This window comes from Cololabis saira, chromosome 11, assembly GCF_033807715.1.
Source record: "Cololabis saira isolate AMF1-May2022 chromosome 11, fColSai1.1, whole genome shotgun sequence".
Taxonomy (NCBI): domain Eukaryota; kingdom Metazoa; phylum Chordata; class Actinopteri; order Beloniformes; family Belonidae; genus Cololabis; species Cololabis saira.
Genome location: NC_084597.1, coordinates 34,613,003 through 34,685,091, shown reverse-complemented (window position 1 = coordinate 34,685,091; position 72,089 = coordinate 34,613,003). Strand labels below are relative to the sequence as shown.

Sequence of the window (72,089 nt, the reverse complement as noted above, 5' to 3'; positions counted from 1 at the left end):
CAGGAAATCTGTCAATGTTTCACTATATTGTCTTTGGTATCATTTAAGCATTCATTCAAGCTAAGATGTGAATCTTTCTGACCAACATAGAGGTAACTGCAGCTCTTTAAACTATAAACAACACACATTTTTACACAATTTTCGCCTAAATGATATACTATCTTTTATCCCTGTGTCATCTAGGAACAACAGAGACACAAAATACAAAAACTGGAATACTCACAGGAGCATAAGGATTCAGGAAATGTATAATATACCCACACATTTTAGCTTGAATGAATGCTTTAAAGGTCCCCTTTAAAATGGTATCAAAGACAATATTGTGAAACATTAACAGATATCCTGTACATGGGTCTAAACCAGGATATGCAGCAGCATCTAACATGTACATTTCTGAAGGGGGTGGGTAACTGAGCTGATAACTATGATCCAGCTGCCACTCAGGAAGGTTATCATACCAAAATATCATCTACAGACGTGGATATTTTCAAAAATTATAAGCAAGTTTGGTCACCTTGAGTGGTGCTGACAAGTGAAATTTTGGGCTCTGGCCCCTGGACTAAAGAGAGGTGTGAAGCTCTACTATTCAAAAGGGACTGAGTGGAGAGTTAATGCCCCTCCACTGGGATCTGGGTATGATGCCCCCTGAACACCACTCAGGGAAGGTGTTTTGGGCATGTCCAAAAGAGCAGAGAACCCAGGATACACTGGAGAGATTACATCTCCAACCTGGCTTGCAGGGAGGATGGATGGATGGATGGATGGATGGATGGATGGATGGATGGATGGATGGATGGATGGATGGATGGATGGATGGATGGATGGATGGATGGATGGATGGATGGATGGATGGATGGATGGATGGATGGATGGATGGATGGATGGATGGATGGATGGATGGATGGATGGATGGATGGATGGATGGATGGATGGATGGATGGATGGATGGATGGATGGATGGATGGATGGATGGATGGATGGATGGATGGATGGATGGATGGATGGATGGATGGATGGATGGATGGATGGATGGATGGATGGATGGATGGATGGATGGATGGATGGATGGATGGATGGATGGATGGATGGATGGATGGACCTGCTACACTCCAGTACCAGTTTATGACTGCAGAGCTCCCCCTCTCTCCCTCTCTGTCTGCTCCACCTGGTCTCCACTCTCACTCACACAGACTCACTCTACAGTGGAGTCATATCTGGTGTCAGTCAGCCACTCCCTCTGAACTGTGTCTCATCATGTCCTGCAATAATTAACCAGCAGCTGCCGTGTAGCTGCACAGGCTCACCTGCTGCCACACGATCTGTACTCTGATCCCTAGAAAACAAATATATTCACACCCAGATTCACACAGGAGACCGTCAACATGGAGAGGACCAACTTCATTTGTTTGGAAACAGAAATACAGGCCGGGCAGGTAGGAGATAATTTTTTTTAAATTCTTATCATTGTTTGTACATGTCAACACTGAAGTATTTAAGTTTGCTATTCTTTATGTAAAGTAATTGTTGCGTGTATTAACTAGCTTCACAACTTCTAAACTTCATGAGACACACATTATAGTTACAAACCAGAATTAATAAAATAGAAGCTGCCTAGTGATAAGTGAAACATTTTTATAACTTTGATTGGGTATCACAACTCAAATACAGGAAATACAAAACTAAAAGTATACTGTAATTAAACATTACACAGTCATATACATTATGCTTACAAAACTTAAATCATTTTCAAATTATAGTACCTTGTCCTTTTATTCTTGCAAAAAGATATTAGGGTTTGCAGCAGTTGAAGGTCTTCATTGTTGCATTTTCCCTTCATAATCCTCCACACATCTCTTTTGGGTCCAGTATGCAAAAGCTGTTCATCTTCAATTGTATTTGTAATGTGAGCAAAATGTGGTTTTGTATTCTCAATATCGATGCTCACGGTGATAGATTTAAAAATCATGAGTCTACTGCATAGTAGATCATGTCAGAGAGAGAGAAAGTGAAAAGACTTTGGACTTCCAGCGTATTTTATAGGGAAACCACAATAACCTGTTTTACCTCTTCTGTGTTTGATCCAGTCCTCTATGTACTCTTTTTAAACATTTATCAAACATTATTAAACAAATTTAGCTCAACTTCTGCAGTTCCCCAGATGGCACCGTGCATGTACAGACACAAACAAGCACACCTGAGAATCGTTCTGTACTGCCAGGATGCTCAAGAACATGGTTGTATGTATAGCATTTGATGTTTTGTGGGTTTTTTTTTTTTTTTTTTTTATTTCTTTATCTGGTTTATGAGATTTATCACATTTATAATAAAAGCAGTTTCTGAAATATTGTTTGAAAAAGTGAAACTCCTCTTCCTGTCTTTGATCTTTAACTATTCGGCCCTACATAGATTTGACTGTGTACTAAATGTTTCATATGTTGATATCACAGTGTTGAAACTGGTGCCAACATATTTTGTATGTGTTGCAGGTCTGAATTGCAACAATTTATGTATATTAACAAACAAAATGATATTGATGGCAGAGGGGAAAATTAAATACTCAAGGTTCATACTGGTTCATCCTGGCAAAGGTTCATAATTGTATTCTCCATATGGTCCCAATATTTTCTTATTTGGGGTTGTATATTGTCCAATAACTTCCATTGCAACTGCAAAGTTACCACAGAAATTCAGAAAAACAGAGGAAAATGATTACATTTTTACATTTAAAGCAAGAAGGAAGCAGCTCAGATTTTCCAACAATCTGAGTTCAGAGTCACAAGATTACGCGTCTGACTGAAGCTTAAACAAATGGTTTGGTCCATGCTGTCACGACTGGTTACTGGGTGGAGTACTGTTATTAAATCTCTCAGAGACACAGACAGAAAAAAAGTGATAGAGTAAAGGCACAGCTAGAGAGGGAGGGATAAATATAGCACAAAAACTTCAGAGAAGACAGAAGCTGGAAAGAGATATTTCAAGAACACAAAGACAACAGAGACAAAAAACCGAAGCAGAAAGTGAGCTCTAATTTGTCATGTTAGAGGAGGTAAGACTAAAAAAGTGACCGAGCCTCTGTTGTCTGTAATAAAATGCATTTTTAGTAGCATAACTTCCATCCATCCATTATCTATACCCGCTTTATCCTGTGCAGGGTCACGGGGGTCTGCTGGAGCCTATCCCAGCTCATTTCAGGCGAAAGGCAGGGGTACATTTACTTGATTTTGGTTAAGAGTCTTTATTTAGCCGCATGTGCTGGAGCAGCAACAAGCGCTCAGTCTCCACATGCAGCTACAGGACACGTTTGTTCTTTCGTCCTTTTCTGTGCAGGAGCTGAGCAGAGATGAGTGAGGCGCTTCTGCTCCCAGTGATCCGAGCAGGAGACAAGAGGACACTGTCCAGGTGATATATATATATATGGACATGTATTAACTAGTTAAACTATGTTGAGGGAAAATGGTAACAACTTAGATTCATACTGTTTGAAAAAAAATGATAGTATATATTATATTTTTTAGCAACGTTTTCTTTTTGTTTCATATTGCATTGCTTTCTCCCCAGGTTGCTCAGTATCTGAACTTGGAACTTCCTATCCTTGAGCATGTTTTACTCAAGTTGCGAGAGGAAGAGAGCAGAGAGATACAACACGTGATCAGCAGGTTAGTATAAAGCTCATTCTAAAAGAGGCTTTTAAATGCTTTTATAACGGAATCTGTCCCCAGAATTAGATATTTGCTTATATTTGACAGTGTGCATTTGAAAAGAGTGAGGAAATTAAACTGCAGGGACAAGTGTTTGCCTCACGATGGCGCCAAATCTCAAATGACTGTGAGTAGCTTTGCTCCTAGTTGACTGTTTCTATTCACCAAATCAATGAGTGGATGTGCCAGAATTTTCTCCAGTTAAATGCAGAAAAGAGGTGATAATTTTTGGCCCTAAAATGAAAGGGAAAAGATCAGCGCTCACCTTGGCTCCATGTCATTGACAGCTACAAATCAAGCCAGAAATCTTGGTGTAATTATTGACTCAGACCTGAACTTCAACAGCCATCTAAAGTTTATCACTAAATCTGCCTATTACCACCTAAAAAACATTGCTAGGATTAAGGGGATTCTGTCTAAACAAGACATGGAAAAACATATTCATGCATTCATTTTCAGTAGATTGGATTATTGCAATGGCATCTTTACAGGCCTTAACAAGAAATCTTTTTTTTTTTTTTGGCTCTAGTGGCCCTTTTATTGAGATGCAGACTGGAAAGGGGTAGAGAGAGAGAACGGGGAAGACACGCAGCAAAGGTGCGCGGGCTGGATTCGAACCCGCAACCGCTGCAGGAGGACTGTAGCCTCAGTATATGAGCCGCCGCTTAACCCACTGCGCCACCGAGCGGCCCGTTAACAAGAAATCAATCAGGCAGCTGCAGCTGATCCAGAACACTGCTGCCAGAGTCCTTACAAACACCAGGAAACTGGACCACATTACACCGGTCATGAAATCACTACACTGGCTACAAGTGAGTCAAAGGAGAGAGTTTAAAATCTTACTAAAATCTGGTCTACAAAGCACTGATGGTCTTGGACCAAAATACATGGTTGATCTGTTAGTTCCTATGAAGCTCCCAGACCCCTGAGGTTCATCTGGATCTGGTTTGTTGTGGTTCCCAAGAACCAGAACCAAGCAAGGTGAGGCAGTTCAGTTATTCTGCTCCTCACCGGTGGAACAAACTTCCTGTAGACCTGAGGTCTGCTCCAACTGTAGATCCTTTAAATCAGGCCTAAAAACATTACTGTTTACTCAAGCGTACTCCTAAATTAAATACTTACCTGCTGTATTCTACTGCCCTTATTTTTAACAGCTTGTGATTATTATTTTTCTTCTTTTCTTATTCTTACCTATTTGTTATTATGTCCTGTCGCTTTTAATGTCGATGTAAAGCACTTTGAATTACCTTGTGTTGAATTGTGCTATATAAATAAATTTGCCTTGCCTTACTCATTTTTATGTTTTTCCTTTGTGTGTGTGTGTGTGTGTGTGTGTGTGTGTGTGTGTGTGTGTGTGTGTGTGTGTGTGTGTGTGTGTGTGTGTGTGTGTGTGTGTGTGTGTGTGTGTGTGTGTGTGTGCTGAACTCTAAACTGTCCCCTCACATGGAGACCAGTGTCTGACCACTGCTGATCTGAATCACTGGCAGTGCCTTCACCTTCAGGGTGAAAAAGTATCTCCACTATCTATAAGTACCACCTATCTACAAAATTTAGAGCAACACGTCACAACCCCCACCAAAATGCAGAATATACTCAACTTAGGCTACAGTAACATCCCAGACGCATATATTTCAAAATCACGGCCACCCTTTGGACACTCTGACCACAATGTAATTTTGTTACTGCCAACATACAGGTCGCAACTAAAAGTGCGGGAAACCACTACACAATGCCTGAGAGTATGGAATAAGGAAGCAGCCGAATCTTTAAGGGGCTGTTTTGAATGAACCGACTGGGATTTGTTTTTTAACAAGTGACAATGATTTTAAAGGAGCTGTATGTAAGAGCAATAATAAAACGAATCATAAAATGACCCCGATATGTCAACAGACATTTAAAAATCATGTTCATTTCAAATACTTATGTCACTGACAACAGCACTCAAGCCAGGATATTCCAGTTTAAAAAGAGGAGTTGCAGCCCTCAACTGATGTTTATGTTGTCATTTTTTGTTTTGGCCTGAAGCTCCACCCTCCACCTATCTCCCAATCACCAAGTCAGTATTGTTTCTGAAGCTCCACCCTCCACCTATCTCCCAATCACCAAGTCAGTATTGTTTCTGAAGCTCCACCCTCCACCTATCTCCCAATCACCAAGTCAGTATTGTTTCTGAAGCTCCACCCTCCACCTATCTCCCAATCACCAAGTCAGTATTGTTTCTGAAGCTCCACCCTCCACCTATCTCCCAATCACCAAGTCAGTATTGTTTCGGCATCCGGGTTGCCAGCTCGGCTCTAATTATCGCAGCCATGACAGCCTACGTACCAAGTACCAGTTTTGGACATTTCTTACAGACGGCTCCTTTAACTTAACAGACTTTCCTTACCTCCTACATTTCATGCTGTGAGGATACTGTAATACTCATCAAACAAATAAGCATCTTCCCAAACAATAAAACATGGGTTAACAAGGACATGAAAATCTGCCTGGTCCAGCAAAAGAAAGCCTTTCTGGGAGGAGATAAGCTCAGGGTGAGGGACCTGGAGCGGGACGAAGGCCACCCCGGCTAAGATTGAATACAAGAGTAAGGTGGGGCAGAAGTTGATTTCTGGGAATGCGAGGAAAGCATGGCAAGGTTTGAATATCATGATTGACAGAAGACCCAAGCCTGCAGGGGCCGCATGCCCAAACCCAACCCTTACAGAGAAATTTAACGTCTTCTTTACCCGATTCAATGGGGGCGGAACACCCCCCACGTGGGCCCCCCAACCCTCAGCTCCAATTCCAACCCTTCTTTGTCGATAAGCAGCTGGTGACCTCCACATTGCGTGGAGTCAACGTACACAAGGCTTCTGGCCCTGACAAGCTTGGAGGTAGGGTGCCGAAAGGATGCTCCAATCAGCTAAGGTGTGTTCTCATGGGCGTGGTAGTGGGGGGAAAAGTGGACCTGACTACCCAGGGCCTGAGTATAGAGAGGGGCCCATGAAAATCCAGATTTTATTTTATTTTTTTTTTTTGTGATGTTTTTATTTGGAATGAATTGGGCCCTCCAATTAATTGGTGTCATAATATATTTCAAATATATTGATAACATCAAATGAGAGAATGAACTTAATGTCACAGTTCTCCCAACATATTAGACATTCTGGGGCCCCCCTCTTGGAGATGCAAAATGGTTTAGTCCGCCCAACAGCGACCGGCAACAGGTCAGTGCGCCCAGATCAGAGACCTGTGTGTAGGACATCATGCTGCCCAAAAAACATAAATCGGGCTATCAGAAAAAGAAAGAGAGGAAACAAAAAGAAAGATGGCAGAACGAGGGGAGGCAGCTGCTGACTGCTTTTTTTCCCAGAGGTGAACCAAGTTAGCTTGTCATGCAAAGTCCAATTAAAGTTAACATAGTCCACTCCAGACAGATGCTGCTTATTTTTGTATGCTCACGTGAAGTCTTTAGCTTAGCTAGCTGCCAACCAGGCTGCTTACGGCTGTAAGTATAAAGACAATTACATGCCAGCTAATGTTAGTTGTCAATATTAACCAGTTTCAGAAACAAAGAGTGGCGCAGCCGCACGGCTGGAGCAGCAGAAGCAGCAGTGGTCAGTCCTGGCAGCTCTTCTGAAGATGAGGTTAGAGATGAGCAAAGACAAGGTGAGATCGTTGTTCAAGTATTCAAAGGCGACCCCCCCCCCCCCCCGACCGGGGTAATGAATGATCCATCTAGCAATATTGCTGCTGCATATATCAACATGTAAATAACATACCAATATCACTGTAGGCTCAAGTGTACACTAGTAATATATTAATTGAGCAATAACGCAATTTATTACTTTTGTCTGGTAAAAAGCCTTAGCATTGCGGTGCAGTGCTGTGCTTAAAAGCTATTGTCAATGTTCAATAAATTCATGATATTACCAAAGCCAATGAATAATCATGTTAAATAACTGTGATCTCACTATCAATCAAAAATGATTGTGATTCTGATTTTTGCCACAGATAGATAGATATAGAGAGAAAGAGATAGGTCTGGGTGGTGAGAACATAGAAAAACAATTAGCTATTCTTCTCAATCTGGCGGAAAAATGGCTTAAAACATTTTTGCCTCTGCAACTTATTGAATATGATGAATACTGTGTGTGATAGCAAATAATTAGGCTAGTCTATGCATCTATTGTAGGAAAGCATATCTGATGTTTACCTCACATTTGACTTTTAATGAAAATATCTGCAACCTTTCACCTTATCTTTGTACTTGTTCTAAATTGTAGATGTCAAGCGCTGTCAAGCGCCCTCTTGTGGATACTTACCAGTTATGTCTGTTTGGTTGACAGCCTTAGAGCTCAGCCCATAGCAACACAAAAATGAGCCCCATTTAAAAGACAATCTGTCAACATAATAAGCAATGCTTGGCCATATGTTTCATTATTTTTTAGCAGTTTCTTGCACTGAAATGGTTCTAGAAATACAAAATGAGCTTGATTTAAAAAGTAGGTTGGGTCATTTGTATGTTAAGAGGCTAATACCAATTCTTCATTCTTGTAGATGTAGAGAGTTCTGCATCAGATGCTGAAGATAAGGAAGGGTGTGAGTCTGAGGATGTGAGACAAGGTGAGCTCTTAGAGGCAACTTTGAGTTATTTCCAGTAATCATTTGTAGTAGCAGTTTCAACTGAAATGAGCAGCAGCCAGTACTATCATCAATGTATCATTACATGTGAGACTATAATAAATTTGAGGCTAACGTAAATCGTGTGTGTTTCATGCTTGTAGATGTGTTTGAGAGTAGTGAGGAGGCTGAGGAGAGAGAAAAGGAAGGGCCAGGTGAGGGAAATGCAGAGGAGCTGTTGTCAGAGGACCCAGGACTGTGGCCACACAAGCTAACTACTCAGCAGAGAGAGACTCTAGTTTGCAGACTGGCGAGTGAAAGTGTAGACCTGACCAAAGTGGCACCCAAAGACAAGGAAGGCAAAGCATTTCCCAACTATCTGCAATATGTTAAGTCAGCCAATGGGCGTGAGAAGATTAGGAGGGACTGGTTGATTCACAGTGACAGTGCAAAGGCTCTGTTCTGCATCTCATGCCTTCTGTTCTCACATGAGCAGACAAGGCCATCTAAAAGTGCACTGAACAGCAAGGATGGACTTAAGTTATCAGACATCAAGTGGCAAAAAATGTATAGAAAGTTCCCAGAACATGAGACACACACTCCCCACAAGCAGTGCTATGTAAAATGGAAAAGCCTTCAGCACTCATTATTGGTAGCCACCACAGGAGTTGATGGGCACCTTCAAAAACAGTTTCAGACAGAAGCAGAGAAGCATACCAAGATCTAAGAGAGGCTTTTGGATGTAACTCTTCATTTGGCTTCAAGAAATCTTGCATTTAGAGGCAAAACCTCAAATTTGGATGATGTCCATACTGGCAATTTTCTTGGAACTCTTGAGTTGTTGGCCCATTATGATCCCCTCCTACACGAGCACTTAGAAAAAGTAAGACAAAAGAAGAAAGGGTCACGTTTAACTCACTACCTAAGTCTAGACACGCAGAACGAGTTCATTGAGCTCTGTGGCAAGAGAGTGCTCAACACTATCCTGAAAGAAAGAGAAGATGCAATATATTACTCTGTCATATGTGACTCAACACCAGACATATCTCATACAGAACAGAATGTGCTATTGGTAAGATATGTACATCATGACAAAGAAGACAGTGGTGCTTGGAAGATAGTTGAGAGGTTCATTGAATTCAAAGATTTTCACAAAAAGACAGGCCAGGACATTTCTGAAATGATTCTGGGAGCGTTGCAGTCCAATGGCATACCTTTACAAAACTGTAGAGGACAAAGATATGATAATGGAGCCAACATGTCTGGGAAGGTGAAAGGAGTACAAACTCAGATTTTAAAAGTCAATCCTCTTGCTACATTCTCCCCCTGTGCTTCCCAAACCCTCAATCTGGTTGGTGTCCATGCGGCTGAGTCATGTCCAGAGGTCGCAACATTTTTTGGCTCTGTAAACCGTCTTTATAATTTCTTCAGTGCTAGCCCTGAGCGATGGGCATTCTTGAAAGAAAAGACGGGATGCTCTCTTCATCGTCTCTCTGACACTCGATGGAGTGCCCGCATTGCTGCAGTATGAGTTGTGGCAGCTCACTTGCCCTCCATCCTTGAGGCACTACAATGTGTCTTAGCCACCTGCAGTCTGACAAGTGAAGCCAAGTCTGAGGCAAATGGTTTGATCAGTTATTACAAGACTTTTGATGCCATCGTCCTTCTTACTGTGTGGGTAAAGATTTTGCAGTGCATTGAAAACCGAAATGTGATTCTTCAGGCAGGTGATATTTCTCTGGATGTTGAGGCTGCAAACATCAAGGGACTACAAGAGGAAATGCAGGCTCTTCATAATAGATGGGACTCGATGCTTGCAGAGGCCTCCCTAGTAGCACAAGCAATGGACGTCCCTGATCATTTTCGAAGTGAAGAGAGACGAAAGCGGAAAAGGAAACGCATGCCAGATGAGATGACACAAGAAGATGCAGCTACTGAAGACAGTGCCAAAAATGCATTCAAGAACAACATATTTTTTGTTGCAATGGATAGCATCATCAGTGCCTTGAGTGCAAGGTTCCAGACCACAGCAAACATATGTGAAACATTTGCACCTATTCTGAAGCTGACTGATATGACTGAAGCGCAGATAAAAACAACATGCCGGGCACTGGCAAAAATATATCACATGGATCTCTCACAAGAATTTGAAAATGAAGTGCTACACTTCCGCACCATATATATGATGCTACATTTCCAAAAAATCTGTCCTCTCTTGAGCTCCTTAATGCCATCTGGAAGATGCAGCTACAGAGTGTTTTTGGAGAACTTTGTATTGCTTTGGGAATTTTCTGCACACTTCCTGTCACAGTTGCAGGGGGTGAACGGGCTTTCAGCAAGTTGAAGCTGGTTAAGAACTACCTGATATCAACAATGGGCCAAGATAGTCTGAACAGCCTTGCCATTCTGTCGATTGAAAGCCAATTAGCCAAACAATTGGACTTTACAGATCTTATTAATGACTTTGCAAACAAAAAGACCCGTCAGTGGGCATTTAGTTGGATGTAAATTACATCTTTACATGTCATGTCAGCAAGCCTTTATTTCTTTTTCTGCAAGATGAAAAACAATTTGACTGTTGACATTTTGTACTATTGCAGGCTCTATTGATAAGATGACATAGGCCTTTGATGTAAAAAGCAGAAACCAGTCCCAACTTCTTTTTTTCACATTGAAACTTAATATTTTTCTGTTCATTTCTACTGTACCTTCTCATTACAAAAGGAATGTAGCTTATTTGAATCTAAGTGTAAAGTTGTCTCTTGTTCTCCTGTTCAAGAATGAATGTTTTACATCAAAATTTGCACAAGTGTCATGGATCAAAATGTTAGTACACAAACCAGATGTAGCCTAATGTTTTAGGTATTTGAGCACAAGTAGGCCAAATGCATCAATTCAGAACCACTCATCAATAAAATCTGATCTGATTGTAGTTGATTGTAGTAGATTGTATAAATACACCCCCACCCCCCCCTTTTTTTCTATCACGCGCGTCGCGGGCATGGATAGGGGCCCACTGACATTGAGAGTGTACAGGGCCCAGAATTTGATGCTACACCCCTACGTGTTCTCACCAGCTTGTTCCAACGCTCTGGTACTCTGGCTGCGTCATTGACCAGTGGAGGGAATCCATCATTTTTCCAATCCCCAAAAAGGAACCTGCTAAGGACCTAAAGGACTACATACCAGTGGCACTAAAATTTGTGCTTATAAATATAAAAAAAGTACAACAATGTCTCCACCCGCTCAGAAAACTCAGAACTTTCCAGGTCAGCAAGGCTGTCTTAAACTTCCCTCATTTAATCAAAAAATCTGGGATAAAATTTTTTATTTAAAAAAAAAAAAAAGTTTTTTTTTTCTTGAACTAAATGAACTTTTCTTTCTTTTTTTTGTGGAGTGCAGAGGAATTAGTAGTCCAGTCCAGTTTATTGTTGAGGTGAACACCCAGGTACTTATAAGATGTCACCATTTCAATGTCCATTCCAAGTTCTTTAGTTTTCCCCGCGTTGATCTGGAGGTGATTCTGCAGGCACCAGTCCACAAAGTCCTGGGACAGTTCTCTGTACTCGCTATCATCTTCATCTGTGATGAGGCTGACGATAGCAGAGTCGCCAGAGAACTTTTGTAGATGACAGGTTGGTGAGTTGTAGGAGAAGTCAGCAGTGTAAAGAGTGAAGAGGAACGTCGCCAGGACCGTTCCCTGCGGGGCCCCCATACTGCAAATGACCACATTGCATTAGTCCACATACTGTGGACTAATGCAAGTAAATGGACTTATTTTCATAAAGCGCCTTTCTACAAAGAAATTTACGTTTTACATCTCATTTATTCATTCACACACGCACTAATATACTTGGGAAACAGTTAGGCACCAAATACAATATATTTAATTTTCTCAGATGGCAAAAACAAGCCCCTCCTTGAACCGCCACCTTAATGTGGTGGAGAGGTTACTGTGCCTGAGTGATCCTAGGAGCTATGTTGTTGGGGGCATTACGCCCCTGGTAGGGTCTCCCATGGCAGACAGGTCCTAGGTAACGGGCCAAACTAAGAGCGGTTCACAAAGCTTGCTATGAAGAAGAAAACATCAAGGACAGTTACGTCGCCCGGATCGGCGTCACCGGGGCCCCGCCCTGGAGCCAGGCCTGGGGTTGGGGCTCGTAGGCGAGCGCCTGGTGGCCGGGTCTTTGCCCGTGGGACCTGGCCGGGCTCAGCCCGAAACGGCGACGTGGGCCCGCCTTCCCGTAGGCCCACCACCCGCAGGAAGGACCATGGCAGGCCGGTGCGCTGTGGACTGGGTAGCAGTCGTGGCGGGGTGCCTCGACGACCCAATCCCTGGACTAAAACCCTCACAGTGGGGACATGGAATGTCACCTCGCTGGGGGGGAAGGAGCCGGAGCTTGTGCGGGAGGTTGAGAGATACCGGCTAGAGATAGTCGGGCTCACCTCCACACATAACTTGGGCTCTGGAACCCAGCTCCTTGAAAGGGGCTGGACTCTCTACTACTCTGGAGTTGCCCAGGGTGAGAGGCGGCGGGCTGGTGTGGGCTTGGTTATAGCCCCTCAGCTCAGTCGCCCTGTGTTGGAGTTCACCCCGGGGAACGAGAGGGTCGCTTCCCTGCGCCTTCGGGTCGGGAAAAGGTCTCTCACTGTTGTTTGTGCCTACGGGCCGAACAGCAGTGCGGAGTACCCTGCCTTCTTGGAGTCCCTGGGAGGGGTACTGGATAGTGCTCCAACTGGGGACTCCATTGTTCTACTGGGGGACTTCAACGTGGGCAATGACAGTGATACCTGGAGAGGCGTGATTGGGAGGAACGGCCTCCCCGATCTGAACCCGAGTGGTGTTTTGTTGTTGGACTTCTGTGCTAGTCACAGTTTGTCCATAACGAACACCATGTTCAAGCATAAGGGTGTCCATCAGTGCACGTGGCACCAGGACACCCTAGGCCGGAGGTAAATGATCGACTTTGTTGTCGTTTCATCTGACCTTCGGCCGCATGTCTTGGACACTCGGGTGAAGAGAGGGGCTGAGCTGTCAACTGATCACCACCTGGTGGTGAGTTGGATGCGCTGGCAGAGGAGGAGGCTGGACGGACCAGGCAGACCCAAACGGATTGTGAGGGTCTGTTGGGAACATCTGGCCGAGCCCTCTGTCAGGGACATCTTCAACTCCCACCTCCGGGAGAGCTTCTCTCAGATCCCGTGGGAAGCGGGGGACATTGAATCCGAGTGGACCATGTTCTCTGCCTCCATTGTCGACGCGGCGGCTCGAAGTTGTGGTCCCAAGGTCTCCGGTGCCTGTTGTGGCGGCAATCCTAGTACCCGGTGGTGGACACCGGAAGTACAGGATGCCGTCAGACTGAAGAAGGAGTCCTACCGGGCTATGTTGGCCTGTGGGACTCCTGACGCAGTAGATGGGTACCGGCAGGCCAAGCGAGCCGTGGCTCGGGCGGTCCTGGAGGCAAAAACCCGGGTCTGGGAGGAGTTCGGGGAGGCCATGGAGGAAGACTTTCGGTCGGCCTCGAGGAAATTCTGGAGGACCGTTCGGCGCCTCAGAAGAGGGAAGCAGTACTCTGCCGGCACCGTTTATGGTGTGGGTGGGGAGCTGTTGACCTCGACTGGGGACATCGTCGGACGGTGGAAGGAATACTTCGAGGATCTCCTCAACCCGACTGACATGCCTTCCATTGAGGAAGCAGAGAGTGGGGACTCGGAGACGTGCTCATCCATCACCCGGGCCAAGGTCACTGAGGTGGTTCATAAGCTCCTCAGTGGCAGGGCACCGGGGGTGGATGAGATTCGCCCTGAGTACCTCAAGTCTCTGGATGTCGTAGGGCTGTCTTGGTTGACACGCCTCTGCAACATCGCATGGAGGAAGGGGACAGTGCCGTTGGAGTGGCAAACCGGGGTGGTGGTCCCTCTGTTTAAAAAGGGGGACCGGAGAGTGTGTTCCAACTATAGGGGGATCACACTTCTCAGCCTCCCCGGGAAAGTCTACGCCAAGGTACTGGAGAGGAGAATACGGTCGATAGTTGAACCTCGGATTCAGGAGGAACAATGCGGTTTTCGTCCCGGTATCGGAACACTGGACCAGCTCTATACCCTCCGCAGGGTGCTCGAGGGTTCATGGGAATTTGGGCAACCAGTCTACATGTGCTTTGTGGATCTGGAGAAGGCATTTGATCGTGTCCCTCGTGCCATTCTGTGGGGGGTGCTCGGTGAGTATGGAGTCCGGGGCCCTCTATTAAGGGCTGTCCGGTCTCTTTATGATCGGAGCAGGAGTCTGGTTCGCATTGCCGGCAGTAAGTAAGACTTGTTCCAAGTGCATGTTGGACTCCGGCAGGGCTGCCCTTTGTCACCGGTCCTGTTCATAATTTTTATGGACAGGATTTCTAGGCGCAGCCAGGGGCCGGAGGGGATCCGGTTTGGGAACCACAGGATTTCGTCTCTGCTTTTTGCGGATGACGTTGTCCTGTTGGCTTCATCGGACCGGGACCTTCAGCATGTGCCGGGGCGGTTTGCGGCCGAGTGCGATGCGGCAGGGATGAGAATCAGCACCTCCAAGACCGAGGCCATGGTTCTCCACCGGGAAAGGGTGGCGTGCCTTCTCCGGGTGGGTGGAGAAGTCCTGCCTCATAGTCTAGACGGATTTCAGAAAAAAGGCCTTTTATAAGAAGTAAGGAGCATTTATGGGTACAAGTCGGGAACCGGATTACCTTACATATTTCAAGGGTGCTGAGTCCAAAAAAAACGGTATCCGAGTGAAATTTTGAGTTTTTCACCTTCTAATTTGCATATTGGCCGCCAAATTGCCCATCTTGCAAAGTTATTGGACCATTTCCTCCTATTTTTTTTGTAAGTAGGCAATCAAGATGAGGAAATTAAGTTTCTAGATTGATAGTCAAGGGTCAAACAAGGATATAGTGGAGGTACCTGCAGCCACCTATAGCAACCTGCAGCCACCTATAGCCACCTGCAGCCACCTATAGCAACCTGCAGCCACCTATAGCCACCTGCAACCACCTATAGCCACCTGCAGCCACCTACAGCCACCTACAGCCACCTATAGCCAAATGCCGAAAATCGGGGCTGTTATGCACTGCAATGTGTACATGTCAGAGTGATGACCAATGTCCTTGTTTAAATGTGGAGTTGTAGTCCTCAAGCATACCAAGGCAATGGGTAACCAAAGAACTTGGAAAAGGACAGCAGAAAGAAATACTAATCAAAATGAAATTCCAAAGACAAATGGCACACAAGCAAACTAGAAAGGTATAAAAACAATTTACCAAAACAAGTGACCTATGGAACTTACAGAAGAAGACGGATGAAAGCAAAGCAATTCAGCTAGAAACATGAAAGAAAATATACAGAAACAAGATCTGATCTGTAGAACTGTTCAAGGGAAGTTTCATGTTTTTTTTTCCCTATTCACTTAAATTTTTCGATGTTTGAATTAAGAGCATTTTGCTTTGTTTGCATAAAAAAATGAATTCTCAGACAACTTGCAATGGTGTTTTTCTTAATTATTATGTAATATGGAATACATCACATATCATATACACACTGGGAACATTTAAGAGTGATATTGACTGAATATTTATGTCGGCATTAAAAATGACACAAATAATGCTTAATTTCACCTTAAAAGTTGGTATTTTGCATATATATATATATATATATATATATATATATATATATATACATAAAAAGGCACTGAGCCTCCACTATATCCTTGCTCTGACCCTAGACTATAGATCTAGACACTTAATTCATCATCTTTGAATGCCTACTTACAAAAAAACTTGGGGAAAATGGTCCAACGACTGAGCAAGACAGGCAGTTTGGCGGCAATTTTGATATGCAAATTAGAAGGTCAAAAACTCAAAATTTTGCCCGGGTACGGTTTTTTTTTGGATTCAGCACCCTTGAAATATGTAAAGTAGGCCGGTTCCCGACTTGTACCCATAAATGCTCCTTACATTCACTTTTTGGGTACATCCCGTCTAGTCTATCAGGTGGAGGAGTTCAAGTATCTCGGGGTCTTGTTCACGAGTGAGGGAACGATGAAGCGGAAGATTGACAGACGGATCGGTGCAGCGTCCGCAGTTATGCGGTCGATGTACCGGACCATCGTAGTGAAGAAGGAGCTGAGTCGAAAGGCGAAGCTCTCAATTTGCCGGTCAATCTACGCACCTACCCTCACCTATGGTCATTAACTTTGGGTAGTGACCGAAAGGACAAGATCGCGGATACAAGCGGCCGAGATGAGTTTCCTCCGCAGGGTGGCTGGACGCTCCCTTAGAGATAGGGTGAGGAGTTCGGTCACCCGGGAGGAGCTCGGAGTCGAGCCGCTGCTCCTTCACATTGAGAGGAGTCAGCTGAGGTGGCTTGGGCATCTGTACCGGATCCTCCTGGACGCCTCCCTAGGGAGGTGTTCCAGGCATGTCTCACCGGGAGGAGACCCCAGTATCTGGGGTGAAGGAAGTTTGGGCATCTCTGCTGAGGCTGCTGCCCCTGCGACCCGGGAAAGGATAAGCGGCGGACGATGGATGGATGGATGGATGGATGGATGGATGGATGGATGGATGGATGGAAGTTAGTTTACAGCGCAGTCTTGCCACATTTAATATGGCGACGTTGACGCCATATTGGATGTGGCAGTTGGCTCAGCACTCGATGGGGCGTCTACGTATATATGATGCTGTGACCTGCCTGTGACGTCATTTCAACAGTTTTTCGACTCGTACCCATAAACTTGAATTCGTGTTCACAGTGAAGACTCGTAGTCGTAGAAATTAGAGTCGTATTCACAAGACTTTGCACTCACAGCTTTTAGATTCATACTCACATAAAAACAATCCTAACCCTAATAATTTATCAGACTCATGTGTGTGACAGCAGAATTTTGGGTGCAACTTTTTTATTTATATACAAATGTTTATCATTACGAATACGAATAGTTATAACATGGACACATCTTTTTGGAAGTTATCTTACTCCATAGAGCTGGAGGTGAAGGTGTCGATGACAGTGGGGGAGCTGTTGTTGAACTGAAGGAGGAAGAGGAGGGGGAGGGGGGGTGTCCTGTAGTGGCAGATGAAAGGGGTTGCGGCAGTGTGAACTGGGTTGGGGGAGGGGGAGAAGACTGATCAAATCTATTGAAAAAAAGATCTCTTGTTGTTAATATTAAAAACAGGGATTGAATATATATGTTACAAAGATTTATTGCAAATTTGGAGGGGAAATTCCTTTATGTTTTGTTAGATTGATCTAGAAAGCCAAATCATGCTCATCTGATTCACTCCTATATCCAATTTTCATTCATTATAATTCGCCATGGTTTTTTCATAAAAAGTTGATGAGAATTTTTTGCACTGCATTGTATTGTTTATCCTACATAACTGGTTAAAACAAATGCATAGCATAAAACTCCATCAATTATATTTCACAAATAATAAATGTAAACAACACAAATAATAACATTTCATAGTGAGTACACATTCATGGTTAAAACAAATGCATACATTAAAACAGAATACATTGAAACTCAGTAAATGTTTTTTTTTTTCTTTTAAATTCTGGATAAATACAAAAAAAAAAATTCAGTTAATAAAAATTTCATAGACAAAGTCAGCTTTTAGAAAACCTTAAAATATAATCTGTTATTTTACTTGACTTTATTATTTAAAACCAATTTTCATTAACCCAAGATCCGGGGACGGAGCAGAAGGAGGTAGAGCAGAAGGAGCTTACATTAATATATTATCATATTAATATTAATATATACTATATTCATTCTGCTCTCGCTCCTCGGGTAGTGCAGATGTGCTTCACAGCTCTGAGCCCGTGTTTCTTTGTGCCTTTGCCTGAAGAAGACTCTTAAAATAGTTGAAACGTTGCATCGAGGCACACATTTATTTGAGTTGGCACAGATTTGTTTTATTGATTATTAATCACTTTTTTCATTTTCCTAATTATTTTTTCATTATATAAAAAAATCCCTAATGGTGATGAATGACAACTGAACAACCGTCATTGGGAGCTGCCCGGACAGACCGTACACCTACTGTCTATAGGGGACAGGTTCCTTTTCCTTACCCTAACCTTAATCCCATTCGTCTAAAATTCAAGTCTTAGATTTATTTAATTTAAAAACAGGGTTAAAAAGATTTTTATCTTTTTTATCTTTTTTTAGTTTTTATTTAAAAAACAAGGTTAAAATGTCTTTATTTTGAAATAATTAAAATAAACATTACATAAATTTAATTAAAAACAAGGTTAGAAGGCTTAAAATAATAAAATAACTATTATATTTCATTCAGTATTTAAGGGGTTAAGACACTAAATCATTTATCTGTAAAGTTCCTGGTAAAACAAGAAAAAAGAAAAAAGAGGGTATAAAAGGCGGAGCCACCAGGAGACTCATTCTGCTTCTGGCATTCGGAGCGACAACATCTCTCCCCAGCAACCTGTTCACAGTTTTACTGTTTCAATTCTGAGGAAGACCCAGAGACGGTCCAAACGTTTTCATTTGGCACACTTTCCTTAGTTGTTTTCAGTTTTAAAACACCTTTTTGTTTATTTTATTTCATAAAAAAATCTCTTCATTTATTTTTCATTAAAACAAGTTTAAAATTCCTTTAATTTTTTTAAATAAAAATGATTAGATTTTTTTCAAAACCCTCAAATAGAGTATTTCTTTCTTTCTTTTTGCAAAGCACTTTTTGCTATATTTATATTTTATTCATTGGTGATTTCATTTGGATGTTTATTATTTAAAAAATGCAGGATTGATAATGGATGGTAGGAAGGTTGTCAGTTATGGCTGCAAAATATGGGCTCAAATTAAAGCCATAATTATTTTGTATCTGTGAAAAGATGTCCACATGTGTTTTGCAGCTGTATAAAACAATTTGTGCTTGTGAAAATAAACTTTGTACATGTAGAAATATTTTGTGCATGTGCAAAGAAAAATTGGTACTTGTAGAAATATTTTGTGCATGTGCAAAATATATTTGTACTTGTAGAAATATTTTGGGCACTTTAGTTGTGGTCTACTTGTCGGGATTGAAATGGCAACCCTTTGGTTTCAACCCTGAAGCCACATAGGCCACGGCTGCCCCCACAAGTAAGCTGCGTTTACAAATTGACAGACTTATGTCTTAATTCTCGGATTTAATGTACACACCCCATCCCATAGATAAAAGTCTTCATGCTGTACACGTTATTTCAAATAATCAACCCTAAACAAAAATGTTATGCTCCAGCAACCAGCACACTACCCACCGCCAGATGGTGCCGCAACAGCAGGCAGGCAGAAGTGTGCATGGGGAAATGCAAAGGTACGAGGCACACGTACATTTGTTTTTGTGGATAGCGATGTGTGAATATTTGACACTGTTTGTTATTCTGTCAATGGCACATCAAGATTGCCTATCTCAGGGTTGGCCTCACTTTTCTGTTTTTGGCCCACATGCTGAAAATCTAATTTGCAGATCAGAAAACCCCTGTGCTGTCTAAAACTTTCTACTATTGACAAATATGTCACACTAACCTGGATTGGCATTTCTTTTAGCAGTTTATCTTTTTGATGGAACATGGGCTTGTATGGCAATGTTGTTCAAAATCACTGACAATGCTGAGATTAATGTAACATTGGGCCACACTACATTTTGTATTTAGACTTAATGGCATTCCGCTTGAAAGAGAACAATGTGCCGCAGTTGGCCCATTGGCTTTAGTTTGGCAACCCATGGCTGATCTGTTAAATGGCCTGTCCGATGATAAAAAACGTAGTTGGGTGAATGCTAACTTTGGAAGAGCACCCTGACTAGTACAGTAGTGAAATGCAATACAGTGTTTCAGGGCAGTGTTTTCCTAATTATTGTCCTATGTAACTCTGTAATATGTTGGTACAGGTTGTTTCCAGCATTTTTTCAGAGAAGGGGCAGTAGAGGAAAGAGGCCCTTTCCAGGACCTGCCAGTGCCAGAGCAGGCAAAAAGTTGGATTTCAACTTTTTCCTATTGCCAGAGAGCACTACTACATCCCCAGCAAATGAAATAATATTATTGCAAGCGGGTCTTGGAAGGCGATTATTATGCATCTGCAAGGATGCTGATCATGATGAGGTAATACTTTTATCTCTATTTCAGGTTAAACCTGTATGGTAGCAATCATCATTGTGCATGTACTTCACTAGTCAATAGCCTGGGTCTGCACACTGCCTGTGACACTGCATTGAAAATTTAGCATTCATTTCAGGCTAACTAGTCAAGGCAATATTACATTTTATTGATTTTTTTCAAAATCGCTGCAGCCACTGTGTAGCTTTAATGATGGCATACATGACCCCCTTGTATTCTCAATCTTAATCTAGATTACCAGAGTTCTTTCTGAGGCCTATCCAAAAATGAGAGACCTAACTGGAGGTTGGCTCCTTTACAAAGCGTCAAGTATGGCATTGGGCAAAACACAAAACAAAACAAAGTAATTTTGATTTATTTTTAAAATTTCTGCGTTACAAATTGCTGTTCACAGACTCAAAAATACCTACTATCCCTGGGCCATTAGACTGTTAAATAATACACAACAAAACATAACATAACAGAACAGAACAGAACAGGTGTATTTTTTGAATGATGTGGGAGTGATGTCTAGGGGTGCGTCCGAAATCGCATACTTCCACCCTATTTAGTATGCAAAATGAGTATGCAAGATTTTTTAGTGCGTCCGAAACGTTAGAACGTACTAAATAGTGCGGTGACTAAATGAATGATTCTCTTAACCCATGAATTATTACAGTTTCAGTGTAGTTCACTCTTCTTTCTTTTCAACTTGTATTACTAGTTTTCTGGTAACAAGTAAAGTGTGCCTGTTGCATTTGCATCTACATAGCCTACATTTTGACTTAAAGAGCTTATTTCCCTTTAGATCACTTACCGGCACAGTCTGTGGTGTGAACCTCATCAAAGTACCTGCCATTAATAACCAGAACTGTAGATCCTCTCTTCTGACCTGATTTTTCCATATCTACAGTAGCAACCCAAACCAGTTTAACTTTTCAAAAGGCCCTGCCTTTAATAAAATTATAGAAAATAATATAGTAATTATAGTGAATATTCTATAGAAACATGGGATAATTGAAGTTGTTTGTATGATAGGAGGATGGTAGAAAGGTGAATATTAAATGGTGTTATTATAACACATTTTGGATCATTATTAACTTGCATGAAGAAGGACAACAGCTGGCATCTAAAAATACCTCAGGGGATAAAATAATACAATAGGCAAAGGTTGAACTTCATACGCCACAGCAATTACAAGTAACATAAGTTTTATTAAATCAGTCATTCAGTAGAATCAAAATATAGTATAATATGCTAATAATATTGTTAATAATAATGAAGATGTTGATTATGATAACAATGACAATAATACCCTGTAGCCCTTTATAACAATCCCAAACTGATCTCTGCAATTTATCAACAACTATCAAAAATAATATTACTGTGAGGTAAAAATAAAGATGAACAATGAACAGATTGAATTGAATAAAAGAATTAGAACAAAATCATGTTTGATGAAATACATGTTGACTATGCATTCCAAATACTAACTACTATATTATAACTATTATAAACTATTATATAAATATTTACATTGATTGATTAGTCTATTATAATTATAGATTTTTAATCTGATAAATATCTTGTTAACATTTAGATATAATCATGCTGTTGCAGAGCTTGCAATTCAACCACTGGAGCTGAGACAGCGGCTGACAACTTGTCTCTGATTGTTTCTCCAGAGGACAACTCGGCACACCCAGATGCTCCAGCGTCTTCATCAGGGGGCTGCATGTCCTGCTCCTCCATCACGTCTCCATTGTCCAGGCAGATATTGTGCAGGATGGCACAGCAGGCAACAACCTCTGCCGAGAAGGTTGGACTGACCTCAAGGGCCTTAAAAAAGATAGTCCGCCAACGGCTTTTCATCATGCCAAATGCCCTTTCTATGATGCTCCGTGCCCGGGAGTGCCTGTGATTGAACCGAGCCTGTACGGGGTTCTGCACAGGCTCTCGGTAGGGTGTGATCAGACAGATGGGGGAAGCCAGGCAGGGGTAACCTCCATCTCCCAATATGCACTTCCCCTCTGGTGGATACAGCTGCCTGACATATACAGGGCTGTTTTTAAGCACCCGAGCATCGTGGACAGACCCTGGGAAACCCACAAATATGTCCAGGAAGCGCCCCTGATGGTTGCAGATGGCCTGCAGCTGTACGGAGTGGAAGAGCTTCCTGTTCAGGTAACACTGGTTGTTACCAGCAGGAGGCTTTACCCTGATGTGGCAGCCATCAATTGCCCCCACAGCCACACTGAACATGTCGGATCCAGCCAAGTGACTGAATCCAGAGCTGACTTCCTCCAGCTGGTGGTCACCTCTGGGGAAGTGGATTACTCTGCCCAGAATGCTCAGGACAGCTTTGCTCAACCTGTGAACGATGTCATGGACGGTGGATCTGGGGATGTCAAAGGCCGTTGACACAACCCTGTAAGAGGCAGCATGAGCCAGCCAATATAAAAATACAAGGACCTCAATGTCCTTGGCCCAACCATGGGCTGACTCCAGCTCCAGGGCAGCAACCAAGGCAGTGATGGAGGCCTTGAGAGTCTGAGGTTGGGGCGCAGGTCAACCAGATCATCCAAATACTGCCTGATGATGGGCACTGTGGTGTTCAGCTGGCAGTACACCATTGGATTCATGTTCTGAAATAAAAATAAATCAAATAAAGAAATAAGAGTTATTGGTGTATTTTCTTTATAAAAATGTAATATTTTGTTATCACTTTACAAGGCACAAAAGTAGGCTATAGGTATACAGTTGCTTATAAATGGCCATGCTTAGTATGCTGCTTTGGGTTACTGCAAATGGTTTATACCAAAATATATATTCTGTCAGATAATGTTTAAATAGCCTAATAGCCTAAACTAACCATGAAATTACCCAAGTATATTTCAGTGTATTGCAAATGTGTCTAATTTAATGAGTAGACATGTCAAATATAAACTACAGGTACAATAGGGCCTTCGCACTGTCAGTGCTCTGGCCCTAATTACATCACATGACGTCAGCTATTCTATTTTATATTTATATCTTTAAAATAAATTTATTTTATATTTTATTTTTTTTATGTATAGCATATTTAATAGAACTTCGTAACTCATATTCCCTGAGAAGTAAAAAAAAAGTTTTATGCTTGCCTTTCCCTCTAAATAGAGGAGTATCTGGTGATGCAGTTCCCTGTCGGAGTCCCGACGTCTGTTCAGCCGCCTTCTTCTGTTTCTCCTCAGAAGTTGAGGTGAGAAAAACAACACATTGCGCATATTCTTTGGGCCAGGATAAACGACAAGCGAGAGCGGAGCCAAAGTTTATAGAACATTATCTAGCATACAGTTTATAGAACGTCTCTGGCGGAGCGGAGCGCTGCTACCGTTGCCGTGACAGGTTACCATGGTAACGACTCCCCCCTCCCTACGGCAAGAAGTGACGTATGCGCACTTAATAGTACGTCCGAATTAATGCACACTACTGATATTTACTCAAAAGTGTGCCAAATTTAAGCATACTTTTTAGTACATACTCTTTAGTATGCGATTTCAGACGCACCCAATGTCACAGTTTGTTGCACTTTACCAGACATTGTTTGTATTGCTTTCATGTTTTTATACTGTGCTTTTCATATTTATTTCTCTTATTTTTGTTTCCTTTGCACTTTGGTGGGAACATCCCAACCAATCTCGTTGTAACCTGAGCACAATGACAATAAAGTCTATTCTATTCTATTCTATTCACTGCATATTAGTGTAATTGAAAGATTCATAAGTGGTTTGTAAACACATAGCGCCAGTGGCGGAACGTTATGTCTACGGGCCCCAGTGCAAGACCGATGTACGGGCCCTTTAGTATGTTGCACTGTACATTGAGACGCAAACTGCAGGACAACGTCTTTAACTGAATAGACCTACCCACTCACGGTGGCTAGACTAGACTTTAATATCATAAGCGTGCGGTGACTCTTATCCACTGAAACCTTCCCTTGCTGAGTAAAAGTTTATTTCAACATTAATACATCGCTGCACATTCACTTTACAATCAGTAGAAAACAAAAAGTAATATAAAATAAAACCTCATTCAATTACCCGTTGCATGCTGGGAGCTCCGCCTCTCCACCTTCAATACATTATAGGCTACAGCTGTGCTGTATTGACCAGCGTCTTTGCTGCTGTAAGAAGTGATTCTTACAGATATATATATTTTTAACTTTAAATTAGTTCTGAGTTCTCGTTCTCCAATGGATATTTGTCTCTCTCTCTCTCTATCACTCTTTCTGTCTGTTTCGCTCTCGTCCGTCGCTCCGCTCTATGTTTACATTTCTGAATTTCCCGCCGGTTAATCTCGTCTTGTCACATGATCAATCCTGATTGGTCGACTCGACATGCAGCATACACATATTACCCATAATTCATCTCTGCATAACGTGATATATCTTTTTTCATCACGTTTTGAGTTTGTGTCAGTGTTATTATATTTTCTCTATATAAAATAACATAAAGTACACTAATACTGTGATTCATTGACTTTTTCTCCAACCGAAGTGGTGACACCATGACCCAGATGAACGTGTACAATACATATTAGAGGAGATGATGTAGAAATTACCGCGAGTGCGGGCTGTCCTCCCATTGAGGTGGTTACGTTACACCGTGTCCACACTGCATGCGACGCGAGCGAGCGTCAGAAACAGTTCCATTGCTTTATTTTTTATTTGCACTGTCTACACTGGTTGCGAGCGACGCTGCGTCGTTTTGAGCTGGACTTTTGTCGCACGCCCTGCTTCTATTTTCTTCCTGTCGCTCGCTTTGAAAGCCGGTTGAAAGTTGAAAAAAAAGTTGAAAGCGCTGTAGGAAACAGTCATTTCAATACAAGAACCTCAATAAAGTGGCAGCTGGCTGGAGGAGATCACCAAGGAGCTGGAAGGTTCTGATAAAATAATAAGATATAATAAGAATCTTATCTTAATCTTATTAGGGCTTAATTTGTGCCGGATCCAACAAGATCTGGTACCTATTTGATCATTTCTCGTGTCCTCTGCTTTTCCCCCACATCCCAGTAATGATCTGACATGCTGACATGTTTCCTGCATTTAACACCACGAACACGCCGCTCACTCCACGCTGTTCGCTGTTTGATTGCGTCACCACACGGTCGGACGTTAGACCTGCTTCTATTTTCTTCCTGCCGCCTTGTCTAGGAGTTCTTTTAGGAGTTTCTTTCAGGAGCGCACGGGCGGTTGGTGGGGCGAATAAAAGGCGAGTCTCGGGCGGGTGAATAAAGGCAGATTTATGGTTCCACGTAAAATCGTTGGCGTAGCCTATGGCGTAGGGTACGCGGCGACGCGCACCGTTCGGTGAGTGCGCCGCGTACCCTACGCCATAAGGTCTGCGTTGGTGTAACGCGGGACCATAAATCAGCCTTTTAAAAGGCGAGTCTCAGCTGTCAATCAAAAGAACGTGGTAGAACGTGGGGCCGATAACGCGTTCAGTGTGGACAGAGCGCGTCCGATGCCACGCAGTGCGGCGCGACAGTCGGACGCTCGCATGCAGTTATGACAAGCTGTTAATGACGTGTGAATGGGGCTCATGTAGGACTTCTCTAGTCTAAGTTATTTACGGGGCCCGCTCGCACTCATCATGGGCCCGTGACGGGCCCCCTGGCGTGCCGGGCCCCAGTGCAGCTGCACTGCCTGCACTGTCTATAGCTACGCCGCTGCATAGCGCTTCTTATTATCTTCACTCAAAATATCTACTCATGATCTGCAAGCTTTACATCCCCTATAAGAAATCTTCTAACAATACCCGGACTCATAGACTTACAATTTTTACCAAATATCTATCACTTTGTGCTCCTTCTCTGTAATGTAATACAGATGTTGATTTTTGATTATTGTAAAAACACAGGTGGCAGTGGGCGGAGGAGCCTTGCAGCGGTACCCCAAGGTTCTCAAGGATACACTGCAAAAATGCTAAAAGCCATCAGTTCCAACAGGAAGAACACATTGTACATCATGCCTCTGCAGGAGAAATTAGATGTTACACCACTTCCTTATGATGCGGAGGAATTCAGCAAAATGCCCAAGTCTATATCTAAATATCAGAATTGGTGAAGTAATAGTTGGACCATGCCAACTGGGGACTTGGGAAAAATCAATTTAACATGTTTCCCGGGGACCTCATTTGCATATATGTAAATTAATTAACATAACTCACACAATGTCCCCACTATTTACATGTGATAAATGGGGACCTTGCACCAAGTCGATTTCCAGACAGCAAAATGTATTTGGCCCAGATTTGGGCCAGGTCTTGGTTAGCATTTGGCGCAGGTCCGCTAAACGAGTTTGGGCCGGTCTCTTTTTTTCCAACGGCCCAATACCAGAACAGGTCAGGATTACGGATCAGGAACCGATCTGGGCCAGAGCTGTCCCAATACAGTTATTAATGCCACTATGTGTGGTGCGGATCTGGCCCAGATCTGTTCCTGATCCGTAACAAATCTGGGGCTCATCTGGCCCTGGTCTGGGATTCATATTTAGGCTATCAGACAATTAAGGCCCACACAAATAGGCTACCCACACAATTTGTCACAAATATTTGTTGGTTATTTAAAAAGATAAACAAAGCACTATATGTGTCCTGTAACTGGCGCTCATTTTGATACAGATAAAAACATGTCTTAAAATTAATTCAAAACAAAACTTGATAGACTTTAGGGGTTGAATGTTTGATTTTTTATTTTTTCAGTTGGTGGGTGCGTTGGTGGGTGCCTGCATGCCGTCTGTTGCACGGCGGCCACCCCCACGGTCGCACGCCAGGTTGAACCACCGAATAGTGAACTGATTTATTTCAGTATCTGTGGCCTTCTCGCCCATCCGGTTCTTCCTCACTGCTCCTGTAAGACATACAAAAAGCACACAAAGCAAATGAACAAAGAGTAGCCTAAATAGCCTATTAGATTGAATGTTCAAATATCTGCAGCCTACTTGACATTTACAATGCTTGCACAAATAAATAATAATGAATATGTGACTAAAGTGGTGTGGAGTGAGTGGAAGAATAAGAGCGTGCTGATTTAGGAAAGACCATACGCGTAGCCGTGGGCCTGGATGGGCCCAGGCGCGCCTACTTGTCAGTCTGGCCCATCCAAATTGAGGCGTCCAAACCTGGCTGCGTGTATTGTTTTGCTATTTTTTAACTTCACTTAAGTCTCTCAGGAGAAGGAAATGGCATGGTCAAACGTGCTGTAAAAGTAGCTTATTTTGTTTGCTGCATTTGCAAAATGTTGCCATGATCTACACAGAATCAGAGTAGCCTATATCACCAGAAGTCAGTATGAAGGCTTTAGTAGGCTATTTAAGCTACAAAGAACTGCAGTATTGCCAGGATGACTATAGGACCCTTGCCTGGGAGGGATGTATATCTCAGTTTTGACTAAAAATAAGTTAAGTATAACAGTGACAATAAGGATTTTGGAAGCTTGTACCCATAGGCTAGCCGTTGCACGCACATTAAAAACAAGACAAAAAATGTATTGAGGGTTGGAGGCCCGTGCCCCAGGAAAGCTCTAGGTCTAGAATCAGCCCTGTTTAAAATGTTTCTGCGTAATTGTCAGGTGTGATGAAATTCCACTTTTTATGTCATAAACGTTGACCAAGAGGGTTGCGTCAAAATAACAAATAATTGTAGCTAATAGAGATAGATATACGTATTAAGTCATTGGCTTGTCTTCTGTATGAGGAAAAAAATAGAATTTACTCTTACACCCCACTCTTACACTAGCCTGGCTATTGCCAGACCAAGTTCAATCGTAGATTGCATGTTGGTCTGGAAAGGGGGCTGTCATTTTCTCCTGTACAAGAGGCGGTCATAGTTCAAATGGAGGAATTGCTCCACGGCAAGTTTCTGCTCAGTTTTCAAACAAAACCTCTGAAATCATTTAAAACAGCAGTGACAGTTGCATCAACGGCAGCGGTTGCTGTGCTTCGGTGGCCAAATGTAATTTGTAAACAAAACATCTGCCAGCAGCGCCTGTCATCATGCCATCATGTTTAACCAGCCAATTAGGTTGTTCAGCGCCTACGTCACGCGCGCCGCTGCGCGTAGGGTTGCCAACATCCAGATTTGCAAATGAGGGACACCTCCCGGCCGCAACTCATTTGGGGTTTTTGGGGGTCAAAAACGCATAAATAACAGCATTTTGGCACAATACCTATAACAGACAATACAAACACATTAGGCTACTGTATTACACTAAATACACTTACAGTAACAAGATTGTAATAACAACTCATGATCAGTTTGATCAGTTTTGTATTTGAGGTAGGGGAGACCGGGTACAGTTGTAACACATTTTGCTTTTCCCCCTCCCATTTGATGACTGTTAGTGCTAATCCTCTCAAACTTTGAAAGATTGGAGCCCAAGTTGTGTTCTACAAATAGACATCACAGGGAGGGTGCTACATAGCTCCAAAGGTCCGTGATTATATCTCAAATAGAGAGAGACACATTGTTACTACCGTACCCGGTACCAGGTACAGTTGTAACACTGTCCAAGGACAGTAGTAACAGTGAGAGTTATTAAAGCAAATAAGCTTTGGATAATCCAATATTTGCAGCAATCTTTATTCTATCACAAAAATAAACAGGATATGACAATGGGGAACATGTCAACAATAAAACACAAGTTGTCAAATTTTAAAACTGAATTCGAAAGACTTTACTTAATTAGAGAGAACCAATGAGTCCACTGCACTCTTCTTAAATTTGAAAAAGGTTTAATTTAGGGCTTAGTTCATATTTGAATTAAAAAACTGCCACTCTACTTAATTAATTGAACTTCCTGTGGAACATTAGAACTTGGAACAACAGTGAGAGTCCAGTGTATGTGTGTGGACTAAGTTCCTACTCAGAGTCTGACACGCAGTTGTGGCACATATAAAGGCCAGTGCCTGGGGTGCAGGCCTCATGGGCCAAGAGCTTGCATTCAAAGCATCGAACCCACTTCTCCTTCCCCTTGCCCATGTCCATGCAAACGATGCATAAATTGTCTTCATCATCAGATGAATCTGTCAGTGTGGGGCTTCTTGCTCTTTTCTTCCTTTGGTTATTGGTTTGTTTTTTGGGTTTTTTGGAAGGAGACTGATTTAGCTTTCTCTTGGCACGGGGTGCCATTTTCTTTTTCTTTTCTCTGGCCTCTTCCTCACGTGCAGCCTTCACAGGGGTGTCTGTGAGGATCTCGCTTTGTACCTTCTTCCGGTTGCCTTTCACGGTTTTCCTGGGTGCCGCTTTAGGAAGGGGACGCACAGATGCTGGACTGAATACAAGTGGAGCTGAGCTGGTTGTTGGGTTGGACTGGGTGGCAGAGCTGGTTGTTGGGTTGGACTGGGCGGCAGAGGTGGTTGTTGGGTTGGACTGGGTGGCAGAGCTGGTTGTTGGGTTGGACTGGGCGGCAGAGGTGGTTGTTGGGTGGGACGGCGTGGCAGAGCTGGTTGTTGGGTTGGACTGGGCGGCAGAGGTGGTTGTTGGGTGGGACGGCGTGGCAGGGCTGGTTGTCAAAGTCGGATCGGGTCGATCGGTAACCTGTGATGGGGCATAATCACTGTATGGGAAGATCTCTGGGTGGAAGGGCCAGATGCCAGTACACCTAAAACCGGCTTGGATGTTGGCTGGTGTAGCTGCCAGTGGGAGCGCTACCTTAACCAGGCCCGGGATGTTGTAGATTGTCATTGGCTTCCCGGGGTTCATCTTCATGTGTGCATCACTCGCGCTGTTGATCATTTTCTTGAAGGGGCCATATACTGTCCGGTCAAGTGGTTGCAGTTTATGGGTGCAGTGGGGTGGGAGGGTGAGGAGCACCACTCCATTCTCCTTGCAGTAGCTCACTGCTTCAACGGTAACATGCGACGCATGATTGTCCAGGATCAGGAGGGCCTTCCTCTCAGGGGTGACCCTGGTGCTGGTAACGAAACGCTGGAGGAAGGACAGGAATTCCTCCTCCTGCATCCATCCCGAGCCATTTCCGCATCCAATGCTCCCTGGTGGTGCATTAACCACGAAATGTTGTTGGTATCGTTTCCTTGGGAAAACAAAGAATGGGGCAATGCTGTTCCCCAGAGCACTCACCCCACAGGTTACCGTGACGAGAACACCTCTCTCCCCTGAGGTCATTGCCCCCACTTGCTTCACCCCACACCGTGCCACAATGAGGTCGGGCTTCTGTACCGTGGTGACCCCTGTCTCGTCTATGTTCCAAATATCGTTCGCTGTGAATTGATGCTTCTCGATAGCTGCTCCAAGCTTGTTAAAAAAACGCCCCACATTGGTACGGTTAAAGCTGGTAGCCCGAGCCAAGCTAGTGGCCTGTGCACTCCGCAGGGAAATACTGGGGTGTCGCTTGATGAAGGAAGTGAACCACTCAGCACCTGCCATCTTGTTGGCCTCCCACGTCTCCGGGTGACGGCAGTTATATTGGACCGCAAGCTGGTAGGCAAACTTCCTCACCTATAAAGAGAATCAAAAGAATACACTCATTCACTACCATGCATTAATTAACGAAACAACCAAATCCACCTGTTCAAGATATATTGACTTAGAGTTGCTTCTTACTCACAATCTGAATGAAATACATTTCTTGACATTGGTTGACCTCTTTTTCTCTGACTACATGAATCTTAACCCCTAACCCTATTAGGCCAGACTAATGGCACTCTCTTCTCCTAACATCAAATGACACATTTTTACCTCTTTGGACGACAACCCGTAGAACATGTCAGCTGCCTCCTTGAGATATTCCACCACTATCTCCTCCTGTTCATTACTGAACACTTTCTTTGATGTCCAGTACCCTACTCTTGGTTTTTCGCCGTTCCCTTCCTCTTTCAGCTTAGCTGCTTTCTTGATATATCTATCTAGAGTCACATGGCAGATAGAATAGGACCGGGCCACTCTTCTCACTGACGTTCCCTGCTTGACTTCCTTGGCTACTTTAATCAGGATTTCTGCAGAGACTCCCCTATCTGTCTTTCTCGTCCTCTCCCTAGGCATTCTAGAAAAAGGGGTAAAACAATTAATCATAAGGACATAACACGCACTCATCTTAGGCTTCTTTCATACTCCTACATAAGGTCTGTATGCAACAGGAGGCAATTACATTGTTTGACCAGCAGGGGGCATTAGGGTTAGGGTTAGGGGTTAGGGTTACCTAACCCGCCTACAGACCTTATGCATCTCTTATGTAGGAGTATGAAATGTGCCTTACGGGTACCGTTGTAACATTTTTTTTTTGTGTTACAACGGTACCCGTACTCATCAGCCATGTTTAAGTTAACATTTTCTCCATGTGGTTGCTAGTCCCCATAAGATTGGAGCCAAGAGCCACGAGATTACAGCCATTTGCAAAACAAATGTGTATCTTGAGCACATAAGACATTAAACAAAAAACTGTGAGAAAGAAAAAGTTTGGATTCTTACCTGAAAATATGTTTTTTGAACATAAAATGAAGAAAAATCTTCTTAGAGAGTGCAGGCTGCCTGTGGGAGCTCAAAATGGAAAGGGGGAGTGGCCTATACCGATGACATCACTACAGCTCTTTTCCAATTGGTTGAACTTGGACTGTTACAACTGTCCCAGTGTTACAACTGTACCCGGTCTCCCCTATATATGTGAGACACTTATAGTTCAAGTATGTATTTATTTTTGGCACAATGTGCAAAATAGGAAGATGACAATTGCTGTCTAATTTTTTTGTGTTTTAACAGTTTAAAACAATGTAAACAGTGTAACAGCAATAATCAATTAAATCGTAGGCCCACTAGTGCAACCATGTAGTGCAAACAGTTTTAGGTTATTGCCTAGCCCAGGGGTTCTTAACCTTTCTGACCTTGGGGCCCAATTTTTTCAGTACAGAGTGGCCCGGGGCCCATTAAATATAAACACTGTATAGCAGGGGTATTCAACTTTAAGAGGCCCATTTAGAGAAAATTTACTCAAGCGAAGGTCCAGAACATCATAATATATATATATATATATATATATGTGTGTGTGTGTGTGTATATATATTCAAGTAGCCTCATAGTTGTATCAACATCTGCATCTGACTGTTATATTAAAAAAAGTACATATTTGCCAATTAACATGTTTAACCTGAATTAAACATATTTTTTTCTCTTAAAAATAAAGTAGATTTTATTTTATTTTTCAAATGCTATCTTATTTTATTTCTCTACCAGCAGTTTGAATTTCCCCTTTTCTTTGTTAATTGTCTCAACACATTTTTATACTAAATTAATATAAACACATCTTAACAATTTAAGGTTCAGGTTCAGGTTCTCATATGAGCCTGAAACGATATTTAGTTTTAATTATGTTCACTGTGGAGAAAGCTGCTTCACAGCTGTATCTGGACCCAAACATGGGTGTTTTAAGATGCTCAGCTTATTTTTCTGTGACTTCAGTTCAGACTTGAGTGGATATGTTTGATGAAAAACTTTGTGTTTTGTTTCAGTGGCGTTTCACTTTCGCACTTTGAACGCCACGGTCTCTGATGTATGAGACACTGGTTTTGTCCCAGTGGGAAGACTGAACAGGATGAATTTGTCCATTCTGGGTTGCATATTTAAAAATACAGCGAGGACAAAACTTAGTTTGATTTTACTTTAAGTTATTTACATTAATAAGTTGTCAGGACTCAGTGTGTCGGGTTCATCCGAGCCTGATCAGCTGCGACGGGCACAGCCCGCACCGCAGCTCTCTGGTCGCGCTGCAGCAGTTACTTTCCGATGCTTTTTCGAAAGCCCGAACAGTCCAGTCCAGCAGACTCGACAGCCCACGCATTTACATCTACCATCCTTCAGCAGGAACGACGGAGCCGCCGCCCGAGCGGCAGCCTCAGCCGACCTCCCCGGCCGCGGGCACGCGCCGGGATAAATGAGCACGCCGCGCTCGCTCGCTCTGGGCGCAGACCCAATTAATCGATCCCTAATCCTGGCGGATCTAAACCTACTCTGTGCAAAATGAAGGATTTTCTCTGTAAAGACACACCATTTCTCTTACTATTACACGTACAGCTAGCTGAGTGTCTTCTTCTCCTCCCCAAGTGTGGGCCGCGGCCCTATGGTTAAGAATCACTGGCCTAGCCTACTTATTTGAAACTTACTAACTTTACAGTAACTTAACATTTCTTTTTTTTCCAACAAAAAAAGGTTAAAATCAGAATTGCAAAATCTTCTGAACAACAAATCAACAAGGTGCAATATATAACACTGAAAGCAAACACACACACACACACACACACACACACACACACACACACACACACACACACACACACACACACACACACACACACACACACACACACACACAAAACAGCACCGCGGACAGTGTCTGCCTTCTTCCTATCTCTGTCTCTCCTTAAGACTTAAGTGTCCATCATTGGGAAGCAGGGGTGTCCTCCTGCAGCAGCGCTTATTTTTCCGTGCGAGACTAGATGTAAATATTGGCACGCGTTTCACTTCCTCACAAACCAACGCAGCACACCCACATCGCGCGTGCACGCCCATACACACACACAGAGACTGAATCATACGCACATAAGCACGTGAGCACTGCATACTGAGCGGTCCTAGTGCCCTTAGGAATCAGCTGGCCAGACAGGCAGGCAGACACACAATACGCGGCGCACAAAGAGAAAAAATATATGCATCCTCCCTTTACCCGTGCGGCCGCTGCGGCGGGACAAAGAGCGTCCCGTGCGGGATGCGCTCATTTTGGCTCAAATGCGTGATGTCCCGCCTAAATCGGGACGGTTGGCAACCCTAGCTGCGCGTCCTCGTCAGTCATTTCCGGGGCCAGACAGTTGTTGTGACTATGCCGCAGTGCTTTGTACCTCTCTGTTTCAACAGATCTGAGACTAAAGCAGCGAGTAAAGTTTAATTGTACCGCTTTCCTGCCGATGAGAAAAAGAAAAGTTTAGCGCTGATGTTAGCGCAGGCTAGCTAACCCCGGTGTTAACCTGTAACTAAGGCCACAGTAGACATAATTCAGTTTTTAGTTCACAAGTACAGTCTGCCTCAAGGATTGATGTACAGTATGTGCATTTTTAGCAGACGCTTTTATCCAAAGCGACGTACATTTAAAGTTCATACAACAGCTACACAACCAGACAATCTGTATTATCTTATGCATTGCTAGCCCATGGTTATCTAAAACGAGATGACGCATCTCAATCCTTACGCAGGTGTGTACGTTACACATATTCCTAATGAATGTGCTTAGTTTCTTACTGTATTTTATTACAATAGTTTAACTTCTGCACTCCTGTATAATCCCATACATATCAAATAAACAAATGACATCTTCACTACACAAAAGGTTTTTCACTATGTAAGCTTTTTTATGAATAAAATTGAATTTGTCCAATCTGTATGGTAGGAGAATATATTAATACAATATAAATTAGGCAATTGGTGTGGTTGTATTTTGTCTCCTGTGCCAGCGCCTCCATCCTGTCGGGCCCCACTCTGCTGTGCAGCCATGACTTATCAAGCCAGGCAGGGTGGAGAGGTTGATTGGGGCCACCTGTGCCCTAATCAACCTGAGTGGCTGCAGCTCCTCCACCCTGCCACACACCTTGCAACAAGATTCAATTGTAGCAAATCCACAGTAACCAACATCTTCCTCACCAATGTTACTGCTGCTCTGTATGACATTTTGTATGTAGGTATTTTTGAGAACAACATCCCCTCCACCGCCAAGAACCAGACATCGCTGCCAGACTGTTTCCGGCCCTTTCCTAACTGTAGGATTGTGCTGGATTGTACAGAGGTTGCCGTCCAAAAGCCAGAGAGGCTTGACGCGCAGAGTAAATCATACAGCCATTACAAAGGACGGACCACACACAAAACTCTAATAGGTGTGGCTCCTAATGGAGTGATCACCTTTGCCAGTAACTGTTATGGTGGGAGTGCCTCAGACAAGGCAATAACAGAAGATTGTGGAGTCCTCAAACATCTACAACCAGGGGATATGGTAATGGCAGACAAGGGCTTCACAATTAAGGACATTTTACCAGAAGGGGTTTTGCTTAACATCCCATCTTTCCTTGTCAATGGACCGTTCACACAGTAAGAAGTGAACAAAAACAAACTCATCTCCAGTGCCAGGATCCATGTGGAGTGTTCCATTGGGAGGCTGAAATTGTTTCGCATTTTGGATCATGTTCCACATCAGTACAGTCAAAATATCAACAAGATACTTAAAGTATGTGTATGTCTTACAAACTTACAAACGCCCATGCTTCGTGAAATTGCATGATGTAATGAAATTATTTGAAAAAGAAATGAACATGTCTGAACTGTCATGGTTGGTTTGCTTAGAACCCAAGTGCAGGAGACAGAGGGAGGCTGGAGGCAGGAATTCTCAAAAACAAAGGTTTTAATCCAAAAAAGGCAAAAGCAAAGCGCTGCAGAGCAGGATAACCAAAAAACAGGAACAGGACAAAGCAACGGGGAGACATGGAGGAGAGAACAGTATGGACCGACAGGGGACAAAGGAATGACAAGACAAGATATACTGAGGGGATAACGAGACATGACGAGACACAGGTGCAGACACAATCAGGGCAGATGGGACACAGGCGGGGCAAAACAGAAACTGAAGGCAAACTGGAGGCTGGGGGAATGTCAACCTTGACATGAACCTTGAATACTTTTAATAAAGTAACATGTAATGAATGTGCTGCTGCTCTTTACATCATGAAACACTGGTATAAAATATGTTGTATAAAGTGCTAAGACTTACCAGAGCTTACATTTCTTATAACAAACAAACAAAAAAAATCAAATAGCAGATTCACTTGTATTTAACATCTTGTGAACTGATCAGTGCAAATGTGCATTCATTTAATGAATGCATTCATTCATTCATTAAATGAATGCACATAATGTGCATTCATGTAAGTACAGTTTTTTACAACTCTGACAGAATCTTGGGTAGGAAACAATTTTTGTAAAATGTTTCTAGAGTGTCAATGTTTCCAACCCATGTTGGGTCTTTCAGCACTGACAGGATGACAAGGTCATGAAGGGTCCACACTGCCAGGTGGCAAGTACTGGCTCCGGTCAGGTGTAGGTTTCCCTGTATCTGATGCCAGTAGTGATGCTTAGTTTTTAGTGTCAGGGAACCAGTCGCATCAAACTGCAGAAAAAAGTCCCTGCTCTCTGCTGGACTGTCTTGTCTTTGGCTGACCAGGGACATTTCACCTAGAGGTGGGTGATATGGAAAACACATCATCTTTTTGTGGGTAAAGGCAAGTAATAGTCCAGCTAGTGGTAAGTTCAGAAAATGTCACAATTTTATCTAATGCCTTTAAGACAAAACTTTATAATAGGTTGAAATACCACCATTGTAGAATGAAGTATAAAGGGTATAAACTAGTTATCTTTATAGTAATCGTGCCCATTGAATTGCACTTAATACTGGCACTTAATACTGGGTTAATTTAGTTGATTATACAAAATCATGGGCGGGCGGTAAAATGTGAACAAAAACAACGGACAACTTATAAATTCAGACCCTTTTACTATTGAACGTTATGATGTTACAGTTGTCAGCAGCTGCCAGATGAACCAAGAATCAAGATAATAACAGTTAGTTGCAAATAAAATAAAAAATAATATGCATCTTATTTTCTTACAGCAGCCTACATGTGATCCTGGCTGGCACCTCATAAAGTTCATATGTAAAAAACAAACATGAAATGCATCTATTGTCTTACATGTGATCCTGACTGCCACCTCTGCTGTCCTATGCTGCTCTGGTCTTCATTCCTTCTCAACCCTTTTTCATATCTTGTCTCTGTTCCTCTGCTTTCTCCACAAGTTTTATGTCTCATTCTCATTTCCAATTCTCTCCACTCAAATTTAAATTCAAATTGGGTTTATTGGCATGAATGTTGCCGAAAACATACATATACATACAACACATTACAATACAATTACAATAAACATTTAACCTTAAATATCTAACACATGCATACAATATACAGAACTATTTTACACTCTCTTTCTCCTCACTCTTCTTCTCCACTCTTCCCCACTTTCTTCTCTCCTTCTCTCCACCAATTCTCCACCCCTGGCTTCTCACACACTTCTCTTCTCTCTCCTTCTCATAACTTCTGTTCTTCACTCCTTTCTCACCACCCTCATCTCTCTCCTTTTTTCTTCACTCTCCTTCAGTTTTTTTTAGTTTTTTGGTGTGCACTCTTTGTTCAAATCTCCCATCCCCTCTCAATCCTTTTTTCTACTTGTCTTGTTGTGGTGGCAACATAAGGCTGTGCCGACGTGGTTTCAATTTAGCAAATCGGTCAATAATGTTGTCAGGGGTTATGGCATCCAAGTTTTCCTTCTCAATGGAGATGATGGCTAGGTCATTGAGCCTGTCTTGGCCCATGGTCCTCCTTAACCATGTATGAAGACGGCGCAAGGCACTGAAGGAGCGCTCACAGCTGCAGCTGCTTACTGGGATTGTCAGGGCCATTTGGAGGATTGCCTTCAGGCTGGGAAACATGTCTCCATCGAGTAATTGGAATACACTGGCTGTATCAGGAACATGCTCTTTCTCCATCCTTCTCTTGATGAAGTTTTTAGCCACCAGGAGTTCTTCTGGCTTCAGTTGAACCTTATAATGTGTAGCAAGGCTTCTGAGAGCATCTTCAGAGAGAAGGGTCTCTGTGGTTGGGTCGCAGGCTTGAATGCCTAACATGAGCTCTTCCCCCACATCGGAAAATCGATGGGTGAGCTCCTGTATCATCCTGTCCAGGCACGGATAAAAAAGCTGGTCGGATTGGAGGTTGACCCACAGGCTGACTCCACCACAAAACCATCCAGTCGTTTTTGTTTCTGCCTGGGAGAAACAGGGAGCTGGATGTCATTTTCCTCGCATAAGGTCATAGCCCTGTTGAATACATCTTCAGCTCCAGCGTCTGTGCGGATATCTGTCAGACTTTCAACAGTCGCCATCTTATACTGAGCTGCTCTGCCCAAGTCCAAACGTTCCCCCTGCAGGTACCGGTGAAGCCCTTCGGTTATCCCGAGGAGTTGGGCAAACATCACCAGCATGTAGATAGTCTTTGGCTTGCAGAGCTTTGACTGGATCCCTTGGGCCATGGCTGTTTTCATGGTCCTGAGACATGCTAAAATCGCAGGAATGTTGTTCATGACAGCTCTGACAGACCTCACCTTGCTAGCCCATCTTGTGGAAAGCTGCACAAGTTCAGATGGCTTTAATCCAAGTTGGTTCTGGATTTCGACAAACTTGGTGTGGTTCACAAGAGAGTTGCTGAAAAATGTGTACACATTTTCAAGCAGGTCGAAGAATGCAGAAGCTTCAGGTATGGCTTTACATGTGTAACACAGGACAAGGTTGAGCTCATGTGCATAACAGTGTACATACACTGCTTCAGGGTGTCGCTCTCTGAAGCGGGCCTGGACACCCCCCCACTGCTCCACTCATCACTGCTGCTCCATCGTATGTTTGTGCAACACACATGAGGTCACCCAGGTTGTGAGACTGCAGCACTGCCTCTACTCCATCTGCAATGGACTTTGCGTCAAATCTGTCTAACTTCTGTAGCCCAAGAAAAGTCTTTTTTGGGGTACCCTCTTGTGTGACATAACGAACACAGACAGCCAGCTGCTCTGTGTGATGGTCTCTGGATTCATCTGCCATGACAGAGTACATTTTGGAGGACCTAATTTGTTTTGTGATGTTTTCTGTAATTTCATGTGAAATGCAGGTAATCATTTCATTTTGGGTCGAATGGGAGAGGTAGGTGGCATTAGAAGGAGGCTTATATTTTTGGAGAAATGGGTCAAATTCTTTGAGGAGTTTCATGCATTCGAGGAAGTTGCCTGGATTCTGGCTTGCGTCTTGCTCATCATGCCCACGGAATGGGGTCCCCTTGCTTCCCTAAAAATGTGGTTACACCCACAATGCGCTGAAGGTATTGGCGCCTCTCTGTTATTTCTGCTGCGCTTGCAGTATTCAGCTGCTCAATCACATCACCATGACGTAGTGTGGTTTTAAAGCTCTGCCAACATGTCATGCTCGACACGTGGAGGGCACTTTTCTCATGCTCACGGAAGGTATCCAAAGCTCTTTTCCAATTTGAAAAGCCGGAGCTACTGAGGAGAGCATCTTTATTGGTGCGAATATTCTGCCTTCCATACAGCCGACATGAAAAGCAAAATGTGGAGTTTTTGGCTACAGAGTACTCCGGCCATTTAAATTGCTCAAACCAGCTCTTAATACATGCTCTTTGCTGGGTACCAAATTGGCTGAGAGGGTACTGGGGGAGGGACACCTGCTTAGGGCCACTTTCTGGGGTCCCTAGATCAATGCAAAGCAATCCACCTGCTGTCCCTTGCTGTTCCTCCCTACATGCAGCTGACTTATCTGTGTGACAAAAACAAAATCCTGTCATCATAGTCAAATCAACTGAAATTAGCTAAACCTCATCTCATCAACTCACCAATACTAAGTCAAGTCAATTTAATTTAATTTATATGACTAAAATTAACAACAAAATCTCATCTCATGACACTTTTCACATAGAGCGGGTCTAGAACCATACTCTTAAAAAAGAATAGAAGAGAAAATTACACCTGCAGATTCACAAATCTGAAAGAGCATCTCTTCCTGGTGGTTCACTGGCTGATGCTGCTGTAGCTGAACAAATGTCTGTTGTAAACACACACACAAGTTTATTTAAGGTGAGCTGTAAATTACATGTATATTTATTTTTTATAGGCTTCTACATTTTTACTATAACGTTAACATCATTGGAGGACAGTAACCAAGCACATTTATTCAAGTACTGTACATACAGGACTGTCTCAGAAAATTTGAATATTGTGATAAAGTTCTTTATTTTCTGTAATGCAATTAAAAAAAACTAAAATGTCTTACATTCTGGATTAATTACAAATCAACTGGAATATTGCAAGCCTTTTATTATTTTAATATTGCTGATTATGGCTTACAGTTTAAGATTAAGATTCCCAGAATATTCTAATTTTTTGAGATAGGATATTTGAGTTTTCTTAAGCTGTAAGCCATGATCAGCAATATTAAAATAATTAAAGGCTTGCAATATTTCAGTTGATTTGTCATGAATCCAGAATGGATGACATTTTTGCATTACAGAAAATAAAGAACTTTATCACAATATTCAAATTTTCTGAGACAGTCCTGTAGGTACAGTTTTATTTCAGTACTCATAATATCATCATATATAACAGTAAAAACACTGACAGGGAGCATTTTACTGCACAATGAGTACTTTTACTTTTGATACTTTAAGTAAATTTTGCTGATAATATTTACATACTTTTACTTCAGTAAGGTTTCGAATGCAGGACTTTTATTGTAGTGGAATATTTTCACAGTGTGGGAGTAATGTTACTTTGACTGAAGTAACGTTAAAGGATCTGAATACCACCACTGGTGAACATTACACGACTATTTTTCACTTGTTTACTCAGCCAGAAAGCAGATATCAAACACCAGCAGCCTGATATTCAGTCTTTATTTTTATCATTATTGTCCTGGCTTGTTTGGATTCTTATCATGCAACATTAACCTTGCTGTCTTTCATTTTCATTGCGGTTGCTGTTATTGACATGAACATTATTGATAGCCAGCTAATAAATCGTATCAGTCACCTGTCACTTCACTAATTCAATGCAGTTAGGATGAGTGTTACAAATGTGAAGATTCACAAACCTGAAATATCATCAGAAGTGATTTGTTGTGGCGCCTTCTTTTGGAAAAAAACTTCTGATATCCATCAGGAAAGATACTGGAGTCGACTCGAGAGATAACGCGTCTCTGGTACAGAGCGATACAGAGAGAATGGGAAAACACTTCTTCTTCGGTGGAGACAGGCTACATGAGCTGCTTTCTCGCGGCTGCTGCCTCTGGTGGACTCCGGTACTGCAGGTGTCTTTCACAGACCAGACGATTTTGTTTTTTCAGATCCGGGGCTTTTGGAAAAACATTCGGGGCTTGAGCCCATGTAGCCACCCCCTAGATCCGCCTCTGCTTCAGGTGCTCTAATTTAAGTTGTTGGGGGAGTTTGCCCCATGGATGGAGACGCACATTTGGATGTATAACACATCTGGGTTCACAATTTGGTTCGGGCCTTATTAATTCTCGAAGGAATGGCATATATTGCTCCAAAATTACGTGATTAATTCAGAATGTTCAAAATGGTCGACTTCCTGTTCGGTTTCGGCCATGGCGCCAAGAGACTTTTCTTTAAGTTGCAACATGATACAGGTGTGTACCGATTTTCGTTCATGTTCGTCAAACCGTATTATGGGGCTTGAGGCACAAAGTTTTTTCTTTCTGAACCAATCAGATGAAGGGTGGGCGCGCTTTTTGGCGTCTAGCGTCGACACGGTAACGCTTTTGAAAGAGAAAAGTAATGCGTGGTGTCGGAGGATGGAGACGCACATTTTGATGTATAACACACCTGGGTGCACGTTACGGTTCGGGCCGTATTAACTGCCGAAGGAATGGCATAAATTTCGCCAAAATGACACGATTAATTCAAAATGGCCGACTTCCTGTTCGGTTTCGGCCATGGCGCCAAGAGACTTTTCTTTAAGTTGCGCCAGGATACAGGTGTGTACCGATTTTCGTGCATGTACGTCAAACCCTATTGTGGGGCTTGAGGCACAAAGTTTTCAAGGGGGCGCTGTTGAGCCATTTTGCCACGCCCATTAATGCAAACCATTAAATATCAAATTTTTCGCCAGGCCTGACTTGCGTGCCACATTTGGTGACTTTTTGGGCACGTTTAGGGGGGCAAAAAGGCCCTCCTTTCGTCAGAAGAAAAAGAAAGAAAGAAAGAAAGAAAGAAAGAAAGAAAGAAAGAAAGAAAGAAAGAAAAAAAAAAAATTCCTACAGATACAATAGGGCCTTCGCACTGAAGGTGCTCGGGCCCTAATTAGCGCCAATATGGGCATCAGCTATTTATTCATCTGCTATTGTGATATTTTTCTGAGAAGATGAGCCTGTCCACATTGTCTGCAGCAAGGCGAGAGCGGTTTGCACTGACAATGTCCATAGGCGCCGGAAGTGGGGGTGCGGCAGGGGCTGCAGCACCCCCTGGAAAAATTGAAATGACAATAAAAGATTATAAATATATAAATATTTGTGGTTGCTGTTTCTGTTCCACAACATTGTAAGCCACATTTGAGATGAAGGCTGAATATAGGGGTAATTTTAATTAAAAAAATTAAAAGTAGCCAGTCACACCCCCCTGGTCTGCGGACCGCTCAGGTGATCAGAACCGCAAATGTTGTTTGTAAACATCCGCATTTTTGTCCGCCAATTACAAATGCACAGCCAGCAGCGCTCCTTTCAAAACACAACACAAAGCTCCAAGTCAAGACCAAGATGGATATACGTTCATTTTTTAAACCAAAAGAGAAACAGACACAAAACATTGCCGAAGCTGCTGCCAATGTGACAGTGAGTCGAAGGAGAGCGACTGCACCTGCAGCAACCGCGTCAGCGGCCCCCCCAGTGTCTCACACCGGCTCACCTGATGGTGCAGCCGGCCATATGAGGACCCGGGAGGAGGAGGAGACTGTACTGCCGGTAATATTGGTCAAATTATGCTCAAATCATTGTTATGCAACTGTTTTGGGTGAAAAAAAACTTCAAAATTTTCGCGCGCCCGCGCATGGCGCAGGCACCAGGATTCCTCCCTGTATATAGCTTCACCAAATATTTCAGTCACCCGCCGCCTATGTGACTATGATAATAATTATAGTCATGTTCCTTTTTTACTGTAGATGGTTGGTTCGCTATGTTTTGTAAAGCTTGTGCGCACTGTCAGCTGTTCTTCATGCAGGGGAGGGGCAAGTGATTTCTTAAGGGAGAACCCCCGCACCCCGCACCCCCTGGCAAAAACGTCTTCCTGCGCGCCTGACAATGTCCCCTGCAGTGGAGAAAATTCTCTCACTTGCAACAGAAGTTCCTTGGACACAGAGGTGACGTTGTGCAACTTTTGCGACATGGGGGAACCTGGTCTCATTTATCTTCCACCACATGAAAGGATCGGCATCAACATCAGTGATTTCATCCTGAACTATCTTGGAAAGGGGCCTGACCTGTTCCTGTATTTTGAAAACCTTTCCAAATAGCTCTGCCATGGCTGTCTTCTTCTTTGGAGGGGGAGCGGATGGATATTGTCCCTCTGTGGATGGCCTTGTCTCGGCTTGACTCTGCAAGAACAATGATAAATGTTTAAGATATATAATAAATAAAAATAAATGTCTACTCTGCTTCTGTGAACTCCTGTTTTTTGTGTTTTATCCTTTTGAAAGATGTACATGTCATGTGAATAATTTATATGCATGTTTCACAATAAAAATACTAATCAAATATGCAATCATAAAATCACACAAAAAATTATAATTAAATAATACCTGTGGTTCGTGTTCCAGGATTTCTGTGGCAAGATCCCTCTAGAGGCTGAGAAGGGAGGTTTCATCATGGGAAGGCAGGGATTTAAACCTGGGATCCAGGGCTGTGGCTTTTTGGAGGTACTTTTGAAGAGCAGGGTCTGTGTACCTTTTTTCCCGGTCCTGTGCAATGGCTTCTTGGCTTCTTTGATTACTGTACTTTCTTCATCTCCTGGTGCCATGGATTTTAGAATCATTTCCTTCAGAGGGAGGATCATCGATGTGGTGGGGGTGGTTTCACTGCTCATGAGAGTTGTGACAGTTTTCAGTGGTTTCAGTAATTCAATGAGCCGTTCTGCCATTTTTTGTTCACCTTCAGTCAACATTGCCATGTCCTTGATGTGGCTCCTCAGGCTTTTGTCCATTGTAAATGCAGAATATATGGCAGGCTGTTGTTCAACATATCGTGCTAACATGTCATATATTGAATTCCATCGAGTTGTCACATCATGGATTAACTTGTGCTTGGGTAAGTTAAGCATCTCTTATTTCACCATCAGTGGGCTGTGGTGCTCTTGTGGAAAAAGGTGACAACTTTACTAACTTTCCCTGTTCAGGGGTATTGTGGCACCTGCACTCCATTTTCAGGTGAAATTTCTATGTCAGGAATATCAAATTCCTGAAAAAGCAAAATACAGAGATTAGATTGTGTTCACTTGTGATTTCTCTTAGTGGCTAGTGCAAGTTACATCATATGCGTTTGCAATTGTGACCAAGTTGTCATGAAGTGGCATTCATGATTTTCTTTATGTGAAGCAATGTTTGGATCAAGGGTTTGCATCAAGGTTTTCATTTTGAATATTTCTTTTTCAAATTTTACATTTACTGCATTACAAATAATAAACATTCGCTTTCTGGAGCTATATATCCTTTGTGCTGTGTTATATATTTTTTTGATGTAGTGTCTAATGACTGCTATGTAGGGTTATAGTTTCTGAGTGACCGGTGTCTAAAATAGAGGATAGTGTTTACTTTTAGCACAGTTTCAACTGTTTTAAGGTGATGATTCAAATTTGCAAGAAGAATCTAGGGTTTTGTGAATCTAGTTTGAAAATTTGGATTTGTGTTTACTGTTTTGAGAAAATGATGGGAGGTTTCAGGAAATGTGTTTTAGCGATTGTGAAAAACTAACTGCTGGGATAGCCTGCTAGTTTGCATATGCTAAAAACACTGAAGTGTGGAGTGTGTAGCAGTTTGTATTGACAAAGGTGCTGTACAAAACCTTCCTCACCTCGGGATTGTCTGGCTGGCTGATAGGGGTCCGACTCATTCCCAGTTCCCACAGCTGATCTGGCGTGTAGTTGCCCTCAGTGCGTAGGGAATGGTAGTCCCACCCATCTCTGAAAGTATCCAGATCGTTCTGAAGTCGGGGTAGAAAGATGAAGCTATGGAGGACGTTGGAATAAACACCAGTGACCGCGTTCCACACATCCCGTCACAGGCGTTCGATTCTGAAAACAAAAATAAGTTAAGGTACATTATCTTTAGGTTGTATCTCACCAATTACTTTATTCACTTTCGCTATTTTACTAGAGGTTCAAAATCTTCAAATGTATACAATTATTCATACTCATATTTGAACCCATTTCATTATCACCAGCATAGCGCAAACTAACTGATGTGTTAATGCGTTGGCTCCATGACAACCTATTACTGACAGCTGAGCCAGGCATAACACGTTCCATTAAACCTGAATATTCTCATGTACATATGTTGGCGAACTTCATATACATCCGATATGTTTAGTGTGAATCATCCACTTATCTTACCTTTGGTTGTGAACGCTTTTGCCAGAGATGAAGCTCCCTCGGCCACAGCCACGAACTGCAAACATGTGCCTGGCAATGTCTACGTTCTCCACACCCTGGTCTCCTCTGACCCTTGGAATGGAAAGGGGTATAATGCAAGTTAATGTGAAGTCTGATTTTGATCTACTGCTGTTGTTGAAAGCAGTAAGAGCATAGCACTTTATTTTTTATTAATAAATCAGCGTTTCTCAAACTGTGGGCTATGGACACGACAGGTGGAGCACAAGACGTTATCAAAAAGTTGCACTTCGCCCCTCAAATTCACACTTATTCCTCTCTGTCAGATTACTTGCAGAGTTTTCGTCACACAGATACCACTGCACATTTCTCTCTGTGATTAGCGGTGCCTGAGTAATCCAGTCTTGAAATCAAGTGCATTGTCTCCAACCCCTATCACAAAATCCTTCAATATCATATCATTCCCTTGTCATATCAAAAGCAATATGGAAGCTAGGGCACATAGCTTCAGCAGACCTATAGTATTTTATTTGGGCTTGTAGGGTTAAATGCCACATTATGAGAGAGAAACGAATCTCAATGCAAGACTTGGCCTAGTTTGAGGACCACTGGTATAAACTATGGGTTGCTGGCCTGCAATTTTCCCAAACACAAGAGCAGAAAAAAATTACACGTTAGCCTTTCTTCATGGACTTATCACTTGACTATGCACACATTATTGTTATTGCATGGATGATGTGAAGAGCACCTCACTTTTATGTAAATGAATTCAACAGAAAATATCTCGTTACCTAGATGGACAACTATATACGTCAATAGCCTCAAGAAAAAATTCCAGGGCTGTTTTGGCCTTGTTATTGTTGGAAACTCTTAGGTACAGGACCTATGAAAACAATGGAGAGAATAAACAAGAGATAAACAGAAACATTACTCAAATATTGTAACAAATGGCATAAAAAACACATATAAGCATATTTCAAGTACCCTCTACAGATGAACACAGCATCAGTGTGCAATGTATGTTGGAGAAAGCTTTCTGATAAGGCAATGTGCTGTATGTGTAAGGGGGTATAGTGATGCTGTGTGCATATGAGTTTAAAATAAATGGTCCACAACATAGAGGAAGTAAAATGCTAAAAGTTAGGTGTGTGTGTGTGTGTGTGGTGCAGTGTGTTAGGACATGTTCATGAGTGCTAAAAGAGTGAATGTCTGCAAAGTGAGTATAGTGTGGGTTTAAAGTTTGGGTGGCCTATGAAAAAAACTTCTCCTGAATCTCTCAATTCTGTTCTCGTGACTACATAGTCGTCTTCTAGATCTCAATGGTAATAACAGTCCATTGTTAGCATTATTACCATTTAAGATATTCCCTATTATAAGTAGCAGTGTCAAATCACTGTTAGTTTTGAGGTAAAGTTTTTGAGTTTAGGTTTATTGCTGCATATACTGTAAATGCACATCACATCAATCCATAGCTCTGTTGTTTGAGGTCACTGGGTGCAGTCTGTAGGAAAAAGAACCAGAAAATCTGACATAATATGATGTATCAAATATTTTTGTTCTTTTCCCTATCAACAGCACTTGGCAACCTTGAACTAAATGGGGCTATGGATTGATCCACAATGGATTTCTCCTTTACCTATTTGAGTACTTCAGGCTACTAACCTTTCTTGAGTAACCATCATTTACAAAAATGACAATGCCATATCTGAAAAATTAACAAAAAGTGATAGGGAAAAGAACAGCTTATTTATTAGCATGGACAATATGCAGATTTTAATGTGTCTAATTGTTATCAATCAACTAACCTTATGAGCTTGTGGTTGGTGTCAATGTGTAAGAGAGGGAGCGCACACTGTAGGTCCTCCTCACAACAGATCCAAGCCTGGTCATCCTCTGAAGGATGCCAAGGGCATCAACTCTATGCATGGCATCCCACACCCAAGTCCACTGTACTTTGTGTCCTAATGCCTTCAAATGCCCTTTTACCATCCTGTGACCTACCAGGAGAGGAGATGAAAAAGACTGGTATAAGACACTTGTAATTAGAGGAGTAATATGGTATTAGGTGAAGTGAGTTACTGAAAACCGAACAGTACCAAACATTGTCCCGACAAGGCAAGAATCTATTTAACACATTGCATTGCAGTTGTGTTTATGTTTGATGATGTGATGTACTTTGTAACCAGCCAACCGGAATTTGGTGAGGTTTGTTTGATCTGCAAGATCAAATGATCTAGGTCGTCATCAGACATATTGCTGTAAGTTTCACTTCTGGACAGACCCCAATCTTGCATCCTCCTAAACAGTGTACGAGTTGAAATGCCTAACAATTTGGAAATGCATGGGACGGAGAGGTCCATTTCAAGGAGTTCTTCCAGGTGTTCTCGGGAGACAACTACTGTTGGACTGCCCTTTTTTCCGGTCACTCTATCCACCACAACACTTGTTCGTCGCTGATCTAGTTCACTGTTTATGAGGGTGACGAGCTCCAACAGACCTCCAAGGACCTAAATGGACATTCAAATAGGCAAACTGGTATTGTACCACAGTTTTGACATGTTCATCCTCTGTTTCTGCTCATGGCATCTATTTTCTCACTTTTTTCAGTCTTTGGTAACCCAAGTTGGTGTAGTTGCTGATTTCCTGCTGTTAAGGCTTCATATTTTCATCCCTATGTTAGTATATCAGCATTTCGTGTCTTTCCATCTTTTCTGTGTTGGCAGGGTGAGGGGTGACCACTTTATATATGTTAAAACAAGAAAAAACATGTTTTTCATAATAGGTCCCCTTTAAACAAACTATCACTAATGTTACAAAGTCTAATTTCATCATCTTTAAGAATAAAAATAAGAATTATAATTCAGCAAATGCTAAAATGTATATTATAAGTATCAAACAGGAATCCTGATGTATAAAGTCATGCTCTCCGTTAACTTTACCCAGACATTTTCATAATTATTTTGAGTTTAATTCTTATTATCATTCATCCTCCACAAGAAGAAGGAATGATTTGCATATCCCCTTCTGTAAAACCACAGTTGCTAAATTTTCATGTGAAACATGCTCAACATTATCTGCATTCAAAAGAAAGCTGAAAAAACAGAAAATGCTGTTGCAGGCTGTTGGTCTTGTTTTATGGCTGCCCTGACAAGGCCCTAAGTTTTTATGTTTTCTTTTGGAGTGAAACAGTGGTTATATCGCATCAGCAGAAGTTTCTCAAATCTCCCATCAGACAGTCTGTTCCTTTTTGGGGTGAGCACCAATCCACCTAAACTGAACAGCCGTTCCACTGTTGCACTGGATGGAGTTGGTGTGTTGTATTTCATGTACATCTTTTTAAGTCTGGGGAACTGATTCAGAATCTCAAGCTCATACCCTGATCTTAAATAGTCAGTTACTTCTTTTTCTGCTGAGAAGCTTTCCGTGGGCTGGTTCTCAAAGTAAAAAAAAAGTCTGTTTCAGCTGGGCTGACTGATTGTTGGGGCACATTAACATTGTCCACTGCAGGAGCAGCTTTACGACACGCTCCTGTCAGGAGCTCCTTCACATGCGCTCTCCTCGCCTCGTCTCTCAGCCATTTCAGCTTAAACCTGGGACAGGTGGCAGCTGCAACAAGTCCCTCTTGACTTTCCAGTACAGCATCAAAACGGATCTTGATGGCCTGAAAAACACAATTTGACATAACTATTAATATATTTAGTTTACTATATTAATACTATAAATATAATATTAAATAGTATTTAATTTGTTAATTATTTTTGTGGTATTTTGCTGACCTAAACCATCTCATGTGGGATCAATACTGTATCAGATTTAATTTTGTTTTAAACTATTTTGACCTCTTTGTTTTAATTTTCTGTTGCTGTGATGATATATTCATAATCAATGATGACCAATATCCCTGATATTGAAAATAGGATGAATAATTGATCTTTTATTCTATTCTATCATTTTTATAATTGTACCCACTGCTTAAAACAAAGTGTAACATCTGTCCACCCTGAACAGTAATCAATTTAACAAATCTACCCAAAGCAATTGTCAAATAATAATCTTGCCTTCACAATGACATCTGGAAGGCTGGCTGTCATTCTTGAGAGCTCATCTTTCAAGGCAAGAGTCTTTGACATCAGGCTTGTGATTGTTGGTAATAAAGCCCCATAGGTGCATTAATCCCTGTAGCACTCCTCGTTGCTACGGGGGGTCACACAGACAGCGGACACCGGGATCTTTGTAGAATATATTTTATTTTCTACGTGCACTATGTTTTCCACCAGAGGCTCCTCGTGCATCAGCACCGTCCGCAGAGCTGCTCTCCCGCTCTGCTCTGCTTCCGTCCTCTCTCGTCTCCAGAGCCCGCACCCTACTGAAATACACAGAGAGTGATTAGACACACCTGTGTACGTCAGCTGTTCCAGCCGCGTCACCTGTGCGCCACTCCCCCGCACTCCCTCTCTCCCCTGCAGACCACACCCCAATCCTGCACCCTGCCACAATCCCCTTGTAAGATGTCCAGTGCTTGCGTGAGGGGCTTCATAACAGTGCAATATTCTTGCAAGAATTGGTACTCCCTTTCATTAAGGCACTTGATTCCCAGTTTTACACACAGGGGATGCAGTTCATTCAAGGGAATTGTGGTGATTCTGGCTATGGCCTCAATAGTCCTTAGTTGCAGCCCTATACAGCGGACGAGAATGTTTGACCGAGTCAAACTCAAATTAATGTCTGTACTTCCAGGCGGTAAACGCTGCATGCTCCTGCTCTCTCTCGCACTTCATGTCGTCTCTGGTTTACCACTGACTTTGCAGCAAAGTCATGAGATATTTTCACAAAACAAATACTGCATTTAGTAACGCAGTATTCTTTCAGAAAAGTAAAAGTAATCTAATTACTGTTTTTGCAATTGTAATCCCTTACTTTACTTGTTACTTGAAAAAAGTAATCGGATTACAGTAACACGTTACTTCTAAAGCGTTTCTGCCCATCACTGGTTATCAGTTACACTGTATAGGGCTATGTATGGTGCTTATATGGTTCTGTGAATTATTGTTTTTAGGAGGGGGGAGCTTATAAGCCCTTCTGGTTTTTAATGACCTCTCCTGCTCATGTTTTCTGAACTTTTTTCCTCTGTGTAATGTTCCTGCATCCCTCCCCGCCACTCAGAAATGTCTTATTTTACCCACACACAGGCCACTAGCATTAGCATTAGCACACGACTCTGTATCTCAATTACAACATATATTCGCAAAAACGTTTGTCAGATCAACTTGTACCAAACAATCTGGCCAAAGACAATAAACTCTAGCATGTACACTAATATAGTATATTTAAAAGTACATTTACCCTAGAGACATGTCTCCCAGTTTCCTTCACGGCAGGAGATTCTTCTTCTACGTCCTAAGAACCCTTACTATACCACCAACGCGATGCGCCACCTAGCGGCTCGGGTGGGAAATAGCAGGAAAAAAAACAAAACACTGCTGCTTCCTGACTAGACTTCACTTGCTGCCCCCTGATTCTTCACACCTGCTTCACTCTCTTCCACTCTATAGCCCGCTACTGCTTCCACGTTCACAAGGTAGGACTGTGCTAATTTTTGATCACAATATACGTAGCTTCTTCTCTATTGGGTGTGTGGTGTTTGACATCTTCTTGAAATCTGTCGCTTTAGTTTTCTGCTCTCATCCAGGACACTGGTTTTCTGTTTTGAATGCCCTGAAAAAAGAACCTGTGCAGCCCCTCGGTGGCATTCCTATGAGTAACCCACAGTCGCCCGAAATTCAGGAGACAGATGAACAGGCTGTGATTGCATAGATCATTATTTAATTCTTGTGTTTTCCACATATGAACAGTTTCTTGCATCTTTCTGAGAGGATCAGAACAAGTTGGAATGATATAAACAATGCTTTGAAAACAGAACATGATACATCTTGTTCAGTTCCTGTCCTGCTTTATTTTGTAGGTCTTTAAAACTGAGTATCCACTGATTATCTGTAGTAATAACAGTGTCATTAGTTAAAATCCAAATGATTCATCTTTATACGTCACAAGTGAAATTTTGGATCTTTAAAATGTTACAGGTAGAGTTAAATATGTACAGTCTCCCAGAGATACTTTTTCACCCTGAAGGTGAAGGGACTGCCAGTTATTCAGATCAGCAGTGGTCACACACTGGTCTCCATGTGAGGGGACACACACACACACACACACACACACACACACACACACACACACACACACACACACACACACACACAAAAATGAGTAGAAACAGTCAGCTAGGAGCGAAGCTACTGACAGTCATTTGAGATTTGGCGCCATCATGAGGCAAACACTTGTCCCTGCAGTTTAATTTCCTCACTCTTTTCAAATGCGCACTGTCAAATATCAGGGATTTTAATGATTGCAAATATCTAATTCTGGGGACAAATTCCGTTATAAAAGCATTTAAAAGCCTCTTTTAGAATGAGCTTTATACTAACCTGCTGATCACGTGTTGTATCTCTCTGCTCTCTTCCTCTTGCAACAAAAAGTAAACAAACGTTGCTAAAAAATATAATTTATATTATTATTATTTTCTTTCAAACGGTATGAATCTAAGTTGTTACCATTTTTTTTCCCTCAACATAGTTTAACTGGTTAATACATGTCCAAATATGTATATTTAAATAAAAAAATATATATATATTTATATATATATTTATATATATATATATATATATATATATATATATATATATATATATATATATATATATATATATATATATATTAATATCAGGCCTGCAACACCTTCACCACTTCGTACTGTTGCTGTTCCTTTACCATCAGGATGCAAAGCAGTGAAGCGTTTCAATGACTATTTTGTCTCATTCTCATTGTCATCATGTTTAAATTGTACAACAGTACGGGGTTGTTATTGTTGCATTTTTCTATCCAAGTCTGTCCACACAATCTCTGAGAGAGGACAGGCCTGCAGGAAGACCAATGCAGTACCTTCTTCTTTCTCAACCATACTGTCGTAATGAGGGCAGAATGTGGTTTTGCCTTGTCATGTTGAAACTTCATGGATATAACAAAAACTGTCAATTGTAATGTCAAAAAAATCATTGATCAGTCAAACTGAGTTAATTCATTAGATACAGGCACATTTAAACATTGGAGAAAGTCAGTGTGAGCTTTGATCAATTGTGAGTCCACTTATGCGAGATGAGCACACTCACATCATTACTGACTTCCTCTTCATACACGTCCATCAAAAAATATCTGCTTGAATACACTTGATTCTTATGGTCATCATCCATATGTCATCAGGGTCTATGCAACTCTTTTTGTGACACAGCCATGTCTATCAGGGTTGTGTTGAAGCAGGGAAACATCCAAAACAGTGGTCTTCAAATCTGCTCCCCTAATCTAAAATGAGCAAGGACCTGTCGACCTGGAGTTGGGGCACCATTGGGGATAAATTGATTGTTGGTGCTTGGTCACAAGAAATGTGATTAGTAGATTTGTTATTCTATGTCTTTGAATTCCCCCTCACTACTTCTTCTCTGTCATTTTAAAGTTGGGTGAAATAAGAAATTGCTGCAGTTTTTGTGAAAGTGACTCAAAATTCATCAGCTCTAAATTGTGTGACATAAACTCTCCATTGCTATGTCTGTATACAGGTAGAGGAAGATTAAGGTAGTCATGGGCCCCTAGGCTATTTTTTCTCTGGGGCCCCCCTTATGCATCATGTGCTCCCAGAAAAAAGTAATTTTGTGCCATGTGTAACAGTGCACATGGCAGTAGCACTCACTTACTATAACAGCCTTTAGTTGTAACAAAAATACTACAGAAAGCCATTTAAAGTACATCTGCAAGCTTAACAAGCGTTAAACTTTCTGAGCCAAGACACATCTGCTGCAGCAGCACAGACCACCCTGTTCTATAGCAGAACACACTCTCACAGAGGCACAAATCAAGCAGTGGGGCAGAGAAATACAATTTCAACAAAAACTGCAATACAGCAGCAGCACATACAGCGTCTGTGTGTGTGTGTGTCAGCAATGTAACAGAACTGCAGCCCAGTAAATAAACACAACTTACTTTCACAGGGCTCTCTTTCTTGTTTTCCTGGATGAGAAGTCTTTGATAAGGCTGGTAAAATCCAGTTTTCTAAGAATATCACTCTCAATGCTCATCAAAGACAGGTGATTGAGTCTGTTTTGGCCCATTGTGGATCTCAGTTTATTTTTCACAAGTCCAAGTTTTGAAAATGAACGCTCCCCACTGGCATTGGTAACAGGTAAAGTCAAAAAGAGTTTGCGGCGACGCGCGCCGTACGGGGGCGCCCCGCTTACCCTACGCCGTAGGCTCTGCGTTGGTGTAACGCGGAACCATAAATCAGCCTTCAGATTGACAGCATTGAGATGGAAGAACGACAAATGAAATCAATGAGCTGATTGGATAGAAGTGACCCACGGACCAATAGAGTTCACTTTTTTTTATACCATTGTAGTGTATTTACATTTCTCAAAAATAGTCTGACCAATCCAAGGGCCCCTCCACACGTGGGGCCCCTAGGCTGCAGCCTAGGGAAGCCTGTGCATTCATCCGCGCATGCAGGTAGTAAACAAATGAAACTCAGCACTCCGAGCGACGATGCAGCAGAAAAAGAACCTACAAGGCCACCTGTAGGTGGTGTAATTACATAGCAACAAGAACAATAAAGCAGAAGTTTAAACGACAGAGAAGGTTTTAATGACTGGGACCTGCCACATGTCAGCAAAGTCCCTGTCTATGTCTTTTGTATGTGTAGTAATTAGTGGCGGCTTTGTCCTGACTCCAGAGCTGTCCAGCCGCTGGAGCAATCTTGTGGTGTGCAGAGCTCTCCCTCTCTCCCTCTCTGTCTCCTCCACCTGGTCTCCACTCTCACTCACACACTCACTCACTCTACAGTCGAGTCATATCTGGTGTCAGTCAGCCACTCCCTCTGAACTGTGTCTCATCATGTCCTGCAATAATTAACCAGCAGCTGCCGTGTAGCTGCACAGGCTCACCTGCTGCCACACGATCTGTACTCTGAACCCTAGAAAACAAATATATTCACACCCAGATTCACACAGGAGACCGTCAACATGGAGAGGACCTACTTCATTTCTTGGGACAAAGTCACGCTGGACAGGTAGGAGATGTGGTTTGTACGTTTCAGCACTGAAGTACTTTAGTTTGCTTTATGTTCAATTAATTACATTAAGTGCATAACTATAGAGATGGACATTATATTTACAAACCAGAATTAATAAGATAAAAGTTGCCCAGTGATAAGTGATGGCTTTAGAGACACCAAAATGAAAAACGTACTGTAGTTAGGTTAGTAAATTGACGTGAGTGAGTGAAAAAGAAACAGAGAAGAGATGGGAGTGTTCAGGAAGGAATTAAAGTACTTTAATGTGTGTATACTATGTGTATTACCCTCTGGCTATGGAGTTCAGGATTCCATGAGCTTGAATTTGACTGTATACATGTGTCAACTCTGGATAATCTAATTTATAGATTCTAATAGTCCAAAATGTGTAAAATCCTATGCATTTCACTGACGAAGGACAGGTAGTCATGACACAGGCTTGTAAAACATGTCTACTTCCTGTTTGAAATGTACAACCTCTGATCAGGAAAAGTGAGCAGATATTCTTGTTTTATTTTGTTGCAGACAGTATGAACCCAAGATGTTTATCTTTTTTGCCAACTTCATTTTAATATTTAATATTGCACAAATTTGAAACACCTCAGTCTTTGGGTTTTTTTATTTCATGTTGTTTTTAGGGTGGTCAAATTAGCGTGTTATTTGCGATTAATTAATTACAGGCATATTTAGCGCATTGTGTTTTTTTATCGCTTAATCTATTTTTTAATCTCTAACATTACTTTTTCTGTTTGCGAGTCGCCTTTATTTTGAAATCTGTGTTTGTGAGGGGGGGTTCTTGTGCTTGAGTTGTTGGGGGTGAATAACAACGGTCAGTCACACCTTGAAGTGGACGTTGATTGGCTGTCACTGTATTAGGGCGTGTTTAGCTTCACTGACTGCGTTTACATGCACTCAATAACCCTTTTAAAACCCGAATATTGGCAATAACCCGAATTTGCACGGCCATGTAAACACCAAGAATCCCTTTGAATCACCCGAATTTGCTCATATTCCGGTTTTTAAAAACCCGAATATGACCCCTGGGTTACTCCTTTTAAAACCTGAATATTGGGTCATGTAAACACCTAACGGAATATCCCCTTATAACGGAACAGGAATTTGTTTTCTGACCATGTTCTGTTCGCAAGGAATCCTGGTCTTTTGAGTCCAGGAAGTTCTTCTAAACACGGCGAAACGCAAGACCACACCACACTTTTGGAGTGAGGAGGAGACTAATCACTTTATAAATGTAATGAAGGATATGAACATTTTGGAATTTGTAGATGGTAGAAAGTACCGGGATAGCCAGATTTACAAGAAGGTGAGTGAAAAGTTGCACGAAGCAGCATTTGTTTTGAATTTGGATACAGGAATAAGAAGCGGAAATGACGCTAATTGCGTCATCACGTTCTCCGCGCGTCGCTGTTTTGATCGGGATATCCCAAATGATTAATCACCATATATACAGGGATAACCCTGTTTGCTCACGCATGTAAACAGAATATTCCGAATGTTTCAGTAACCGGAATATTAGCAATAACCTGAATTTTGACTGCACGTAAACGTAGTCAATGATAGGCTCCCATTGTAGCTGGATATAATGGAGGAGCATGTGAAAGTTGTCGGTCCAGTGAATGGGACATTTACATTTCTAAAACGCCCCGACAGCACTTTTGATAAAGAGTTATATGTGTTGTTCGTGTAAAGGACTTTGTTCACCACTGAAGCAGCTCAGGTTTTGCCACATAAACGCAAAACACCCGGTCGTGAGCACAGCCACAGCTAATGTTAGCAGCAACGATGTTTCCACAGCAACGCTCTTCCCCAAACTAAACTCAAGGAGAGCACCGCGCATGCGCACGTCTCCAACTGAGAGGCTGCCCAATGTTCTTGCCAAGTGGATGAAAATAGCTAGGACTGCATCTGTTCAAGTCTGTTAAAAAAAAATAAAAATAACTTTATAAAGCAACTTTTTTTTGTTATATATCAATGTTTTGATGTGCCACAATAATGTAATGAATTTAAAGGAAAACACCTCAGGTTGAGGGCTTTTCTCAGCAATTTTTAGGTGAGATTAAAAATTTTTATTAATTAGAGTAATTAATTACAGATCTTTATTAATTAATCTTTCAATGTTCATGACATGTTGATGGAGGCCATTAATTATAATCAGGTGTGTTTGACTGGAAAGCACCTGAAATATGCATGACAGCAGACCTCAATGGCTGGAATTGATTCAGGCACCTCTATGCCTACATTGTTCAGCTACGGTGTGAGCTGTAGCTGTTTGCCTGCAAGCAGGATTTGTAACATCGTTAATTTGGAGGTTAGTTATTTCCAATTATCTCTTTAAATCAGTACAATGTTGAAACTTGATGCACGACTTGATGAAACTGCAGATGGGCTTTTCAGTAAACAATGAGGCATCTTTGGCAGGAGCTTGTTTCTCCCACCCACATGCACATACTTGTGAAGACACACACAGGTCTGACTAAGTGGCTCTGTAGAAGTATGCAAAACTTGTTGACTCTTGAACGACACCACATGAGGTGAAGTGCACAGTAGTTCATGTCAGAGAAAGAGAAAGCGAAAAGACTTTGGACTTTCTGCATGTGTTCTGTGTGTACCTTTTACTTTTTCTGCCTGATCCAGTCTTTCTCTTTTTACTTATTTTAATCCTTTGTAAAACATTGTTGAACCAACACAACTACACTTCCCCATCATACTCTGCATGCTCAGACACACACAAGCAGACCTGGGAATTTCTCTTCTGCCGGGATTTACAAGTAAACACGTGATGGGTCCTGGAGCAGGAGTCAGCAGTGGAATGTTGAGGTTTCATGACATCTTTAACTCTGCCTGCTGCTTTTGGATCCCTGTTGGACAAGTCTGCAGTTAGGAAAGTGTAATAACTAGGGGGGTCAAATTAGCGCATTAATCACGATCAATTAACTACAGGCATATGTAGAGCATTATGTTTTTTAAATCACCTAATCTATTTTTAAATCACTAACTTTACTTTTTCTGTTTGCTAGTCGCCTTTATTATGAAATCTGTGTTTGTGTGGTGGTCAGTCACACCTGGAAGTGGACATTGATTGGCTGTCACTGTGTTTGGGTTTGTTTAGCAAATGCTGGTACACTCCCATTTTGAGTGATATGTGTCCACTGTGGAAAGGACTTTGCTCACCACCGAAGCAGCTCAAGTTTAGCCACATAAAAGCATTTAGAGAGACTGGTGAATGTTCTTGCCAAGTGGATAAAAATGGCTAGGACTGCATCTGTTCATCTGTCTGTTAAAAAAATAAAATAAAAACTTTATAAAGCCACTTTTTTTTTGTTATATATCAATCTTTTGATTTGCCACAATAATGTAATGAATTTAAAGGAAGACACCTCATGTTTGAGTTGTTTTCTCAGCAATTTCATCTGGGAAGTGAGGGGACTCGTTACTGGAGTTTTAGGAGAGGAATGTTGTACCATTCTTGTCTAATGCAGTATTGTAGCTGCTCAACAGTATCGGGATTTTTTGCTAGATTTTTCATTCATGAAGCACCGAATATTTCCTGTTGGTGCAACGTCAGGACAGCACGCAGGCAGTACATGCACCTAAGGCTCGGGGTCATTTAGCTGTGTGAATTCCTTGCTAAATCCCTCCTAAAATATCCATTCATTAATTTTCTATACCCACTTAATCTTATATTGGGTCATGGCGTTTACTGAGTTTGTCTTGTTTATTTAACTTTTCAGCAGGGCTAATATATCTTTCAGAGAGAGGAGTGGTGAGGCTGTGTCGTTGACATGTATTAAAGAGCATTGGACATTGGACGAATGAAAGAAACACATATGATAAATCAAATGGACCTCTGTTTCAAACTGTACTGTCAAAGAAATTCAGAAAAACAGAGGAAAATGATTACATTCTTAAATACAATTTTTAAAGCAAGAAGGAAGCAGCTCAGATTTTCCAACAATGTGAGTTCAGAGTCACAACATTGAGCGTCTGTGACTGAAGCTTAAACAAATGGTTTGGTCCATGCTGTCACGGCTGGTTACTGGGTGGAGTACTGTTATTAAATCTGAGAGACACAGAGAGAAAAAAAGTGATAGAGTAAAGGCACAGCTAGAGAGGGAGGGATAAATATAGCACAAAAACTTCAGAGAGACAGAAGCTGGAAAGAGATATTTCAAGAACACAAAGACAACAGAGACAAAAAACCGAAGCAGAGAGTGAGCTCTAATTTGTCATGTTAGAGGAGGTAAGACTAAAAAAGTGACCGAGCCTCTGTTGTCTGTCATAAAATGAATTTTTAGTAGCATTTACTCGATTTTGGTTAAGAGTCTTTATTTAGCCGCATGTGCTGGAGCAGCGACGAGCGCTCAGTCTCCACATGCAGCTACAGGACACGTTTGTTCTTTCCTCCTTTTCTGTGCAGGAGCTGAGCAGAGATGAGTGAGGCGCTTCTGCTCCCAGTGATCCGAGCAGGAGACAAGAGGACACTGTCCAGGTGATTTACTGTTTATGCAGATGAAACCAAGATGTCACATTGCATGCACTTGTTAATAATCAAATAGATATTCTGGTGATTCCATTTAAATAAAAGTAACTAAATATGTCTTAAGTAGGCAGGGAAAAGAAGCTAAGTTTAGTGTTATGCTGCATTTGTCTGCTGTGCAGTGTTTTATGTAGTTATTTGTTTTAGAGCAGAGTTTCTCTCGCTGCTGAACACTTACAACTGCTTCCTAAAGGACCAGACTCAGCTGCATCTCACTTATTTTCAGGTAGGAGCAAACAAGAATGTTTGTAATTATTTATTGTTTTACCTTTATTTAGCCCCATTTGTTATTGCTTCACTGGTTCACATCTAATGAATGTACCGTATTTTCTGGACTATAAGCCGCACCTGCATATAAGCCGCACCCGCTTTATTTAAAAAAAAAAAAGGATGCAAGCCACAGATATTTATGTTGTTAGATTAGATATTTACTACATGTACAGAAGGATTCTGAACTGTAAATGATGTACATGTTTGTACCTAAATAGATCTTTCCTAACAGTGTCTTTTAACACGGCAGCAACTTTGCTGATTAAAACGGGACAGAACCAAGAGAAAATAACCGGTACTTATTTATCTGTTTGAAATCTGCTTCTACTTCTATCTGCTAAAGAAGAAGTAGCATATTCTTCTTTGCATTTATTTTGTCTTAGTTTTGATTCTAATTCCGGTTAGAGCGCCCCCTAGTGGTGGAAGAAAAATCCACAGAATAGCCGCACCTTTGTATAAGCCGCATGGTTGAAAACCTATGAAAAAAGTAGCGGCTTATAGTCCAGAAAATACGGTAGTTGCCACAATATGTTATCTAAAGTAGATATTTCCCTTCAGTCACACATCTTGTAAGTTGCTGTGGGTTTGTCTCTTTGACAGGGGGCGGATGGAGACGTGAGTGTCGAGGGCTTTCTGAATATCTGCTGGGGTGTGCAGAGACCCATCAGGCTGAAAATCCAGGATGACAAACAGATACCTCCCTTCGCTCCTCTTCTCTCACCCAAACCCACCAGTCCAGCCAGCCCACCGGCACACAACAGGTTCATATCGGTTTATTTTTAATACATAAGATTTTAAAATGTCAAGAATATTGACTGATGGCTTTATGGACCTATGAGCCACAACACTGAAACCATAGAGGGGGGGGTCTTCATCGCTGGTCCTTGATACTGTAGCTGCTGTCCTGCATGCTTTTTTAACATTTCCTTGCATCAGCACATCTGCTTCTAATTAATAATCCTCACTGCAATAAAGATTAAAAGTCTTGTGTTTAATTTACATGTATCTGTCTGTCTGTCCATCTCTGCAGTGGGATGTCACGATGGGGAGAGTATAACGATCTTCACCACATAGATGAGATGGCTGAGACAGCACAGGAAACTGTAGTGAAAAATACATTACCAGGTTGATTTTGATTCTCTCCTTTAACTCCATTATGTTTTTCTATCATTGGTCTTAACTGAACCTTTTCTCATATCAAAAGGCAATAAATGACATACATTTTTATATATTTTTTTTTTATTTAACTTTTATTTAACCAGGAAAAGAAACCCATTGAGATTAAAAATCTCTTTTGCAAGGGTGTCCTGGCCAAGAGGCAACACAAGATTTCAGATATTAAAATTTTACAGAGGTGTGATGTGAAATATTAAAATCAAATAAAATCAAATGAAACAAAAAAATGGAAATCATTTAAAACAGTTACAAATCAGAGATGCTGTCTCAAGTGCACTCATTCTGGACTTAAAATCACTCAGTGGAATAACTTCTGTTATTTTTAGATCCTTTTGACGTTCATAAATGACAGTCACCAAGTGACTGTAAAAGCTTTATAGAGTTTAATCAGACCTTATTGTTATTTTTATGTGTCTCATCATATTTCTAACACAGGATAGTGTCTTCACATCTGTGTGTTATGGTCCAAAGGTCCTACTGTGTATGAGACCAGCACCCTTCGGCCAGTGAGGCAGAAGAACCCAGAACCGGAGGTGGAGTCCAACCTGGTCCGGTGCATGAGCGACGCCTCTCTGGTGAAGAGGAGGCGGGGCAGAGGAAAGTCGGCTGCACAGAGAGAGAGGGAAAAACAGCATCGCTTCTCCATCAACGGTCACTTCTATAACTACAAAGTGAGTGTTGTGTTTTCTGACTTACTGTTGGATGTTTTTCTCCCATTGATATTTCCGTCCGTCCCTCCCTTTGGTGAATGAACCACATGTTTCTCTCTAGTTTCCTCATCAAAGTCTCATTATGTTCTGCAGACCTCCATCTTCACTCCGTCCTTTGGTACTCCTACTAAAGTTCGCATCTCAAGTAAGATGACCACAAATCAAGTCATTGAGCAGCTGCTGAAGAAGTTCAAGGTGAGTTTGGGGATCAGTTTTGAAATAGATGACATAGATGTGAAAACAGATGCGAAATCAAATCATTTTGAAAGTTATGAGCCAGAAAAAAAAATGAATATGCATCAAATCTAGTTATAACCACACTTCATATAAAACATTACCACAGACCTAAAATATACACCAGAAAGTAATGTTTATTATGAACACACATGTAAAGGGCATTATGTTTATTGACTCCTTCACAGATAGAGAATGATCCCCAGGAGTTTGCGCTGTACTGCATTCACCAGAGTGGAGGTACGGATGATCCGCTCTCCAGGACATAAAGTCCTGCGGGACGATACCACACATGATACAGCGTGCATATGTTTTTTCCCAGAAAAGAGAAAGCTGAGTAACAGAGACCACCCATTGTGGGAGCGTATACTGCAAGGGCCCTCTGACGACATCATGAAGATATTCTTGATGGACGTGCATGAAGAGGAAGTCAGTAATGATGTGAGTGTGCTCATCTCGCATAAGTGGACTCACAACTGATCAACTTTCTCTAATGTTTAAATGTGCCTGTATCTAATGAATTAACTAAGTTTGACTGAATTATTTGACATCAAACTGACAGATTTTATGATGTAATGATGAGACTCTCAACCACACAGGCATTTTTGGGCAGCAAACATTGCAGATACTTCAAATGCAATAATTTATTAGAGTTCATATTGTAAGAATGTATCAAACCCACCTACAAAGTCCTTATATTTACCATTCAGTAAGAGATAGTGAGTGATAAATTAAGAAGTTGGGCAATTTCGGAATAAGGCTCATGATTTCAAGATGAGTATCAGCAACAATCAGTCAAAATAAGAATTCAAATCATCAACAATCAAACAATAATGATCCCTAAATCAGGAAAAAAATAGATGATAATGTGAGGGTAAAAAAAAAGAGATTCATACATTTACTTGACTTTTCCTTCTTTGTAGACACTGAAGCTCATCAGCTTCATCTATACATCCATTTTTGTATTTCAGGTAATACATAAAAAAAAACTGGTCCATCACAATTGGGTGATCGTAAGGAACAAAAGGAAAAAAATAATTTCAAACAAGCCACTTTAAAACCTGATTGTAATAATTTATAAAAACATGAAAAGATAAGTCTTTGAGGAAGCAAGGAGTGCAGAGGATCTCCACTTTATCTACAAATGCATGCAAAAAGCACTGAAGTATGTAAAAACAATGGTTCTCAAAGACTTTGTAAGGGATTTCCAATTGTCCTTGTTAGTCCATTATACCGTTATTACCGTTCGGCGCCTCAGAAGGGGGAAGCAGTACTCTCCCGACACCGTTTACGGTGTGGGTGGGCAGCTGTTGACCTCGACTGGGGACATCGTCTGACGGTGGAAGGAATACTTCGAGGATCTCCTCAACCCGACTGATATGCCTTCCACTGAGGAAGCAGAGAGTGGGGACTCAGGGGTGTACTCGTCTATCACCCAAGCCGAGGTCACTGAGGTGGTTCGTAAGCTCCTCGGTGGCACCGGGGGTGGATGAGATTCGCCCTGAGTACCTCAAGTCTCTGGATGTCGTAGGGCTGTCTTGGTTGACACGCCTCTGCGACATTGCATGTAGGAAGGGGACAGTACCGCTGGAGTAACAAACCGGGGTGGTGGTCCCTCTGTTTAAAAAGGGGGACCGGAGAGTGTGTTCCAACTACAGGGGGATCACACTTCTCAGCCTCCCCGGGAAAGTCTACGCCAGGGTACTGGAGAGGAGATTACGGCCGATAGTTGAACCTCGGATTCAGGAGGAACAATGCGGTTTTCGTCCTGGTCGTGGAACACTGGACCAGCTCTACACCCTCCGCAGGGTGCTCGAGGGTTCATGGGAATTTGCCCAACCAGTCTACATGTGCTTTGTGGATCTGGAGAAGGCATTTCACCGTGTCCCTCGTGCCATTCTGTGGGGGGTGCTGAGTGAGTATGGAGTCCGGGGCCCTCTATTAAGGGCTGTCCGGTCTCTGTATGATCGGAGCAGGAGTGGTTCACATTGCCGGCAGTAGATCAGACTTGTTCCTGGTGCATGTTGGACTCCGGCAGGGCTGCCCTTTGTCACCGGTCCTGTTCATAATTTTTATGGACAGGATTTCTAGGCGCAGCCAGGGGCCGGAGGGGATCCGGTTTGGGAACCTCAGGATTTCATCTCTGCTTTTTGCAGATGATGTTGTCCTGTTGGCTTCATCGGACCGGGACCTTCAGCATGTGCTGGGGCGGTTTGCGGCCCAGTGCGACGCGGCAGGGATGAGAATCAGCACCTCCAAAGCCGAGGCCATGGGTCTCCATCGGGAAAGGGTGGCCTTCTCCGGGGTGGGGGGAGAAGTCCTGCCTCAGGTGGAGGAGTTAAAGTATCTCGGGGTCTTGTTCACAAGTGAGGGAACGATGGAGCGTGAGATTGACAGACGGATCGGTGCAGCACCCGCAGTTATGCGGTCGATCTACTGGACCGTCGTGGTAAAGAGGGAGCTGAGTCGAAAGGCGCAGCTCTCGATTTACCGTTCAATCTACGCCCCTACCCTCACCTATGGTCATGAACTTTGGGTAGTGACCGAAAGGACAAGATCGCGGATACAAGCGGCCGAGATGAGTTTCTTCCGCAGGGTGGCTGGACGCTCCCTTAGAGATAGGGTGAGGAGTTCGGTCACCCGGGAGGAGCTCGGAGTCGAGCCGCTGCTCCTTCACATTGAGAGGAGTCAGCTGAGGTGGCTTGGGCATCTGTACCGGATCCTCCTGGACGCCTCCCTAGGGAGGTGTTCCAGGCATGTCCCACCGGGAGGAGACCCCGGGGAAGACCCAGGACACGCTGGAGAGACTATGTCTCTCGGCTGGCCTGGGAATGCCTCGGACTCCCCTCAGACTCCCCTCGGACTCCCCTCGGAGGAGCTGGAGGAAGTGTCTGGGGTGAAGGAAGTCTGGGCATCTCTGCTGAGACTGCTGCCCCCGCGACCCGGGAACAGATAAGCGGTGGAAAATGGATGGATGGATGGATAGTCCATTATATTCGATTTTCACAGGAATCTAAATAATTTCTGAATATAATGGGCAGAGGAATATGTTTTAGTTTCAGAGAGCACTGAGTAGGAACCCTTATTAATCAGTAGCTGGTATAACCAGCTGTAAGGGGAAGGGATTTCTCGTAAAACTTTATTGTGCAAAAAAAATGAAGACTTATTTTAACCTTGTTCAGAGATAGTGCTTATGTCTCAGGGATCAGAGGCATGTTGAATTGATCATCACACAGTGGAAATCTGCTGTGTGATTAGGTAAATCTGTGATATCTTTTTCTTTCGGATGCAATGGACATTTTACGCCCCAGGGCAGAGACAATCAAGACTGATGTTTGCTGCAAGTCCAAAAGCCAGCCTCTGTGATGGTTTGAGGTCGTATTAGAGCTCGTGGCAAAAGTAATTTAGACTTCATCACTTCTTCTACTATTATAGAAATATAAACTAAGATTTTAGAGAAATGCAAGCTGCTTTCAATGTAACGTTTTTTCCAAGGACATCCATGTATTTTCAACTTGACAACACACACCCACGGGCAGCACCTTGGCTTGGCGGTTAGCACTGTTGCTTCATAGCAAGAAAGTTCCCGGTCTGGCACTTCCTGTGCTTGCAAGGGTTTTTTTCCTTTCTTTTTTTTCCAGATTTTCCTTTGAATGGTTCCTTCTTCTTTTTTCTCCCCAGGTTGCTCAGTATCTGAACTTGGAACTTCCTATACTTGAGCATGTTTTACTCAAGTTGCGAGAGCAGGAGAGCAGAGAGATACAACACGTGATCAGCAGGTTAGTATATGAGCTCATTCTAAAAGAGGCTTTTAAATGTTTTTATAACGGACTTTGATCCCAGACTTTGATATTTGCAGTCATTAAAATCCCTTATATTTGACAGCGTTCAGATTATTTCCACTGCATTAACTCTTTCTACTGTCCAGCCCACAAATAAACGTGTAGCCTACAGTGTTTGAAAAGAGTGAGGAAATTAAACTGCAGGGACAAGTGTTGGCCCTATGATGGCGCCAAATCTCAAATGACTGTCAGTAGCTTTGCTCCTAGTTGACTGTTTCTACTCATTTTTGTGTTTTTCCTTTGTGTGTGTGTGTGTGTGTGTGTGTGTGTGTGTGTGTGTGTGTGTGTGTGTGTGTGTGTGTGTGTGTGTGTGTGTGTGTGTGTGTGTGTGTGTGTGTGTGTGTGTGTGTGTGTGTGTGTGTGTGTGTGTGTGTGTGTGTCAGGTACCACCACCAACACAGACTCCTGTCCCACATGCTGAACTCTAAACTGTCCCCTCACATCGAGACCAGTGTGTGACCACTGCTGATCTGAATAACTGGCAGTGCCTTCACCTTCAGGGTGAAAAAGTATCTCTGGGAGGTTCTGTACATGTTTACTGCATTTTTATACATTTTAATCAATTTATTTCTGAATGCTAAATTTCAGTTATGATGCATACAGGGCAGTATTTTGGAGTGTAGGTGATGGCACAACATGTTATTACTACAGATAATCAATGGTTAGTCAGTTTTGTGTTTTATCCACTAAGTGATTTTTTTGTCTTTTTTTAACTGTAAATTATGTACACAACACATCTGTATCTGTCAGTGTGTTTGGACCAGTACGTCTGTGAATAAAAAGGGACCAGCATAATTACTTCTGTTTTTGCCATTTACGTTTTTGTGTGTACAGCTGGATTTGTTCATAGATGAGCTTCACTGAACAATCATGTTGTGCCCCAGCTTTCGCCAGAAGAAATCCTTGATATAAAATGATGCAAGTAAAACTAACAGCTTGGTTACTAGACAAATAAACTGGTCGCTGATTGTAAAAGTCTGCATGGTTCAATAAAAAATGTTATGTAAAAAAGTGCATGAAAATGCATAACTTCTTTGTTTCTGATTAAGAGAGATTCAAAAAGCTTACATTTTCAGAGAAATCTTCCTTGCAAGACACTGGGTCAGCAGTTCTCAGACTGAACCTACGGCCTTTTAATAATAATAATAATAATCAATTCTATTTATAGAGCGCTTTTAAAAGATCTCAAAGACGCTTGTGTTTTATGTTCCCTTTTATTAATTCCACGTGAATAATCCATTTCTTTTTTTCTGTTGCTTTTCTATATTGTCCAGTCTTTTTCTGAGTTGGGGTTGTGAGCTTAAAATGATTAATAAGGGAAATTCACAAGACACAGCAGAGATGTGGAAAAGCACCCAGTTCCTAATGATCAAATGATGATATAGTTTGTTCTATTATGCGATTGCTTTCCCAGACAGCCTTTTATTACCAGACTGTGAGTCTCATTTTCCACATTATTAATGATGAGTGCGAATGAATGTTACCTGATTATTTTATTGAGCGAAAACAGTTCCCATGTTATTTCTGCCCAAAGGATCATTGTGGTGTAACATGAAATCTGCCTTTAACTGGCTTTGATCGTTTATTAAACTGGTCCAAAAAACAAACCAGATGCCGGTGACAGAGTCAAAGGTCGGTGGAATAGCTACAATAGTCAGCTGCAATCTCTCTTAAAATATAACAGAAAATACGGGTTAGCCGGAAACAGGCGGAAGCAGAGGCTGCCTGCTGGAGCGTGGGTGTCTGAGCGTGTCGCCTTGTGGCAAAAAATGTGGTTTTGTTTCTTCAAAATCAATTTAAAAAAAAAGGTTCTTTTTTGAAAGAGCTTAATTGACTTCAATTTATTGACTGCTTTTTTTCCGTCAAATTCTTTTGATCTGCTCATTAACATGTGTTATGATTGATTATATAAAGAATAGTTTAAAATCAAACTGAATATGTAAACTGCATGTGCTGATTAACTAAATGTTTCTGTATGTGAAACTAAGGTGCATCTCTGACTTTCACTGAGAGTACCATGCTGTAACAGGCACGAGATAAGAGAGGCCCCCAGCAATAAACTAAGGGGGGCCCCAAGCCACCCCCTTTCTCAAGTGTAATAAAACTTTCTCAGGAGAGAGACCGGCAGATCTGGCGGGACGATTGACCAAGCAGGCTGGAGGAGCCTGCTCTGCCGATCTCACTCATGAGGCCTACTTTAATTCTATCCCAGTCTTGTGTCTTTTTATTTACCTTTTCCAGCTCAATTAAAGAACCCGGGGTGATTGAATTCGATCACAACACATGTTTGCATTTTTAACCCATTTACTAAGCTTTTGAATGGGTTTTCATAGCCTTTACTACTTTTACTAATTGTATTTTTTTGTTTATTATTTCTGTTTTTATGGGCATGCCAAGTAATGGCATGACCATATTGCAATCGTTCACAATGGCCCAAAGGGCAAATGTTGCTAGCATTTTGCTAACAAGCTTAAGTCGCAAAAGTCCCACTGCGCACCAGCGGGTGTACAGCATGACCCCGCTCTGATATGGAAGAAAAAAAATCCCCAAAAAATGAAACACGCCTGAAAAAACGAGGAAAAACATGAACATGAAGGCGATATAGTAGTATACAAAAAAGGTTTCCCTTTTCTTATTCTTATTCCGCACTCTTTTTGTGCACCCATGCATGGCATACATCGTTGGATGCGTCTCCATCGTGCCTCAATGGGCATTACTTTTCTCAGTCAAAAGTGTTATCGTGGCAACGCTAGATGCAAAAAAGCAAAAAAAAAGTGTGAAAATTCGGACGCTTATTGCTCGGCCGAACTTTATCGTAGATACATCGTTCAAACTTTCAAACACTCGGCCCGATTGGCACTAACGGACCGTACAACCTCATTATGCCAATTATTACAGTTTTTGCGACATTGACCTTTATTTATTTATTTTTTTTCCCGTTTGACTTTGGACGCTTGTTGCTAGGCAACAGGTTATCGTAGAGACATTGTACAAATGTTCCCCGACTCGGCACGCTGTGGACTTCAACATATTCAAATTTCATGAAGCTGTGATTTAAGGAAATTTTATGTCAAAATCGATGCCAAATGGCCCCATTCATTCGGATGGGGTTTTTTACCACGGTGAAAAAAAAACCTGTTCGTTAACGTAGCCTGAACCGGAACGGGCACCCATGCATGGCATACATCGTTGGATGCGTCTCCATCGTGCCTCGATGGGTATTACTTTTCTCAGTCAAAAGTGTTACCGTGGCAACGCTAGACGCCAAAAAGCGAGCCCCATTAATAACTATAGGGAGCACAGGAATGAATGCAATACAACCGTAAACACCTCAAACTGACATAAAACCACCCCGAACACAACCACTACAGCCCCAAACCAAAGCAGCATGAAATTTGAAAATGAAAATTTTAGAACAGCCTTGGTTGAGTTTCTCATTAAATTTTTCAGCACACTATTTATATATGTTGTACATAACAAACATTGTTGTTATTAAGGCAAAAACAAGCCATAATCAATACATTCCGTGGTTAAATGTATCTTTTTTCTAACAGTGCTGCAATGTGAAAGTGCATGTCCTCGTTGGTTATTTTCTGCCACAGGCATGGGCACATCTGGATCATTCTGGTCTTCTATTGGAGAGTGAGGACAAGTATGCTGCTTCAGGTAGTTATGCAGAACTGACTATCAATGATTACCTAGCAGCATCTTTTTGGCTCAAAACGAAGTGTATTGCGTAAACACTGGAATAGATTTTTCCAAACTTCAAGTGCGAATATGAGCTCTGTTGTATCTTTGCTGCTCAGTTACTACTATTACTACTAATATCATTTAGCAGACGCTTTTATCCAAAGCGACTTACAACTGAGGGAACAAACTCACCATTTCGCCTGGGGAGCAATTAAGGTTAGGGCCTCACCGAGTAGTATTCCACTATGTTACCTTCTCTCAAACTGAGCAAACAATGTAAAACAATCCTTTAATCATGTGTTGCTCCCTTCCAACAGGCAACAATGTTTGAAAATTCTAAATTGGAAGTGCATTCAGCCTGAACATTGATGGAAACCCAGTTATTACGGTTCCTGTACTCCTCAGCATCAGGAGTTGATGGACACTTGTTTCAACATGACATCCATCTATACAGCCAATCACTCCTGGGAAGTTCCCATATTCGTAGAATCGCACTTTATAGTTGGCTTGCTCAGCAGCATCAGGGAACTTAATGAACAGTGTCTTTGAGACATGGACGAAAGTCTAGGCTCAAGCAAAACAATTATCTCCAGTACATCTTCTTTGTACATACGAAAGCAGTCTTGAGAAGTTATTCCATCAAACTGATTCAATGGATTACTGCTATCCCCAAGTATTTATCTGGCTGCATGATTTGCAGCATTAATATAAACTTCAATTTAGTCCAAGAGTAGCTCTAATCCACCCTCTTGCAATTGGCTTTGTTTAATTCAGAACAGACAAAATCTATGACTAGTTTAAGATATGTCTGTGCAAGTGACTTAAAGGTAAACCAGCTCAAACAGCATTTTAGTCTGAGACTAGCCTTAAGGCTTGTCTGCGAAACCGGGCCAAAGTTGCACTGATGTTTAAAAGACACAGAAAAAGAGTTTATCATTTGGTAGTTTTCATATTTCTTTCCCAAACTAAAGGCATCCATGCATTAAAGACATCAACTCATGATGCATTTTAGTTCATCATATCTTTGGTTCAGCCACCAATTCCCTGACAAACCCCAAAGTGTATCATGTTTCCTGTCCCCAGATTAAATCAAGTTTATTTAATTATTGATTCAAATTTACTTTTTAAAGCCTTTTCAATTTTTCTTTCTCTTTTTTGGAAAGTCAAAATAAACTATGTGGAAAACAATGGTTGAACAATGAAAGAAAACCCAGAAAACCTTATTTTTACCAGATGAAGAGTCGGAATTACCTCTGACATTATGAGTAACCGGGTGAGATTGAATCCCAGATCAGAATCAGAATCAGAAAGAAGTTTATTGTCAAGTAGTTTAACACACACAAGGAATTTGTTGTGGTGATTAGTGCAATACAAAACAGCAAAGGAAAAATGTACAAGTTGTTTCCAAAGTGCCGGAATAATGAGTCTGTAGGAAAGCAAATGTACATGAGGTGACCTGGGATGAGCTTTAATGTGACACATAAGGTGAGGAGTGGAGTCTTTACGTTAATGTAACGTAGAGTGGGGTGGGGGGCAGTCTGTGATAGACGGAGTAGAGGGGGGACCGGGGCCTTGTTGACGAGGACAGCTGCAGAGGGGAAGAAACTGTTTTTATGGGAGGGGTCTGCCTGAATCTTTCCTGCACGCTTCAGGGTCCTGGAGGCTGCAGGTCCTGGAGAGATGGGAGGTTACAGCCAATCACCTTCTCTGCAGAGCGGATGATACGCTGCAGCTGCTCCTGTCCTTTATAGTGGCAGCAGCGTACCAGACTGTGATGGAGGAGGTGAGGATGGACTCAATGATGGCCGTGTAGAACTGCACCATCATTGTCTTTGGCAGGTTGAACTTCTTCAGCTGCTGCAGGAAGTACATCCTCTGCTGGGCTTTTTTGGTGAGGGAGGTGATGTTCAGCTCCCACTTGAGGTCCTGGGTGATGATGGTCCCCAGGAAGCGGTAGGACTCCACCGTGTCTGCTGGGGAGTCACACAGGGTGAGGGGGGCAGGTGGGGCTGCGTTCCTCCTGTAGTCCACTATCATCTCCACTGTCTTTAGAGTGTTGAGCTCTAGATTGTTCTGGCCGCACCAGGTCACCAGCTGGTCCACCTCCCACCTGTAGGCGGACCCATCACCATCAGAGATTAGTCCAATGAGGGTGGTGTCGTCCGCAAACTTCAGGAGCTTGACAGACTGATGACTGGAGGTGCAGCTGTTTGTGTACAGGGAGAAGAGTAGAGGAGAGAGAACGCAGCCTTGAGGGGATCTGGTGCTGATGGTCATGGGGTCAGAGACATGTTTCCCCAGCTTCACCCACTGCTTCCTGTCAGACAGGAAGTCAGTGATCCACCTGCAGGTGGAGTCAGGCACGTTCAGCTGGGAGAGCTTGTCCTGGAGCAGAGATGGGATGATGGTGTTAAAAGCAGAGCTGAAGTCCACGAACAGGATCCTGGCGTAGGTTCCTGTGGAGTCCAGGTGCTGGAGGATGAAGTGCAGGGCCATATTTATAGCATCGTCTACAGACCTGTTGGCTCTGTAGGCGAACTGCAGTGGATCCAGTAGTGGGTCGGTGATGTTTTTGAGGTGTGGCAGCACAAGGCGCTCAAAAGACTTCATGACCACAGAGGTCAGGGTGACGGGTCTGTAGTCGTTGAGTTCTGTGGTCCTTGGTTTTTTGGGGACAGGTATGATGGTGGAGGTTTTGAAGCAGGCTGGCACATGGCATG

The 72,089-nt window shown here is 42.2% G+C and overlaps 2 protein-coding genes and 1 long non-coding RNA gene across 4 annotated transcripts; 2 read left to right on the top strand and 1 right to left on the bottom strand.

The window, feature by feature from the left end:
• Positions 1-3,247: 3,247 nt before the first annotated feature.
• LOC133454461 (uncharacterized) lies at positions 3,248-23,079 on the top strand. The gene is made up of 4 exons (XM_061733193.1): positions 3,248-3,299; positions 3,350-3,399; positions 3,559-3,656; positions 22,112-23,079. Exons 1-4 carry the CDS (start codon positions 3,248-3,250, stop codon positions 22,845-22,847), a joined length of 936 nt encoding a protein of 311 aa, XP_061589177.1. The 3' UTR covers positions 22,848-23,079.
• Positions 23,080-27,142: 4,063 nt separating this feature from the next.
• On the bottom strand, positions 27,143-49,347 carry LOC133455385 (uncharacterized). The gene is made up of 9 exons (XR_009783499.1): positions 49,099-49,347; positions 47,529-47,720; positions 47,386-47,428; positions 46,515-46,606; positions 45,727-45,837; positions 45,189-45,408; positions 43,922-44,576; positions 43,604-43,717; positions 27,143-27,314 (listed from the first exon to the last, which is right to left on the bottom strand). It is a non-coding gene; the product is annotated as an uncharacterized LOC133455385 (long non-coding RNA).
• A 5,372-nt stretch (positions 49,348-54,719) lies between these two features.
• Positions 54,720-66,477, top strand: rassf6 (Ras association domain family member 6). 2 transcript variants are annotated; one of them, XM_061734391.1, is made up of 11 exons: positions 54,720-54,889; positions 59,328-59,399; positions 59,595-59,673; positions 60,318-60,478; positions 60,748-60,842; positions 61,365-61,564; positions 61,697-61,798; positions 62,026-62,077; positions 62,160-62,278; positions 65,519-65,616; positions 66,063-66,477. In XM_061734391.1, exons 2-11 carry the CDS (start codon positions 59,341-59,343, stop codon positions 66,136-66,138), a joined length of 1,041 nt encoding a protein of 346 aa, XP_061590375.1. In that variant the 5' UTR covers positions 54,720-54,889; positions 59,328-59,340; the 3' UTR covers positions 66,139-66,477. The 2 variants fall into 2 exon arrangements, with proteins under 2 accessions (XP_061590375.1, XP_061590376.1); XM_061734392.1 differs by lacking the exon at positions 54,720-54,889 and adding an exon at positions 58,964-59,150.
• Positions 66,478-72,089: the final 5,612 nt, after the last annotated feature.

What these genes read in the sequence shown, in the direction of transcription:
- LOC133454461 (XM_061733193.1), top strand. Translation starts at nt 3,248, where the DNA reads ATGTGCTGGAGCAGCAACAAGCGCTCAGTCTCCACATGCAGCTACAGG. An exon ending in GACAAGAGGACACTGTCCAG is followed by an intron (nt 3,400 to 3,558) that starts GTGATATATATA and finishes CTTTCTCCCCAG; the next exon opens with GTTGCTCAGTATCTGAACTT. An exon ending in ATACAACACGTGATCAGCAG is followed by an intron (nt 3,657 to 22,111) that starts GTTAGTATAAAG and finishes TTGTTTCTCCAG; the next exon opens with AGGACAACTCGGCACACCCA.
- rassf6 (XM_061734391.1), top strand. Translation starts at nt 59,341, where the DNA reads ATGAGTGAGGCGCTTCTGCTCCCAGTGATCCGAGCAGGAGACAAGAGG. An exon ending in AGCCCACCGGCACACAACAG is followed by an intron (nt 60,479 to 60,747) that starts GTTCATATCGGT and finishes CCATCTCTGCAG; the next exon opens with TGGGATGTCACGATGGGGAG. An exon ending in ATACAACACGTGATCAGCAG is followed by an intron (nt 65,617 to 66,062) that starts GTTAGTATATGA and finishes TGTGTGTGTCAG; the next exon opens with GTACCACCACCAACACAGAC.